This window comes from Leptodactylus fuscus, chromosome 2 (genome assembly GCF_031893055.1).
Source record: "Leptodactylus fuscus isolate aLepFus1 chromosome 2, aLepFus1.hap2, whole genome shotgun sequence".
Classification (NCBI taxonomy): Eukaryota; Metazoa; Chordata; class Amphibia; order Anura; family Leptodactylidae; genus Leptodactylus; species Leptodactylus fuscus.
Window position 1 is genome coordinate 136,558,727 of NC_134266.1, and position 63,300 is coordinate 136,622,026.

The following is a 63,300-nucleotide window of genomic DNA, read 5'->3' on the forward strand; positions in this document are numbered from 1 at the left end:
TTTCTTTCTTTTGTATTTTAGGTGACCGCGTGGTTCCAGTCGTTTTGGTCGGGCATTCTTACATTTATTGGGCGCGGCGTCGTGCGGCTGTGCGCCCTGGTGGTCTTTCTTTGGGGTTGTCCGGTGTTGATGTTTTGTGGTCAGGTACGAGGGGTTTGAGGTGGTTGGACGTGCTTCCCAAGGTGTCTTCGATTAGTGGGGCTATTACAGGTGAGGCCATTTTGCTCGTACACGCTGGGGGTAATGACTTAGGAAAGGTCAAGTTGGGGGATTTGATCGCGGTGATTAAGCAGGATTTTTTGCGTTTCTCACAATTTTTTGCAAAGGTTGTTTTGATCTGGTCCGAGGTGGTGCCTCGCCGTTATTGGAGGGGTGCTCGGGACATGGCGGCGCTGGAGAGAGCGCGTAGATTGTTGAATTTGAGGGTTTCTAGGCATGTTAGGTCCCTGGGCGGGGTGGCAGTGCGCCATACAGAACTGGAGGGCGACAATAGCCGTCTGCTCCTCGAGGACGGTGTTCATCTGAATTCTATAGGCCTTGATATTTTCTTGACTGGATTGCAGGAGGGTGTGGAGAAGGCTCTTGTTTTGTTGGGTGGGATTGGTCCCAGGCAAGTGTAGGCTTACATTGCCTGCTCCTGTGGCGGAAGGTCCATGCCCCGCGGCGGGGCGGAGTTTGCCCACACTGTCGCTGTCCAACAGTGGGCAACCTCTGGGAGAGTCGTAATTGAAGAAGGCGGGGCATGAAAGGGGTTTTTTGTTTGTGTATTTTAAGTTTAAATTGTTAAATTATAAATAAATCGCTGTGGCCAATCCCAGCCTTAACCACACATTTGTCTAATTGTCGTTAGTTTATGTGGTGTCTGAGGAGATGTGCTTAAACAACCGGTTAACAATTCCCAATAGTCTGGCAGCCCTTGAAGGGCCTAGCGAAAAGGGCAGAGACTATGGGGTTTTTGGTTCTGCCCTAGAAAGGGTTAAATCAGACACCGCCATTTGTTATGGTTTATCACCTCACCTTTCCTTCACCCCGATGCCTTCCGGCCTTTTTCGCGCCTTGGACGGAGGGGGAGAGTAGGCGGAGTTAGGGCGTTACTGGGGGCGGTGCCTTGAGTTTAAATAATGGGTACGTGGGCGTGGCCTGTACCTTCAGCCCGTGCATCGGCGAGAGAAACTCCCTCCCACCCTACCCATGCGGTTTTTTGGTTTTTATGTGTTGTTATGTTTGTTTTCTTCTGGTTTTTTCTCTCTTTTAGTTGTCACAGCGTGGCGGAAGGTCCATGCCCCGCGGCGGGGCGGAGTTTGCCCACACTGTCGCTGTCCAACAGTGGGCAACCTCTGGGAGAGTCGTAATTGAAGAAGGCGGGGCATGAAAGGGGTTTTTTGTTTGTGTATTTTACGTTTAAATTGTTAAATTATAAATAAATCGCTGTGGCCAATCCCAGCCTTAACCACACATTTGTCTAATTGTCGTTAGTTTATGTGGTGTCTGAGGAGATGTGCTTAAACAACCGGTTAACAATTCCCAATAGTCTGATAAACCCCTACCCACCTCCATAGTGTGCCTCCCACACCTTGGGAAGGTAGCAGGGGTGGAAATAATAAAGAAGTAGCAGTCCTAAGCTCACCTGACTGCCTGGGTGCTATGATCCAAAGGACCGCCGGAGTTCAGCAGTGGCTGTACCTGGCTCGCTACTATCCCCTCATGCTTAATACTGGGCCCAGACTGCTTTACCCATCCACCTCTGACTGCCGGGAAAAGGTGCCAACTTTACCCTATATTTTCCCTTTGTTTTTCCCCAGGGAAACTGTGAAATCATCTCTACAAGGTATGTGATTAGTTTAATAACCAGTTTATGACTGTCAGCTTTTAAATAAAAGTGCAGTACATAAATAGTATATCGTATGGACATATACAGTCATAAGAAAAACAATGTTCTACCGTGTTTCCCCGAAAATAAGACAGTGTCTTATATTAAATTGTCACTCTAAATATAGGACCTGTCTTATTTTCGGGGGGTGCCTTATTACAACCGGCAGTCATGCCGGCACTTCCTTAGTGGAGCGTCAGCATGACTGCCGGTTGTAGGTAGTGTAGTGTAGTGTAGGGGAGAAGGTATCATACTTACCTTTCCCTTCTTCCTAGCAGCGCTGGTGCTGCTGTTCGTCCTGGAAGTGGTGAGCGGGGCTTAGCTAGGCTTCGGGGGGCGGGGCTTAGCGGAGCTTTGCAAGCTCCACTTCACTGACACAGCAGCCGTGCTCTGTGCTCCGTGTGCACAGGAAAGCCGGCTGTTGCCTCTTCTGTATGGCAGCTGCTGTCTCTGCCTCTGGGGTGAGCTGGGAGAGCTCATCCTACAACAGCAGAGGCAGCAGCTGGCTTTGCTGTGCACACGGAGCACAGAGCATGGCTGCTGTGTCAGTGAAGTGGAGCTCGCTAAGCCCCGCCCCCGAAACCTCCGCTAAGCCCCGCCCCCGAAACTTCCGCTAAGCCCCGCCCCCCGAAACCCCGCACACCACTGCCGGGCATGCCTTTTTTTCGGGAGATGCCTTATATTATACAATTCAACAGAAACTCATACTTTCGGGGAAACACGGTATGAGTTCTATGGGTTTATACATCATAACATAATTTAAATCTCTTCAGGCTGATCTTGCGTGTTGGGATACCAAGGGCTTTTCTTAGGTAGGTCATATTAACCTGCTGAAGATGAATATACTTCCCCGTATCCTTTATCTTTTCAAACCGTTCCTATAACTTTGCCTAAACACTTCTTTACTGCAGTCCAGAAAGCCATTACCAAGTTTATTTAAGCGTCAAAGTCCCGCAAATTGCTAAAAGTACCTTAGTTAAGCCTATACAGGGAAGTGGGTTGGCAGTCCCGGATTGTTCTGGATATATCTTGGCAGGGCCGCCGATAGGCCAGTACTACTGCTACTGGCATCAGGGGCCCAGCCAAATTTAAAAATTGGGGGGGCCCGGGCCCCCTGGCGCCGGCAGCAGTCATTGTATGTCCTGTTTGTTTCAACTCAGATCTGCGTCCAGATCCCCGCAGAGATGGAGGGGACATTAATCTGGGGGCAGAGATGGAGGGGACATGAATCTGGGGGCAGAGATGGGGGAACATGAATCTGGGGGCAGAGATGGAGGGGACATTAATCTGGGGGCAGAGATGGAGGGGACATTAATCTGGGGGCAGAGATGGGGCGACATGAATCTGGGGGCAGAGATGGAGGGACATGAATCTGGGGGCAGAGATGTGGGGACATGAATCTGGGGGCAGAGATGGGGAGACATGAATCTGGGGGCAGAGATGGAGGGGACATGAATCTGGGGGCAGATGAAGGGTGTATATGAAGCTGGGGGAGAGACGGAGGGTGGACATATAATTTACGGGTGACTGTAGGAGGATTATACAGTGTGCGGGCACATGAAAAATTAATGAGTGGGCGGAGTCAACATAACACATTTTGTCCCTCTTTTGGTTCTTCAAAAGTTGGGAGGTATGGGTACAGGGGGCAATGGAAAGATGTTAGAGGGTAGACGGGGGGGATTGTTGGGACATCGGGTGTGCGGCACTGCGGAGAGGGAACTGGGGCAATAATATATAATATATAAGTTTTTAGCTGGAGAATAATAATGATGTAGGCGGCTATGCTACTAGCATAGCAGCCTGTTTGGGGGTGGGACTTTCACTTTAAAGGAGTATTCACATTGCGTTTTTGGCCTCCCTTGCCGGGATACGTTGCCCTGAGGATTTATTAGGAGGGCTCTTATAAATGGTGTTGGCTCTCTATAGGCGCACGTAGCAGATTTTACCTGCAAATAGAATCTGATTAAGCCTTGTAATGCTGCTAAATAAAGGGAAATGTAATACAGAATTGGTATGACGCAAGATAAGGTAGTTTTAAAATGGCGTGGGGGGGGCAGACACTTAGGCTGTATGGGGCCCCAAAATTCCTGATGGCGGCCCTGTATCTTGGCTGCGGCCACAACTCGTATTCTTGACTGGCACCATTTTCTGTGATCCAAGCTCTGAGTTGCCCTGGAGGAGTCATTGAGCCCTCTTCCATGGCTACATAATCGACTATGATTAGACAGTTCATCTCATGTACTCCCCTTCGTCACGCGACAGAGTCTCAGGTCTTGTCGACTTTATGGCGCTGTGTGGAGACTCTTCCATAATGATGGCCCTATGACTGCAATCTCGGGCAACCTGGACTTCCCTGCCGCTCTCCGCTCCTCTTTCCTCTCCCATTCTGTGGATCAACCCACCCGCAGATTCTATTGGGTTCTTTCAAATTCCTCCCTCCTCCCATGCCCTGAGCTGCTCGCCCTGCTATCACACCCTGACTTCATTGCCTCTCATTGGCAATATAGTCAACTCTCCCATTTCTATTTTGCTCTTAAGACATCTCACAATCTTCACAGAATATTACTGCCTTTTGTCTAGAACTCCAACTCATACTGTCTCCCTCATTTATGGCATGCTCATGAAGGATCATGCCAATGATTTACCAGCATTCATGAGTAGTTGGGAAAGGGAATTGGGGGTTTTGTTTCCACCAGACGTGAGGTCTTCCGCTTTCCAGGTGTGCCACAAGTTCTCCATATCTTGCAAGGCCCAGGAGACGAACTACAAGATTCTCTCTAGATGGTACAGAGTTCTGTCTGTCCTTCACGAGATTTATCCCTCCTCTACAGACTGGTGCGGGTGATGTAATGTTAGCCAGGGCATAATGGTCCATGTTTGGTTGGGATGTACGCTCCTATGCCCCATTTGGTAGGGTTATAAAGAATGTCACTGGTATTGCCTTGAAAGATGACCCTGCTGCTCTGCTCCTCTCCATTTTCCCACATAAGTTCCAGAAGCATACCTGTAGGCTTTTGGGTTTTCAACTCATAGCGGCGAGAACCGTCATCCCTAGGCTATTGAAATCCACGACTTCCCCCTCTCTACTGTCCTTGCGGACAGTACGGAACTTGCGGACAGAAAAGTAGTTCACGATCTACTTTCCTACTTTCTACTCATCCGGAGACCATACGGAAAGCACGCGGACCCCATTATAGTTTATGGGGTCCGTGTGCTTTCATTGCACACCGCTTGACAACGTGTTTGGTAATCCGTTCAGGGATCCCTATGCTGACTCCCCCAAACAGATTACCAAACGCAGATGTGAACGAGGCCTAAGGGTGATTACCTGGAGCAGAGAACAAAGTCCTGGCAGCAGAGGACACACACCTAAAGACCTTTTCAGCTAATTTGCATAAGAATAAAATGCTGTTTTTGATGAAAATGGAACTGCAGCAGTGTAAAAACCACCCTACAAGATACTGTCAATAGTTTGATAATGATTTTTCTGCTGACAGACTTGCTTTAAGGGTTGGTTCACACTAGCGCTTGTATTCCATCCGCAAGGAGTCTGCATGGAGACCCCCCGGACGGAATACCAACGCTAATGCAAGTGCTGTGCAGTTAAGCACACGGAGCCCATAGACTATAATGGGCTCCGTGTACTTGCCGCGCACTGCCCGCACGAATGAATTGTGCGGGCAGTGCACCGCAAGCACACGGAGCCCATTATAGTCTATGGGCTCCGTGTGCTTAAGTGCACAGCTATTGCAATAGCGTTGGTATTCCGTCCGGAGGGTCTCCATGCGGACTCCTTGCGGATGGAATACAAGCGCTAGTGTGAACCAACCCTAAGTCATGCTGCCATGTTCTCTTTAGAAAGAAGAGGCTTTCTCCTGTCAATCCTTCCAAATAAGCCATAATTGTTCAGTCATTTTATAATTATACTGTCATCCACTTTAATACGCTAATTCAGTTTTAGAAATAACCATTGTTTTTTTTTTCTTTTTGCAACAGAAACACATCACGTTTTTTTCCACAACATTCTTTAATGCATTTTCGCAGAGTTTTCTCTTATGGACTGCCCCTATTATACTTATACATAAAACACCAGCAGCTCCGCAGGTTTAATTGACATGCTGCGATTTTCAAAAACACAAGTGTTTTTGAAAATGCAGCTTTTCCGTTGCAGGATTTTTTTCTGCATTGTGTGGATGGGATTAGCCAGAATCCCATCCATTTTGCAGGTACCGTACAATGCAGCGTTTATGCAATGTTGGGTTTCAGCTTTAATCTGTTTTGCTGTTTATTTACAGTAGATTCTTGTAAGGAACCTGTCCATTAAGAAAATCTACTTTGTTGGAGTATGATTGATGTCCAGTAGCATAGTATTTCAGCATATCTTCTGTGAGTATAATGTTTGTTGCACAGTGGTATGCTTTCTGTTAATTTTCCAATTGACATTATTCAATAAAACAATAAGAATAATAATGGGCATCATCAGATAATTAAAATTGTGTGATTTATTACTTTGGCATGTGTGCATGGTACATGAAACTTTTTTTTTATATCACCCTGGACTTTTAGTAAATCCTGCACGATAATCCTTTCCCATCACAGCCATTTTTCATTTTATGGTTTTAGTTTTTTATTCGCCACATTTCAAAAGCCATAACTTTTTTATTTTTCTGTTCACAAAGCCTAATGAGGGCTCATTTATTGCAGGACAGGACAGATTGTACTTCATATTAGTACCACTTAACATTCTGTACAATGTGCTGGGAAGCTGCAAAAATATTCATGCATTTCTGCCTTTTTTTATGTGTTTTGTTTTTATCGCATTCACTGTGCAGCCATAATGATGTTATCTATAGTTTGTGGGTCATTATGATATGGCGATACCAAATTTATATCGTTTTCAGAATGTTTTAACACCTTAACAAAAATCTAACTTCGTTTTCTTTGAGTCACCATATCCTGACACCCATAACTTTTTTGTGTTTTCATATACTAGCTCTTTACAGTTGTGGTGCCATATGTACTTTTTATTTAGATCATTTTAGGGAATGATTGATGTTTTGATTTTTTTTTTTTAGTTTAAATTTTCTTGGGAAGCAAAAGGCAAAAAAACGGAGGTTTGGAATCTGTACAAAACAACAGATCAAATGTTTGAAGAGACCATGGCGTTCATAGGAGTGCCATTACCACTGTTTACATCGCACGCTGTCTCATAGCAGTCATGCAGTGCATGAAATGAGAATGTAATTACATCAATCGACCAATATAATAAAGCTAGTGTCTGAGGTAAACCGTGAAGAAATCACAGCACTTGGCCCAGGAGTCAGTCCACTACTGACCTCTTATTGTTGAACTGTGTTAAGGATAGGTCATGAATAAAAAGGAGTTGGATGTTGCTTATGTACTGGTACCATACCCCTGCCCTGCTCCACTCCCTTAATCCTAGTATCCCTCCCCAATGTTGGTGTTGTCAAGTGGATGTGGGCACGCTTTGTCATGTTTTCTTGGACTGTCCTGATATTCATCCCTTTTGGCTGGAAACCCAAAAAAAGAACAACCACCTCTGAAAAAATTCTTTAAAAAGTATAAGAAATTTTATTTCACCTGTTAGAACAGGCTTCACGAAGCCTGATGAAACGTGCGTCGGGTGTGTGTGACACTCTCTCTCCCCCTTCTAAAGGTATGTTTTAATTATTGTAATATGTGATCTTGGATTGTTTGTAACAACACCGTTTGGTGTGCCTTGATGGTGCATGATTTTACTGGGGTTCTTTTTCTCCCCCTGAATATACTAAATTCTATTCATTTCTTGGCACACCTGTGAGCACAATCCGCTCTAAGTATCACTGTATTGAAGTCCAAATTGTTAAAGACATGTTAGCATATGCTAGGAATACACACAATACACTCTGCTGTGGTGTATATGGTTGTACTACTTTAATGATGACAATGAATCGGTAAATAACTAGGATAATTAGCATAACATAATTGGTGGAGAAGTTGTAACAATAGACCTGATGCATGTCTATTGGAAAAGAAACTGGAGAGAGGTCACACACCCCTGAGGGCTGAGTGGGGGTTGTGAGCTTCTCTAAACAAGATGGAGTCTACAGCACTTGGCCACATGGTCTAAAAAAAATGGAGGCTACACAAGCTGACATCCTCCACATTTCCCTCCTTTTGTAAATTATATAACCCATACTCAGGGTACATTAGGAGCTGCTAATCAGATCCTGAGGACTCTCATGGAGACTTCACCTCATTCCCCATAAATATGTTATACCATTTACATACAGAGGAATACCTTCACTGACATGTCTGTACAAGAGTACAAGTCCCCTCGCCCTCTGGGGGTAGCCACTTGTATGCCTGGTGACAGTGGCGTAACTAGGAATGGCGGGGCCCCGTGGCGAACTTTTAACATGCCCCCCCCCAAAAAAAACCGACGCCGAAGACCTCAACCGACCTCAGAACTCTATTATGTCCCTTAGTAAGCCCTGCACACAGTATTATGTCCATTAGTGTCCCCTGCACACAGTATTAACCCCAATAGTGTCCCCTGCACACAGTATTAACCCCAATAGTGTCCCCTGCACACATAGTATTAACCCCAATAGTGACCCCTGCACACAGTATTATGTCCCACTGTGGACATCCATAAACAATTATTATACTCTGGGGTCTTTTCAGACCCCAGAGTATAATAATCAGAGACCCGGGGGGAATAAAAACATTCTACCGGCTGCCGCTCTTCTCCTGCATTAATGACGTCGGACGTCACATGACCCGGGAAGCAGACCCGGGTCATGTGACGTCAGACACGAATGAGGGAGGCCGGAGGCAGGATCGTGGAGAGGTAAGTAACACTGTTTGTTATGTTCCTTACGTCTCCCGGTCCGCTGATCATTATACTCGGGGGTCTGCAAAGACCCCCCGAGTATAATGATAGTGTTTGTGGGGCCCGCGGTGTCACTTGCCGATCCCGGCCCAGCCAGGATCGGCAAGTGAATGGGGCCCGTAACGGACTATTTAAAAAAAACAAAAAAAAACCCGCAGCGGTAGCGGCTGTCACCGGGCCCCCTAATGGCCCGGGCCCTGTGGCAGCTGCTACTGCTGCTACCACGGTAGTTACGCCCCTGCCTGGTGACCACATACTAGATAAACATCAACTTTCCTTCTAATTTGACTGAAGTCGATGTTGTAAGAAGCACTTGGAAAGGACCATCAAACCGTGGATCAAAGCTCTCACGTATCTCTTTACCACCACCCAGTCTCCTGGCTTTAGGGAATGTGTTCCCAGTACTCGGTTTGGATCTAGAAGAAAATGTACAGTGAAGTGAGCTCTACTATCACTCTTGTTGCTTTTGCGGTGGCTTTCTGTACCATATATGACTCAGGCCAGCCTAAAAAAAAAAAAAAAAAAGATCACACACAAGCACGTACTCATACCTTCCCACCTTTGGTAACTGTGTTGTAAGGATTGGAGTCAGGGTCAGGCGGTGCGAGATGACACAGCTGGGATGCAAAGCTGTGCAACTAATGACAAAAGGGGTCGTAGGTCCTGTGGCTAGAACTATGCTGTTATATCTGAGGTGAGACAGACCGATGCACTCCCTAATTGAAGTGCGCCTGCCGTGACTCCTATGCTACTGTCCAGGCGGCTAGGGTGAAGGAAGAGGAAGCCTTGAAAGTGCTAGGGGCTGGAGTAACAAGGGTCACGCCTAAGCAGAAGTGTAAAATGCAATGCAAAATGAAAGACAAAATAGCATGGAACCAGGGAGGACAACAAGTCCCAGCGAGAACACAATAGAGAAGGCGAGGTCGGACAAGCAGATGGTTAAACCAGGATATCAGAATGAAGTGCCAAATCAGAAGACAAAGAATAGTCAAATACAAGCCGGGTACACTGCAACTAATACACAGACTGAAAGATACACAGACAGGATATCTGACAGAGCAGGAGACCAGGGAACACAAAGTGAATGGCTGGCAAGGATACAAGCCTGGGTGGGGTTTAAATAACAGCAGAGAAAAACACACCCAAAACCTATGATGGCTAATGGCATAGAGTACTGAGAGTAGGGAAAATTTAACCCTTAATCACCTAAGCACAACCAACAGAACTCTTAACACGTCTCCAGGGGAGGCGCCGCGCAGCAAGGAGACTGCAGCGACTCCGTGTCCTGACATGTATATAGTCAACCTGCAATCTCTGAAACGGGTACAAAGGCTTTGGGGTGTGTTCTTGAGGAACCTTACTTTTTGGCACATAATGTGCTTATCACATATAATGCAGACTTGCACGTATCTGGCTGCAGTCATTCTAAAACCTGGAGCTGTTCATCGTTTGTTCACTAGGTCACACATGGTTGTTTTTGAGTGGTGCACTTGAGAATGAGCTGCCTGCGCCATCATTGGGAACAATGCTCTCAGTAAACCTATTCTCTTACCACTAGCCATCAGGCCTTGTTCACCTTGCTGCTCCCAAGTCTTCTTTCCTTCTGGACCAGTTTGGTCTTGCAATGTTTTTACAACCTGAAAAGAGAGCTGAGAAACTTTCTCTGGTATGGTGATCACTAATGTTGAGGCATGTTCCCTAGACTTTTCTGTAGCTAGTTTGGCGGCAGCATCTTCCTTTGCATTACCTCTACTTTCTTTTGTATCAGCCTTAGTGTGTGCATTGACTTTATATCCACCTGTTCGGGTAGAAGTGAGGTCTCCATCCGTTCCTGAACAGCCTGGAAGTTCTTTATAGGCTTACCATTAAATGTAAGGAAAACTCTTGCTCTCCAGATCAGACCATAGTTGTATTCTATATCAAAGCCATAGCAGGCCTACCCTCAGCTGTTTTAAACCGTTTCAGTGAGGCCTGTGGGGGTAATAGTTCTGCTCGTTTTACCTTGTTTTCAGTGACCACAGCATATCTGGTGCTGGATCCACCATTTTTCCCAAATCCAAAACCATCTATAAAATAGTCTTAAAATCAAAATTAGCAATAGATTTATCAGTTAAATACAGTTCATCAGAAAATACATGTATCTACAGGTTGTTTTACTGCTGTCCTTTGTCCTTTTTCGCCCCTTAAATCTATTGCTAACAGGGTAGAGGGATGAAGTGTGTCATAAATACGGCACACTGTAGTCTGAGTCGTCTAGCCATTGAAATGTGCTTGGTCTGGACCTAGGACACTATATTCTATGTACATCCTGAAGATGTCAGCACTTTTCTCCAGGGACAGTTAGACCGCAGATACAGCCCTAACACAAGAAGATTCTCCTCTGGACACTGGGTCTAATCTAGAAGAATAGTAAGCTACTGGTCTTTGCTGGTGTCCATGGCTTTGAGTAAGCACTGCTGCTTCATATCCCAAAATCTCAAGTACAGTAAAGAGAAAAGATCTTGTCATGATTAGGAAGCCCTAAAACTTACGTAAATAAGATTGCCAACTTGAGGGAGTGGAAATTTTTCCTTATATCTTTAATTATGAAAGTAAGCTGGGGTCCTCAGATGGTGGGGCAAACAGAAAGAGACTCCTGAGGGCCCATGCCCTGAGGGCGCGGCGTTGATTCTGACACGTAAACTTGTGTTAGAATCAGTGCTTCAAAACAGAATCTCATTGACTTCAATGGGTTCTGTTTAACGCGTGTAACACATTGAAATCAATGGGTTAAAAAGCCTCCCATTGATTTCAATGTGTAGCGCACGTAAGACGAAACCCATTGAAGATTCTGTTTTGCAGCGCTTGATTCTGACACGAGTTTATGTGTCAGAATCAACGCCGCTTTTAAAAATACATTTATTCTCAGGAAGTACGACAACACTGCAGCTACTGGAAGGGTTATCAAAACCAGAGGTATTGTTGCTGTTGCTTTCCCCATCCTTATTGTTAGTAATAGCACTTCCAAAATTGTTTTCTCCTCCCCTCTCCTATTGCTTGTCCCCTGTCGTTTTTTCCAGTGATTTTACTGCAATGCTTAGTGATTTGGCAATAATTCAGACACTCATATTACATAACAAAAGGGTTTGTTTGTTTTTTTCAAATTAGTGCAGGCTAGACTATATATTGGGTGTCTCTGCCTTAGAAGCCTGGAAACTGGAGAGTTGTGAAGTACCTAGAATGGATATAGTTTTACCTGCTTCCGTAAGCATGTCTGTTTGGGTTTTAAGCCTCTAGATCAGGGGTCTTCAATGCGAGACATATTTTGGTGGCACAGCAACCCGAGTCCCTGAGGGTGCGGCACGTGTGGCACTCTTCAAACCCCAGAGTATAAAAAACAGAGGCCCAGGAGAGGTGAACATAAAAAATCCAATGTTACTCATCTCTCCTGTTCTCTTCAGCACTTCTATCTGACATCAGAGACTGCTGATAGGGCTACAGTTGTTATATCGGAGTCATGATGCATAATCACGCTGACTTGACCCCTGAAATCCAATCAGTGGTCATTGACATCAGGCAGAAGCACTGAAGAGAACAGGCAGTAGCGCTAAAGTCCAGCGAACGTGACTAAAATTGTTTTTTTTATGTTTAATCACTTCCTCTGGGCCTCAGCTTATTATACTCTGGTGTCTGAAGGGACCCCACTGTATGATATTCACTATTGAATGGCAAACTCCAAAAATTTCAGGTTTGGCTAACCCCAAAATTTTGGGAAAATTTGTTAGGATACTATATCATGTGGAGGGGCTAATATGGGACGTTATAATGTGTGGAGGAGCTATTATGGGACATTATACCATGTGGAGGGGCCACTATGGAACATTATAGCATATGGAGGAGCTAGTATGGATCATTATACTACGTGAAAATCCGCCAAAGGACATAATACTGTGTGGAGGGACCTCTATGGGACATTTTACCACATGGAGGAACCACTGTGGCACATTATACTGTGTGAAGGGTCCATTATGGATAATTATACTGTATAGTGGTGTGGTTTTGCATGAAAAACACAGTTTAAAAATAAAATGGAAAAAATTGTATGCTATAGTGGCATCCAAATACATAGTTTGTCACCACCTTAAGGGTGCTGTCAAGCGATGCTCCTGAACGCATACATTTATCACTAATCAGGGACTGCACATTTTACATTGCTTCTAGTGGAAAAGTACAAAAGCGTCTCGGGAAATAGCAGTAAATGTCTGTGTCCAGAAGCATAGCAACTTCTGTGCTATGATTTTTGCTATATGACTTTCCCCCTATGCCCAACCAGCAGCACAACTGAGGTATTTCTGCCGCTCTGAGCTGTTAGGACAGGTGGAACTTTTAATTAACAGCTTTAACCCCCTATAAGAGGCCAGGTGTGCGGACAGGACAGGTGGAGGGGGGGAGAGGTGTTGCAACCTCTTACAGAGGGCACCTCTCCCTCCAATCTTCAGCTTTTTTTTACCTCCTCTCCTTGTCTCCCTCCTGTCCGGGGTGTTCTCATCCTCCCCCTGTGCCGGCACACGTCTGCCGGCACTTCTGCGGGTCGGGAGGCGGGGAGGAACTTCTCTTCTCCGGCGGCGAAGGGGAACTATAGTGCGCGGCAGAGTTCCCGGGCGGTGGACTTCCGCTTCCGGGTTTGCCACGCATGTGCAGTTCTCTGGCCGTCAGTCACCGCAAAATGCGGTTTTACTGCTGTTTTCTCCCCCCTCCTCTTCTGGTGGTAGAGGGGGGAGTATTCAGGTCTCCTCCTGGCAGTGTCCAGTCCCCAAGGGGCCCCTATTAGACCTAGGTTTGGGTCTCTTCAGTGAGGGGCGGGGCCTCATCTAAACCCCGCCCCTCTTGTTTTGCCCGGCCTATTTAAACTCCCCCCTGTCATCACTTCCTTGCTTGCTCACTCTCTGGGTGCTCAAGCTGTCGGTTTGTCCCCTCAAGCATACTGTGGTGGTTAACCGTATTGTTTACAGGTTTGGCAGGGGGGGAGGGGCGTGGGCAAACCTGGTTACTTTATGGAGCCTGAATAACTTGTATTTGCTTTCTCCTTAGCATGTCTTCCTCTTCCTCCTCCGTGCTCCCTTTCCAGGGTAAGACGACTTCCAAGAGGAAGCATTTATCCTGCAGTAAATACAGGATTCCCTTACCCGACGGATATGAGTATAGATATTGCCATGGATGCAGAGGCCCCCCATCAGAGGATACCCCCCTGCGTGATGTGGTCGGCTGGGTAAAAGACTTCATTCATCAGTCTATGAGAGAAGTTAAAGATACCATTTCCCACATGGCAAAAAGACCCCGAGTGGAGTCCAGTGAGCTCTCTCTCCCCCCCTTTGGAGGATCTCCATATTGGGGAGGTGGATGATGAGGAGGAATCCAAGGAAGCGGAGAAATCCATATTTCCATTGGAGAAGATGCCAAGGCTGCTCAAGACCATCAGGTCACTGGACCGTGAGAGCGGTGAAGGATCTAGCAGAAGATCCAGGTCCTTCAGGGCAAATTTGGATTTAGTCTGAAAAATGGAAGCTGAATGGAGACGGCCGGAAAAAGCGTTCAACTCCACTAAACGCTTTAGATCCTTGTTCCCCGTTGCCGAATCCCAGCAGGGAACCTGGGGGTTCCCCCCAAAGGTGGATATGGCTGTGGCTAAACTATCCAGGTGCACGGTAGTGCCGACGGAAGACTGATCAAATTTGCAGGATCCTATGGACCGCCGTGTCGAGGGCTCGCTGAGGCGGATATATGCAGCCTCCTCCGCCCAGGCTTCGGTGGGCATCTCCACCAGCGAGGTGGTGTCGGGCCTTCGGGCTGAGTTGTCTTCCCTGGCTAGGGACATTGACACCAGAGTCCATCGAGATGACCTGCTATCAGCCATGTCAGATATTAATCTGATGGTAGACCACCTATCAGAGGCTACCTTTTACCAGACGAAGCTGGCTTCGAGGGCAATGGCGCTTTACACCGCAGCCAGACGCCCTTTATGGCTGAAGCCATGGAGAGCCGATAATGCCTCCAAATTTAGTCTGTGTGCCCTCCCCTTCGAGCCTGGGAGGCTATTCGGAAAGGAATTAGACCGAATCATGGAAGGTCACGCGGATTCCAAGGGGAAGAATCTTCCTCAACCCTCCAGCAACGGAAGACCTTCCTTTCGGGGGCCGCGGGTTTCCCAGAAGAGGTTCTCGAGGCCAGAGACGCCCTGGCCCCCAGGCCAGAGGGAGAGGTCGTGGTGCCTCCCGTAACCAGCAGAAGAGCTCATCCTTCTGACTATCCGACCTCTCTTCCCCACGCCCCCGCAGCTGTAGGCGGCCAGCTTTCCCATCATTCGGCTGCCTGGATTCTTCATATTCAGGAACCCTGGGTCGTGCAACTGATCCAGGAAGGATACAAAATAAACTTCGACAGAGGGAAGGACCAGCCTTGCGGAGGACAGGCGGGAAATCAGCGCTCACCAAATTCTTGATAAAATGGAAGTCAACTTTATTGAGCACCACGCGTTCCGGGCAAACAGCCCTTTTTCAAGTGCAATATTAATGTTTCAACGATGGTAGCAGATCTCCCCATGGGAGCTGTCCCACCCCATTAGGCTCAGGCATGATGCAGTGAGGTGTGCAGCACACGGTACATTGGGGAGAAGAGCATGCACTGCATTGCTCCCAAAATAAACTTCATCGCTCATCCTGCAGAGAAATTTATAACAACTCGCCCTTTTCAGGGCACCAAACAACTTCATCTAGAGAAGTCCGTTCAGGAGTACGTGGACAAAGCCGCTCTGGAACCGGTTCCTCTTACAGAACACGGCCAAGGCGTCTACTCTCTGGTCTTCTTAGTTCCCAAGTCATCAGGCGGATGGCGGATGATCATGGATCTCAGATACCTGAATCAATTCATCCACAAGGTACGGTTCCATATGGAAACCATCAGATTGGTGCTTCCCTTCTTGCAGCCCAGAGATCACTTCGTCACCTTGGACCTAAGGGACGCATACCTCCACGTACCTATCTTTACGGCCCACAGGAAATTTTTAGGAATTGCTGTGTACCTAAATGGAAAGTTGTCTCATTTCCAGTTTACGGCTCTCCCATTCGGCATATCCTCGGCCCCCCCCCCCACCTTCACAAAGGTAGTGGCTCCAGTTGCAGCCGCCCTGCGCCTCCAAGGGATCTTCATAGTCCCGTATCTAGACGACTGGCTCCTAAAAGCCCGGTCAAAGGAGGTCCTCGCCACACAACTAGAGACCATAGTGGCTTTACTAAACAAGCTGGGCTGGCTAGTAAAATGGCAAAAGTCAGTAGTGGTTCCATCAACCCGGATCCAGTTCCTGGGATTTATCTTGGACTCTCAGTATGACGATCTCCCTGCCCTCTCCTCGCAAGGAGAAGATTGGTCGAGCGGCTCATCACCTGTCCATTACCCGGAAGGACAGGACGGCCATGAAGGTCCTAGGTCTCATGTCCGCCACCATCGAGGCAGTCCCCTGGGCCCTGTGGCACATGCGCCCGTTACAAAGCAAGATCTTGAGAGTCTGGAACCACAGTCCTTCAGGACTTCAGAAGCCTATCCAGTTATCCATCAGTACCCGTCGATTACTGGCTTGGTGGTCTCATCTCCAAGACGGGAAGTCCACGGTCCAGACCTCCTGGATCCTGTTGACTACAGATGCCTCCCTCAGAGGATGGGGAGCGCATCTAGGGGAGACCCCAGTACAAGGTACATGGAATCGTCTGGAGAAAACGCGCTCGTCCAATTGGCGCGAGCTTACGGCAGTTCACCGTGCACTTCTGGCGTTTGCACCTCACCTGCAGGGACAAGCTGTGAAGATAAGGACGGACAACTTAACAGCAGTCCAATACATCAACAAGCAAGGGCGAACCAGATCCCCCTCTCTCCTGCAGGTGACCAACCTAATATTTGCCTGGGCAGAGAAGAATCTGTCCCAGTTGTCGGCAGTTCATATCTGAGGTCGCTTGAACATCCTTGCGGATCAGCTCAGCAGAGGCCTGGTGACGTCAGGCGAATGGTCCCTGGATCCGGAAATCTTTCACCATCTTACCGAGATGTGGGGTCTCCCCGAGGTGGATCTGATGGCCACCCAATAACGCCAAAGTAGAAAGGTTTTGCTCCCTGTACTGGGAAGACAACCCTTTGGTGGTGGATTCCAGTATGCCAGATGTCAGTACCTTGGAGGTTCAAACTGGCATACGTTTTTCCTCCCATTCCGATGATTCCGAAGGTATTGGCGAAACTCAGGCAGGACCAGACCTTGGCAGTAGTGATCATGCCGTTCTGGCCAAAAAGGGCATGGTTTACCCACCTCATTCTGATGAGTCGAGGGAACTACTGGAGGCTTCCATCAGTCCACAACCTGGTAACTCTAAACAGACAGCTCTGCCAGGACCTGGACAGGTTCAACCTCACTGCCTGGAGGTTAACTGCGCTGTATGTGGAGATAGAGGATTGTCCCAGGGAGCGCTAAGGACACTAGCCCATTCAAGAGCGGAGTCTACTAACCGGAGCTACCAGAGGATTGCCCGGATATTCCAAAACTGGTGTGCAGAGAACCAGCGCAACTCCGATAGAAATTCAATTGTGGAATTCCTACAAGACGGCCTGGAGAGGGGGCTATCACCAGCCACCCTGAAGGTTCAAGTTTCAGCTCTGTCCGCTCTTCTGGAGACTCGGCTATCACAAGATCCTCTAATCAAGCAATTCCTAAGAGGGGCCGCTAGGCTCCGCCCCCAGGTACAACCTCCAGTCCCCCGGTGGAACCTGGCTGCGGATCTACAGGGGCTCTATGTTCCCCCCTTTGAACCTTTATCTGAGATGGATTGGAAGTACCTATCATACAAGATTACCTTTCTGTTGGCAATAACCTCCGCCAAAAGGGTTGGAGAACTACAGGCCTTAGCGGCCTCAGAACCCTTTATAACCTTTTTCCCAGACAGGGTACAGCTGAGGTTTGTCCCAGGATTCTTGCCAAAGGTACCTACACTTCAGAATATCAACCAGGTAATTTCTTTACCGGCCTTCTTTCCCTCCCCCACTTCCGAGTGGGAAGAGAAGATGCACAAGCTGGACTTGGTCAGAGCACTGCGGATCTACCTGGACCGCACAGCCTCCTTCCGGAGATCAGAAAATCTGCTGATCAATGTGTTTGGCCACAACAGAGGTGTCAAAGCATCGAAAGTGACTCTGTCAAAATGGATCAAGGAGGCCATCACCTGCTCCCTGCGTGCTCAAGACCTTCCGGTACCTGAGTTTGTCCATGCCCACGCCACCAGAGCGGTGGCAACGTCCTGGGCAGAAAGGCGTTCCCTTTCTTTGGAACAGATATGTGCCGCTGCTTCCTGGAGTTCACAGCTGACCTTTGCCAGGCACTACAGGCTGGATTGGCGTGCGGCGGATTCCACAGCATTTGGACAGTCTGTCTTGGTATCAGCCTGCCAGGATCACCCACCCTAGGGTAATAGCGATACTTTCTAAATCCCCAGTTGTGCTGCTGGTTGAGCGTAGAGGGAATGGAAGATTATGAATGATAATCTGTTTTCCCTTAGCCCAAACAGCAGCACAAGGCTCCCTCCCAGATCCTTGTCATTGTATATCTTGTATTTTGTATACTTTGGTACTAACACAGGGGGGAGGAGGTCTTGCAGCCTCTTATAGGGGGTTAAAGCTGTTAGTTAATTAAAAGTTCCACCTGTCCTAACAGCTCACAGGGGCGGAAATACCCCAGTTGTGCTGCTGTTTGGGCTAAGGGAAAACATATTATCATTCATAATCTTCCATTAGTATAGGGATCATCAGCGTTACAATTATTGCCTGGCACTCTGAATACCTCATCTTTGTTTTTGTTTTTTTAATTTAAATCGGCACACCGAACAAAAAAAGTTGCCTGCTCTAGATACAGACAAGCAAAAATGCTCACATCTGCCTCAAGTTTCCGTTCTTCTGGGCTGTCAGAGAACCAGACGAATGGTGAAACGTACCACAAAAATAGCGTAGAAGAACGAAACCAGAGGGACACCATTGACTATAATGGGGTCCATTGGGTGTCCATGGGATGTCTGTTACTCTTAACTGAAATCATCAGATAAATCATCAGGACTTTTACATTGCGATTTATATGGATATAAGTGAAATTAAAAAAAAAATAAAAAAATATATATATATATATATATATATATATATATATATATATATATATACACACACACACACACACACACACACACACACACACACACACACACATTTCTACATGAAAAAGCCACAGTAATTTTCTTCTTTCAGGTGTTGTCTTGGCAATTATTTGGATATGAGTCACACCTTATTGATCCTGCCCTATCTTATGTTATTGTAGAAACTGAAAGCTATCTGACTCATAACAAATACATATTTTGCATGGGATTTGTAGAAAAAACAATATATGGATCACAAAAACAGCAAAGAGACATGTGGACTTGAATGCTGTGCTAAATAGAAATCTTTTGTTCCTTGTAATCCTGGCAATAGTTATTTTCTTTTTATTTATTTATGTTTCACAATTAATTCCCACACATTTCCTTTCTGTGTCTCACTGAATAGGCAGAAACAGGTTTTCCCAGGTTTCTAGGCGTCCTTAACTCCGGGCAAAGGTTCATTTTAGTGCCCTAAATCTATATCTAAACACTTAAAAGTCAGGGGCAGAGCTACGACATCCCTGCTCCTGTCCACTGCCACATCCGTTTAGGCCTCCAGAGGGTGCCACAGCTTACGTCCCAGGCGTCGCACCGTCTTCATCATCACAGCATGATATGAGGCGCTTCCTGTAGGTCTAAGCATAAGCAGCAGGTAATAGGAGCAGGGATAGGTAAAGGACAATCAGCCGCTACCTGATGGAGTAATCCAGTAGGTAGTGGTCTAAAGTACCTCTGTGAGGACCTGTATGAGGGCACTATAACATTGGAACTTACTGGATGGGGAACTGTAACATGGGCTCATACTGTATGGGGGCCTATATCGGGGATAGTATACAGTATGGGGGCCAGTAATGTGGACAGTATAATGCATGGACCTTGTTATGAAGTCAGAATACTGTACGGGGCCTATAATGGGGACAGTATATTGTATGGGAGTCTGTAATTGGGACAATATACTGTATAGGGTGCCTTAAAGTGGACAGTATACAATGTGGGGACATTAAAAAGACAAAACACCAAGTGAGAGATCAGTAAATTGAGCATTATAGCATGTGGGATCCAGTAAAGGGGAGGTAATACTATGTGGGGCTGGGCAGATTCCACTCAAAAGCTTGATATGGGGCTCTATCTTTCCCAGTTACGTCCCTCATAAAAGTGGTTTGTTGGCAGCCCCCTGCAGGGCCACACCTCTAATGAGGAGAGGTGAGGTGGCAGGCTCAGGCAGCACTCTGGAGGGGGAGGCACCGCGGCAATCAGATTTTTTTTATATTTTTCCTTTTTTTTGCTAAACTAGCATGACCATGCTAGACCAGACCATGACGGAGCCACCTCCTACCTGGACATGTCCCTGTTGGCATGCAGGATCCTTTGCTTCATGTGGCATACGCCACACTCTCACACGCCCATGGGCTCTGTACAACTGGAACTGCGATTCATCAGACCATGCCACATGCCACCACTGTTCCATGGTTCACTGACGATGGTCGCGGACCCATGCCAGTCTTCAAGCTCTGTGTTGCCGTGTCAGCAAAGGGACACAGGTCGGGCGTCGACTGTTGAAGCCTATGCAGTGCAGTTCTCAGTGTACAGTCCTGGTGGAAATGGGTCCTGACGCCCCACATTCAAATCGGCAGCGATTACACCCACAGTAGACAGTCGAGAGCCCTGTATGACTCTGTGGAGGTGACGTGACGACCATTCATTGAACACTCGTGGTCGACCGGTGCACCGATTTACGCGACTGCCAACGTTGTCTCTACGATATTGCAGGTCCACCCAAGACACTGTTGACCTCGGAAACACAAATTTCCGAGTAATCTCTAAATCTAATCTCTCTACACCTGTCTGCATCAGTCTGCTCAGATATCCTGGCGACATTAGTGCCATAAACTGCATCGCGTCATACTGTTTGAGCGTCATATCCGACACAACCAGCACTGGGACATGCCTTCCCGTGACTGAGTGTATAATAGTTATATATCCCACATAGTTATATAGCCCACATAACTGCATCACTATTCTGCTAACTTTCTCACTCATAAATGAACACTCTCCCGATATCTGCCATAATATTATGACAGATCGTGGGTCTTTAAATAAGGCTCAGAAGAACAATGACCACCATAACCACTGGATCTCTGCTTTTTTTTTTTTTTTATACATCAGAGATCCAGTGGTAATGCCTGCATTTAACCCCTTCTGCTGCCAGAGCTATCCCAACTCTGTGGCACCTGGGAACCCTGTGTAGCAAGCCCTATCAGATACATAGACATTTTGCCATAGACTATTTATAGTATCTCTTTTTAAAAAAAAAAAAAAAAAAAAAAAAAAAAAAAAGGGGATTTCCAACAATCTTCTGCAGCAAACCTTCTAAGGTAGAAAGGGCTAGTATTGGGCGAGATAGCTGAAGAGACAGGGAGGGGGTGTATGGGAGGGAGAGAGGAAGGGGGGTGTGAGGTGAGAGGGAGCCACTTTGGAAGTTATATAGCAGGAAGCTGAACCTTGTAAACAAATTCAGAAGATACCAGGAGCTCCCAAAGACCCCGGAAATCACTCAAAACACTGCTAAAGGTATATGGGTGCATTCATTAATCCATTAATAGCACTAACAGACTGTTAAAACATTTTTGCCCAGAAAACCCCTTTAACCTTCTAGAAGGTTAAAGGTTTGTTTCAGCTATCTCGCCCAAGGTTCATCAGATTTCAAGAACTGTTGAGTAGGACGAAGAGGTCTCACTCTAACTTTTGAAGGTCTGATCACCGTGGCTAAGCTTACCCACGGCTTGAAATGGAGACCTGTGCTAACTTTGGGATCTGCCACTGCTCCTCTTCTTAAGGATTATTTTTACCTTCATGCCTGCTCTCTCTTTTCACTTCCTCTTCTTTTTCTTTGCTTCTCCTTTTCCACACTCTGCCCCCCTTCATTCCTTGACTTATGGTTATGTGGTGACACTCTCTCATCTAGTCTTATGTTCTTTGTTGTTGTGTGTCACTCACCTCGTAGATATATGATACAACAAAAATATGGTATCAAAAGACGACATCAGGATAAAATCCTATATTGTCTCGAATTTTCATTATACCTGAGGCTCCATGACGTGCGTACCTCAATGGCCTAAACAATCAACAATTCACAAAAACACAGGAATGGAGTACTCATCATAACAAGGAATACTATAAAAGTACAAAATTAATTAGTAATACAATTACACATGAAGGGACATATACCAATAGACAATATTGGTCAGAGACAAAGATATGGATATAGAAGCATTAAATTGGGTATTGTGTACTACAATTAACATCAAAAATGTCAAATAAAACGGAGGCGCTATAAAGACACCAATGCAGGTTTTCCAAAGGATAAACAAAATAGTAATGGATAGTCAGAAATGTGATGTGATAAAGGAACTAAATGCATTTAATATATGTCCACAATAAAGTATACTATAAGTCCCACACAAACAGTCACCTCACATAAAAGGATAGCCTGCGGTATCAATAGCTGACATTCATAATGGGAGGTGATCTACACCTAGTAGGATAATTTGGTGCGATTACGTTACAAAATATGCAAATGTTCTAGAGTAGCACAACCTACCCATGAAGGAATGTAAAAGTCCACACCAGAGTCCACTGACCCTCCCTAATGCGCGTTTCGGCCGTTACGCATTATTCGGGGGTGGGCAAGTCAATTTTGTACCTTTATAGTATTCCTTGTTATGATGAGTACTCCTTTCCCGTGTTTTTGTGAATGCTTGTTGATATATGGCCCGTTGATTATCATCTGTCATCTTTTCAGACCCCCTGAATATAATGATCAAAGGCCCAGGGGAAGTAAGAAACATAAAACACAGTGTTAATTACCTCTCTGGGCTCCAGGCAGGCTTCAGGCCTACTTCAGTCATGTCCCTGAGGTCACATGGCCGGGGCCTGCGTCCTTATGTGTCGCGACGCAGGCCCTGGTCACGTGACGTCCCGTACGTCATTGAAAATCGTCAACATCAGCAGGGATCGCAGAGTCAGGGATAAGTAAGTGTTTTTTATGTTTGTATCTTCTACTGGGTCTCCAATTGTGATACTCTGGGGTCTCGACAGACCCCAGAGTATAATTATTGTACATGGGTGTCCACAATGGGGCATAATACTGTGTGTGCAGGGGCCACTATGGGGCGTAATAGTGCATGCAGGAATGCAGGGGGGGGGGAGGGGAAGTTGGTCAGGGTCTTCAGCCTCGGTCAGGGGGTGCCATGTCAAAAGTTTGCCCCACCATTCTTAGTTACGCCACTGGTTACGCCCCTGGTTTTATTTTATGTAGAACTTAGTGCTTTCCTTTTTCATATTTATATTTCTAAAGATGTATTTCTGGAAGTCGGCTCAGAATTCCAAAGCATCATCTGTGTTTAGGAGTCACACTTGAAGCAGGGCTCATCCCCTCATCTTACCAATAAACATTTTCCTGACATATATTTTTCACATGCAGCAAAGAAGAAAGCTGGTGTATTCATAGCAGTTAAAGGGATCCTATCATTCAGAAGTAATTGTTTGTCCCTGTAGATTTCTCTATTTGAGGAGCTCTCCTCCCCCTCACCTCTCCATAGACTTACAGTCCTATGAAAAAGTTTGGGCACCCCTATTAATCTTAATCATTTTTTGTTCTAAATATTTTGGTGTTTATAACAGCCATTTCAGTTTGATATATCTAATAACTGATGGACACAGTAATATTTCAGGATTGAAATGAGGTTTATTGTACTAACAGAAAATGCGCAATATGCATTAAACCAAAATTTGACCGGTGCAAAAGTATGGGCACCTCAACAGAAAAGTGACATTAATATTTAGTAGATCCTCCTTTTGCAAAGATAACAGCCTCTAGTCGCTTCCTGTAGCTTTTAATCAGTTCCTGGATCCTGGATAAAGGTATTTTGGACAAACAATTCAAGTTCAGTTAAGTTAGATGGTCGCCGAGCATGGACAGCCCCCTTCAAATCATCCCACAGATGTTCAATGATATTCAGGTCTGGGGACTGGGATGGCCATTCCAGAACATTGTAATTGTTCCTCTGCATGAATGCCTGAGGATTTGGAGCAGTGTTTTGGATCATTGTCTTGCTGAAATATCCATCCCCGGCGTAACTTCAACTTCGTCACTGATTCTTGAACATTATTCTCAAGAATCTGCTGATACTGAGTGGAATCCATGCGACTCTCAACTTTAACAAGATTCCCGGTGCCGGCATTGGCCACACAGCCCCAAAGCATGATGGAACCTCCACCAAATTTTACAGTGGGTAGCATGTGTTTTTCTTGGAATGCTGTTTCTTTTTGGACGCCATGCATAACGCCTTTTTTTTTTTATAACCAAACAACTCAATTTTTGTTTCCAAAATGAAGCTGCCTTGTCCAAATGTGCTTTTTCATACCTCAGGCAACTCTATTTGTGGCGTACGTGCAGAAACGGCTTCTTTCTCATCACTCTCCCATACAGCTTCTATTTGTGCAAAGTGCGCTGTATAGTTGACCGATGCACAGTGACACCATCTGCAGCAAGATGATGCTGCAGCTCTTTGGAGGTGGTCTGTGGATTGTCCTTGACTGTTCTCACCATTCTTCTTCTCTGCCTTTCTGATATTTTTCTTGGCCTGCCACTTCTGGGCTTAACAAGAACTGTCCCTGTGGTCTTCCATTTCCTTACTATGTTCCTCACAGTGGAAACTGACAGGTTAAATCTCTGAGACAACTTTTTGTATCCTTCCCCTGAACAACTATGTTGAACAATCTTTGTTTTCAGATCATTTGAGAGTTGTTTTGAGTAGCCCATGATGCCACTCTTCAGAGGAGATTCAAATAGGAGATCAACTTGCAATTGGCCACCTTAAATACCTTTTCTTATGATTGGATACATCTGGCTATGAAGTTCAAAGGTTACAAAACCAATTTTGTGCTTCAGTAAGTCAGTAAAAAGTAGTTAGGGGAATTCAAATCAATAAAATGATAAGGGTGCCCATACTTTTGCACCGGTCAAATTTTGGTTTAATGCATATTGCACATTTTCTGTTAGTACAATAAACCTCATTTCAATCCTGAAATATTACTGTGTCCATCAGTTATTAGATATATCAAACTGAAATGGCTGTTGCAAACACCAAAATATTTAGAACAAAAAATGATTAAGATTAATAGGGGTGCCCAAACTTTTTCATAGGACTGTATATTGTACATATTTAATCAATGGCAGAAGGAGGCAAATAACTGAAGAAACAGGAACTTTCATTAAAAGAATATTGCAAAGCTTGTCATTTTGCCCTGAACTATAGAATTATATTTAAAGAAAGAAAAAAAAAAGTTTAGTTAAGTTTATTAATCTCTATTAATGGAGTTGAAGAAAGAGAAATAAAAGACTGACAGATTGTTTAAAAGGGATCCTATCATTCAGAAGTAATTTTTTTGTCCCTAACACGTCAGAATAGCCTTAATCAAGGCTATCCTTCGCCTACCTTTAGATGTCTTCTCCGTGTCGCTGTTCCGTAGAAATACCAATTTTCGCCATGCAAATGAGTTCTCTCGCAGCACTGGGGGCGTCCCCAATGCTGCCAGAGAACTCTCTCCAGCGACGTCTCCATCTTCAGGAACGTCCTCTTCCTGTGTCTTCTTCCGGCGCAAGCTTTGAAAATTGTAGGCCTTGGGTAAGCCATCTTCCTTGTGGCCGCAGGCTTGCGCAGTAGGCTCTGCCCTAGGCTTACAAGTTTCAAAGCCTGCGCCGGAAGAAGACACGTTCCTGAAAAAGATGGAGGAGTCGCTGGAGAGTTCTCTCACAGCACTGAGGATGCCCCCAGTGCTGTTTGAGCGCTGGGGCCTGCCCCCAGTGCTGCGAGAGAACTCATTTGCATACCAGCAAAAAACGGTATTTCTACGGAACGGCGGCACGGAGAAGACATCTAAAGGTAGAAGATGAATAGCCTTTCTTAAGGCTATTCCAACATGTTAGGGACCAAAAATTACTTCTGAATGATAGGATCCCTTTCTCTTCTCATCTTCCACCCTTCTCTTTCCCTAGTGCCCAATGTAAACTGGGACAGATTGTATGCAGAGTACAGGACAGAATGACTCAATAACAAATAAAGACAGGAGAAACACCTTAAGACACAAGTAGGTTTCTTTAGTTGGTTTCTTTCATTTGCATTATTGATGCATTAAAAAAAACAAATGTTTATTTACCCTTTAAAGGACAGACTCAAGGGGAACTTATTGTCTGTGGTAACTTCAATATTGTAAATTAGGCATTTATGGACACAACTTCTAAAAGAATACAACCCCTATAACTCAATAACTGTCTCCCACAAGAAGATTTCTATGATGTATGGAGGTGCCACTATGACTCGGAAAGAGACTATACATTGTCCTCTTATAAACATGAAACATATTCCCGCATGGACAAGTTTCTCACAGAAAAATGGTCACTGAGGGACATCTAGTTGTGATATCAAGAACACATAAAATGGTCCAATCACACTCGTATCTTTCTAACTACATAAAATCTGTCTTTTCTTAATACTTATGGTATATTGGATTCAATAACACACATGGTATATATCTCACAAAAGATGCATAAAACTATTTCTAGATAATTTTTTTTTTTTTTTTTTAATTCTTCCACTATAACTTCCTGAGAACGCCTAACAAATTCCTCCTATGGATCTCCTACTAGGCATTTGCTCGAGGTCCATTGTTCCAAAATTTTTCTAGAATTAAATATTATTGACTCCTGAACAAAATCCTGCGGTGCTAGATCAGAGATATGTGACTTGCAGCTGTAGAAATGAGAGGTTTCAGAGTTTAGAGAAAATATAGTTGTCTAAATAAAACTTAAAAGGGTTTGTCCAAGATAAACTACAAATTAACCCTTCAATTACCCCGGCTAACTTATTATTATTATTATTATTATTATAATAAAAAAAGTATAATTCCCCATTTTCCTGGGGCGGTCACTAGTACTCTCCCCTCTCCCAACCCAATCAATACTTAGCTGTATTCCTGCACAGTCTCAAGGTGTCTGCAAGACATGCGCAGTGGAGGAGGCAATCTATCTGATACTATTTTCTGAATAAATTATATACCTACATTACATACAATATCATAGTTAACTCGTTCATTAAATATATACAATTATACAAAGAAACTGATATACATAGGATCGCTATAGATGCATTATTGAGTATATACAAGCATCTGTTATCCTTATATAAAGCATTGGTGGCCTTCCTAAACCTTGCCATCAACACGGACTACTATTGCTCCACCCACCTCTTCGGCTACACGATCCAGAGTCTGAGGAAGGTTACTGCATTGACCAAAACATCACCTGAATTCACTCTACATGTGTGATGAATAAAACTCATGATTATACAGTGGCTTGCAAAAATATTCATACCCCTTGAACTTTTTCACATTGTCACCTTAGAACCGCAAACTTAAATGTATTTTTTTGATATTTTAAGTGATAGACCAACACATAGTAGCAGATCATTGTAAAATAGAATGTAAATCATATATCTGAAAAGTGTGATGTGCAAAAGCATTCATCCCCCTGTACTGTGATACCCTAAATAAAATCCAATGCAATCAATTGCTTTCAGAGTGTATAAGTTAGTCTCAGTATAAATACACCTGCTCTGTGAAGGCCTCAGTTTGTTAGAGAACACTAGTGAACAAACAGCATCATGAAGATCAAGGAACTCACCAGAAAGGTCAGAGCTAGTGGTGTTGAATTTTAAAGTAGGACTAGCTTATAAAATAAAAAAAAATATCCTAAGCTTTCAGAATCCCAAGGAGCAATGTTTAATCTAACATACAAAAATGGATAAAGTATTCTACAAATCCAAACCTACCAAGACATGACAGACCCCCTAAACTGACAGATCGAGCAAAGAAAGCACTGATCAGAGAAGCAGACAAGAGGCCCATGGTCACCCTGGAGAAGCTGTATAAATCCACAGCTCAGGTGGGAGAATCTGTCCACAGGGCAACTATAAGTTGTGTACTCTACAAATCTGGCCTTTATGGAAGAGTGACAAAAAGAAAACCATTGTTACAAAAAAATTAAAAAATAAATACCATTTGCAGTTTGGCACAAGCCATCTAGGGGACACCGCAAACATGTGGAAGACAGTGCGCTCGTCAGATGAGACCAAAGTTGAACTTTTTGGCTTATATGAAAAAAGTTACACTGAAGGCGAAAAAGTAACACTACTCATTACCCTGAACACACCATCGCCACTGTGAAACATGGTGGTGACAGCATCATGCCATGGGGAGGCTTTTCTTCAGCAGGGACAGAGAAGCTGGTCAGAGTAGATGAGAAGATGGATGGAGCCTAATGCAGGGCAATCCTGGAAGAAAACCTGTTAGAGGCTACAAAAAACTTGAGACTGGGAAGGAGATTCACCTTCCAGCAAGACAATGACACTAAACATACAGCCAGAGCTATAATGGAATGGTTTAGCTCAAAGAATATTCATGTATTAGAAAGGTCCAGTCAAAGTCCAGACCTAAAAACCATTGAGCACCTGCAGCAAGACATGATGGTATATAAATAAATAACAGTAATAGTGCATGCCCAAACACAAGGGTTTCCCCAGAAATGTCTCTGCCAAATCTTCCTTACCTGCTCAGGTTCTAGATTTATGACCATGTACACTATGTATTCAGCGATGTTAATAAGCTGTCCCTGCCTTTTCTAGAGGAGCTCCGGCTGTAGTTACAGCTTTGTGTGTTTTGTGCAAGTGCTTGTTTTGTGCAAGGCATGTCCTTTCAGGGTTAAGGGTAGACCACTAGGACAAATGTTCTGGCAACATATTTCCTTTAAGGGTGCATTCACACGTAGGAAAATGGTGAGGAATTTGGTGTGCAATTTCAGCGCTGAAGAAAAAAAAAAAAAAAAAAAGCCTCCCATTGGCTTCAATGGGAGACTATTTTTTCAGCCCTGAAATTCCACACCAAATTCCTCACAGTTCCTCCGTGTGAATGGACCCTAAATGGTCATAGACCAGACAATGAACCTTTCAGACCAGTTAGTTTCATTTCACAGAGCATATGATTCTGGACCAAAAAATAATGCACTTTAACCCCTTGGGAATGCAGCACAAAAGTACCTTAAAGGGATTCTATCACTTAAAACTAAATAAATACATAGGAATAGCCTTAACCACTTCAGTACCAGGCCAATTTTTTTTATTTATTTATTTATTTATTTTGGGGGGGGATTTGTATGTGCGGTTTTGAGGGCTGTAACATTTTAATCATAGGTGTTATTCAACTAATTTCTGCGTCTTATCAGTGACACACAGGGCTTTATTTTTATGCTTTTATTTTTGCATTTTTTTTTTTTTTATCTGGGAAAATATAAACAAAATAGGAAGCAAATAGGGTCACTTTTTTTAAAATTTAAAAACAAAGTGCTACTAAAAAAACTTTTTCCTCTCCGTTACGGTAATTTTTATTTTACACAGTCGTCAGGGGTAGTGCTATAACCTTTAATAAGGGCGTTTTATTGGCGTATTTATTTAATTTATTTACATTGAAAAAAACCCCTCATTTCTATTGCAGGCTACATAGAGTAGCCTGCAATCGAAAGTATAGAATGACAGGCCAGTGAGGCTCCAGGAAGTCATAGGAATGGGACGCAGGCCCCGGAGCATCGACCACGGGCATTAGCAACGGTGTCTGCTGTTTGACACCCAGCAAGGGAAAAGGGTTAATCGTCCCTTAATTTACTTTGGATGTTAGAACGTTTACACGTGTAACAAGAAAATTCTCCCCGCATAAAAATTTATAGATTATATATATATATATATAGATATAGATATATAGATATATAGAGAGAGAGAGAGAGAGAGAGAGAGAGAGAGAGAGAGAGAGAGAGAGAGAGAGAGAGAGAGAGAGAGAGAGAGAGAGAGAGAGAGAGAGAGAGATACACACACATATATTTTTAGGGACCACTTAAGTTCTGAAGTCAATTATAAAGGCCTATATATTAGAAACCTCCATAAATTACCCCATTTTTAAAACTGCACCCCTGAAACAAGTCAAACAGCATTTGGGAGGTTGTTAACCCTTTTAGCATCTCATTGTAATTTACCGTAATACATTCAGAAGAGGTTTAAAAGGAGAAAAGTGCATTTCAAAGTTTGTTACACAATTTCTGCCAAGCACAGAAATACCCCACATGTGGATGCAAACTGATGTTTGGGCACACGAAAGAGAAGGAGCGACACTGGATGTTTGAAAAGCAGATTTTGCTGGAATAGTTTTCAAGTGTCAAGTCTCATTTGCAGAGCCACTACAGTACCAATACAACAGAAACCCCCAAAAAGTGACCCTATTTTGGAAACTACACCCCTGACATTATTTATCAAGGGATATAATGAGAATTTGGACCCCACCCCACATAGAGCATAAATAACAAGTTACCTTTATTCTGCGAGTTGGTACGATTACATTAATTCCCAATAAAATAAATTTATTTTTAGCTTTACTAATTTTGTTGAAAATACACCCATTCAACTATTTTTACATTAATATTCTCTGAGATACGTATCATTTTTATTTTTCGGTTGACAGAGTTGGTCGCCTTATTTTTTGTGGGACAACCTGTGCTTTTTATTGATACTGTTTTGGGGTACATATGACTTTTTGATCACTTTTTATGGGATTTTTTTTTTTTTTTTATCAGGCAAGATGGCAAAAGAAAAAATAATTTCCTTTTTTTGCGTCCGACATTTACCATGCAGGTTAAATAATGTTTCAGTTTAATTGTATTGGTTGTTACGGATGCAATAATTCCAAAATGTGTTTTGTTTTTAATACATTTTCAGGGTTTTTTGTTTTGCACTTATTTGATGTCCCATTAGGGAAACTAACCAAGCAATGGTCTATACAAGGCAATACACGTGTATTGCAGTGTATAAAGGAAGTCAGCAGACGCATAGGCTAACTTTTTCCCATCTCAGCAGAATCAACCAGGTATGGAGGCTCCTAGAAGCCCAGGTTCACTGGCCAGATCCTGGGCTGCAGAAAATAAATATCGCCACCCCACGATCCTGCCACAGGAGGGACATTTTATGTCTCTATACACATTTGTAATCTGTTTTGTCAAAAGGGCTGAAAATTCAGCAAATTTCACAGATTACAATGTAAAGAGAAAAAAAAAAAAAAAGTCTTCATGTGCTTTTATCCAATTCTGGCTGCATGTGTGGTTACAGGTAGGCTATTATTCCGACAGCAAACAGTTTACTGGTCATATTTCTTTTCCTATGTTTTACCTGCACATCTTTGCAATCCAGTGTTCTCCTATACTATGGTCACTTGGGCTTTTCTCAGCTGTTTTGTTTGCTATTGTAGTTACTCCTGGTGGTATGACAGAACAGTAATAGAGAGGGGAATGAGGCAAGCTACTCCTTATTGTACACTCCCTGCGCCTGAGAAAAATGCCTGAAGGCTTATACAGACTGCCCAGCGAGGTCCTGCACATATTTCAACTTTACACGAAAACTTAGGTACCCTTCAATATCTTTCCTTAGGATAGTTCATCAATGTCTAATAAGTAGAGGTCCAATACACAGGACCCCAACAGCTCAGCTGCTTTATACAATAGTGGTACCTGGGAGAATGCCACTTCTGTTTCACAGGCCAGTATCATGTTCATTCCTCACACATGCTCTAATGCAACTAAATCCCATTCAATTGAATAGAGCTGAACTACAATACCAAGCACAGCCCTTACGCAATGTATAGCGCTGTGCTTAGTATTCAGTGAAGAGTCTGCAGTTCTCACCCAAACACTGCTAATTTTCAACTAGCTGTTCTTGGGAGGTCTGGGCTGTTTGAGACCCATGATCTGATATTGAGGATCTATTCTAAGGATAAGCCATCCATGGTACATTACAATCTGAGAACTGTTCACAAGTCATTTAACACTAGAATGTGCAACTGTAGGGTGCGCATAAAAAGGAGACTAAAGCATAGAATGTGTAAAATATTTTATTTGACATATTTCATGAGATCAAGGAAATTTCTAGCACTTAATGATTTGCACTTCGATCACATCTGTCTCGGCACCTCTTTCAGCCACTATATCTTTGAAGCAGGAAACAGATTGTGGAAAGTTACATTTGATATACAATTGTTAATTGACCCCTGCATGACATATTGCCTCACAAGTGGGAATAGAGGGGAGGGTTTAGGCACAAATTTCCCACTGTCTGAAGTTCAATGGAGAATATAAATTATAATTTAGTTATTGTATAAAATATGCAGCCAGCTTAGGACTAGACCACATAAATTCTGGTGTGATATTATATAGGCATCACTACCTTGGAGGTTTTTGAGCAGCAATATTTTTTCTTTCAAGTCCATAAGGTTTTAAAATGGTGAATTCATAAACTGCAACATAAAAAAATCACGTATTTGCACATGATACAATCTTGTATTCGACATGGAACTGGGGTCAGGAGGCTGAGGCACACAAATTCTGCACTGTTACACATACGCTGCAGCCCTGTTAATACAGGCTGTGCAATAGGATTACATTCCTGATCAGGAATGTAATACAGCAGCTTTTTATTACTAACCAGAATGACCTGAATAAAGTGAATTATCTTGTGCAGTTTTACCTTCTCTGCAATCTGAATGTGACTTAACTAGAAATTATAATAAGGATCGCTGTTGCTGAAAACCAGACTGCACACTTTGCAAGGCAGGTTATACAGGATACTAACTTTAGATTACAGTGTAGGTTGCAAATCCAAGAAAAGAGAAAAAAGGAAATGCACAGGCCAGATAAACTATGCACATAAACTTGCTGGCCAAGTCTCAAGCAGCAGCTTAGATGGATACAGTGCAAAATATGGCTGCAGTTCTAAAAATCCCAAATGCATCCATGTTTTGGCATCAGCCTTTAATTAATGGCATTGACTGTGAAACTGTATTGTTGGAAGGGGCATCAGAAGACGTATTGAAGATGTTATTTGGACTATTAGCTGCCATAGAAAACCGACAGCAAAGGATTTGGCTTAAGGCAGTGTTCAAACAAAGCATCATTACAGCCATGGTGGCAGCAGAGAAATGTGAAGGGCCCTGAGCAGTACTGATGTTCTTCTACATCACCTGCATCTCATACTTTGGATCACTTTTGCCAAGAGAGCAGACAGACAGATCATGTTTCAAATTGGCTAAAAACAATGAACCACATATATAAGAATCCACCTATCTGCACCGGAGCTAAAGATCTTCAAAGAAACGAAAAAAGCCAGTGTCACATTCATTTGGTCCAGTCAACATCCCCAGTATTCTCCTAAATACAGGTGTTTTTGTATGTGCTCTATATTCACCCTCAGCACAAGTTGGTGCCCCTTTAATGGTTTTAATACTTGAGCCAAGATACACTGAGGCAAAACCTCAACTCTGCAATTCACCCCAGTTACATTGTGATATTAAAATGTTAATTGCACATGGACCTATATTTTTCCCCTGTCCATCTTCTAGATGAACTTGTGGAGAAATGTATAGAAACCTGCTTTGATTTTTTTATCTTTGCCTATTGTGGCACTTTATTGTAGTTTTGGATTTGACAGGACGGAAGTGAGACCAGTCTACTGATGTCGATCATTTTTTTCAACTTGATCTATTGCCCTGGGTCATAACAGTTTGGTCAACCTGGTTTTTTCCAATTTTATTGCATACAGCAGGGGCCATTGGCATCCTTGAATCGCAAGCGCATCTTGGGTCTGTACTTTTCCAGATAAAGCAGCTGTTTGGAGTTAAAGGCTCCTCTTCGTTTCCTAGAGGTAGAGAAAATTCCTGGTGTTAGCAAGTTTTGTTTTATAACTTATGAGCTAAAGTAATTTCTAATGCCAATTTGTTAAAGATTATTCTTCAAACCAAATGTATATCGAAACGAGGTAGTGTGCTTCCATCTTATTCAGAAAGACGACCACTCCCCTATTCAAGCAAGGCACGTCTTGATAAAACTGTTTAACAAGCAGCTTTTGCAGAGCCTTGTTTAACAGGAGCGGAGGTCTCAGGAGGTAAAGTCAGAAAGCCAGATGGGGAGGGAGAAAGAAGAGAGCGAGTCTGTTAATGAGCTCACTTACTGCCTGATAAACTGCACAGCATCCTCGTACTTCATCCCGCATTCAATCAGTGCTAGAGCAACCAGCACAGGGGCCCTGGAATGACATAGTGCAGAGATTAGTTATGTGTGCAATTCATAGTCTGGATCCTTAGGGCTCACCAGAGGTGCAGACACCAGAAATGCATGAATAATTGGATTAAAACCCACTGCTTCCTCACATCCCCCCCATCCATTGCCAGCTCTTACCCACAACACTGTGTAGTACCACTAATGGTATATGCGATCTCTTAAGCCTGACTGCCCTTTCAAAAATAGAAAAATAGGTCAAGTAACAATATAGTAAGAGTTCATTCACTAGTATAGTGAATATATATATTATATAGTTATATATTATATATAGTATATATAGAGTTACATTTCTTTGCATTCCTTACTCCAGAGTAGCTTATTTCTGCTAAAAGTCTGGCTCCACTGAAAAGGAGCATCAATATTATTGTAGCAGGCCTACGGATCATAACCTGCAGTTCTCGTCATTTATTCTGCCAGACACCATCATCTGCATCTTACCAAGCAGCCAGTCTGGGTCCTGAAACGTTCCCTTCTATAAACACTCAGAGCCCCCTGTGTCCACAGGCAGTGCACAACAGCTCTAGTATAAGAAGTGCTGTATGCTCATTAAACATGTCCGTAACACAGCAATTATCCATCACAAATGCACCAGATGCTGCCTTATTTATATTATCTTACTACCCGACCCATCCAAACAGTCCCACATGAAATTACGCAGAACTACAATACACTGCTGGAGGCTTTTTATTTAAAAAAAAAAAAAAAAAAACCACAACAAAAAAAAAAACCAAAGCACTTTTCACCTTACAAAAACAGACAATGAGAGGTTAATTAAAGGGGCATGAAGAAAATACAAGGGGTTATGAAGTGTCAAATGGTAGATTCACAACCAAATATCTTCTAGATATACACCACAGTGGAGATAAACCTCAAAATAACCAGATAATAAAGGCAGTGGCAATGTACCAACCTTCCCAAGCCTGCCACACAGTGCACTGCAATGCAGCAACCTGGTTCTTCACGAAATTTGGTTTTCAAGAGATTCAGCCAATCATCTACTATTTGTGTAGGAGGTGGTGCTCCATCATCAAATGGCCAATCCTAAAAATTGGAATAAAAGTCTTCAAATCAAAAGGCAGATGCATTCACAATGCAAAATAAGCTTCAACAGTACAGGAAAATCTAAAAACCACAACAAATACACCTCAAAGTACCATATTTAAAGTGTTATTGGCATCTTGTAAAGCGATATCAGTAATGAAATCCAGTCACTGAGACCCCCTACCTACCTACACAGTGAATTAGGGTGTTTCAGTATTGACTTAGCAATTCTTCCCCTTCTAAATGTTGGCTTCACACAGACCAATTTGGTCCAAGAGATAAAGATTGGATGTTTGTAGTATTTCCCAAATGGAACGCTGAGCCAGGACGACTACCAGAATCATAGTCATCTATGGTCCTAGAAGACCTTGCTATCCTGTGGCCCTACTTTTCTGTACTGAAAACACGATTATAGTATGGGACAGTAGAGCCACAGGAAAGCATGAACTCCTAGGGATCATAGATGACTAATGCTGGGAAATATTTACAACATCCAATGTATCAACCTGACCAAACTCATCCCTGTGAAGCTGCCCTAAGTTTCTGTGCACAGTCAAATGGTTTGGCTATGAATATACACTCACCGGCCACTTTATTAGGTACACCTGTCCAATTGCTCGTTAACACTTAATTTCTAATCAGCCAATCACATGGCGGCAACTCAGTGCATTTAGGCATGTAGACATGGTCAAGACAATCTCCTGCGTGGCATGGTTGTTGGTGCCAGAAGGGCTGGTCTGAGTATTTCAGAAACTGCTGATCTACTGGGATTTTCACGCACAACCATCTCTAGGGTTTACAGAGAATGGTCCGAAAAAGAAAAAACATCCAGTGAGCGGCAGTTCTGTGGGCGGAAATGCGTTGTTGATGCCAGAGGTCAGAGGAGAATGGCCAGACTGGTTTGAGCTGATAGAAAGGCAACAGTGACTCAAATAGCCACCCGTTACAACCAAGGTAGCCAGAAGAGCATCTCTGAACGCACAGTACGTCGAACTTTGAGGCAGATGGGCTACAGCAGCAGCAGACCACACCGGGTGCCACTCCTTTCAGCTAAGAACAGGAAACTGAGGCTACAATTTGCACAAGCTCATCGAAATTGGACAATTGAAGATTGGAAAAACGTTGCCTGGTCTGATGAGTCTCGATTGCTGCTGCGACATTCGGATGGTAGGGTCAGAATTTGGCGTCAACAACATGAAAGCATGGATCCATCCTGCCTTGTATCAACGGTTCAGGCTGGTGGTGGTGGTGTCATGGTGTGGGGAATATTTTCTTGGCACTCTTTGGGCCCCTTGGTACCAATTGAGCATCGTTGCAACGCCAAAGCCTACCTGAGTATTGTTGCTGACCATGTCCATCCCTTTATGACCACAATGTACCCAACATCTGATGGCTACTTTCAGCAGGATAATGCGCCATGTCATAAAGCTGGAATCATCTCAGACTGGTTTCTTGAACATGACAATGAGTTCACTGTACTCCAATGGCCTCCACAGTCACCAGATCTCAATCCAATAGAGCATCTTTGGGATGTGGTGGAACGGGAGATTCGCATCATGGATGTGCAGCCGACAAATCTGCGGCAACTGTGTGATGCCATCATGTCAATATGGACCAAAATCTCTGAGGAATGCTTCCAGCACCTTGTTGAATCTATGCCACGAAGAATTGAGGCAGTTCTGAAGGCAAAAGGGGGTCCAACCCGTTACTAGCATGGTGTACCTAATAAAGTGGCCGGTGAGTGTATGTGTATGCATACGTATATAACAGCAGATAGTCACTTAAATGGACTTTGCTGCCATTTTCTACACAACAACACTCAGACTGTGTGCTGTGCAATAAAAACACAGCACTAAACAAGACTGGATCACCACTGATCATAAACTGATGTCGTAACCTAGTGATCTGCAATCCCCTTATCAGATGGGAAAAATCCATAAAATGACAAAGGTTTTCCAAAAAGAAGCAAACATTTTTCTTATTTTATTAATTTAAACAGGGTATTTTGGAGCTCCATAAAAAGGTTTAAGATACACAGATTAACCAGTGCAGATTCTTCTGCATATGTGTAGAATTCACCTTTATAAGCAAGGGGTGGCGTTTACAGTGGTAACATTTTCCATTCTCACATAGGAAAAGAGAATTCACTATGCTCCCTACAACTCTGGCTGCACAATGTAAAATTCCACATCTACCCTTTAAAGATTTTTTGCATTTAGGTCTTCCAAAGTAGTGGTGAAATCTGCAGTGACTCAGCATGCAAAACATGCACATTTTAGCAACTTATATGTGAGAGAGAAACTGGTGTTAGTGTTCAAAACCTCTAACATACAGTTGCCGGCATAGACATCAAGGATTAAAGGGGCCGGGGGACTCTGCTGCATGCACGCAGTGAAGTCAAGAGCCGTACAACTCTTCACTATACGTGTGCCTGATGTGCAAAGCATGAGCAGTAAAGCAGGCCCCAGGCCTCTCCATACTTTGATTTCTACAGACGGGTGGAGGAATGTTAGAGGTTTGAAACCCTAAACCCCTGCTGCTTAGCAGCATGCTGGTGGTTTAGTGATCTCAAACCAGCTGACAGGTTTCCATTAGTGCAAAGTAATAACCAAATACAAGGAAGAAATACTCACTAGTACTTGTATCCCTTCCTTCTCTACCGGAGCCTTGTCATACGTGGCTTCACAAACTCTTACAAGCGTGGTGACTCCATATTTCTTCAGCTCCTAAATAAATTTAAAAAAAGAGAAAAAGAAAAATTTAAAGCAATCACTCACATCACAAGAGGTGTTCGGTAATTTATGAAAGGACTGAGTAACATTAGTCACGCTATACCACTGGAAGAAAATACCCCCGTTAATAAGCCCCTTTCAGTTATTTCCTACAGCAAAGGAAGAAGTTGTGTAGAATTATGAACTAAATCGTTGTCCAGTTCTGCAAAAGTTTTTATGATTGAAAATAATAGAAACCTTGAGAGAATTGACATGGAAGGTATCTAGGAAAATGATTTAGCATTGCTTGATGAGATTCACTGTTTACGTCTATGGTCATGACGGACAGCCCATGGTCATGTGACGACACCGCTATTTACATATATAATTGCTGAAATTGGGCAACCACTTTAAAGAGACCTTCTAGTTCATAATACACATTAAAGGGGCTCTATCAGCAAAATCAAGCTGCTAGAGCCCCACATATGCGTGCATAGCCTTTAAAAAGGCTATTCAGGCACCGTAAATGTTATATTAAACTACCCCCCCGCCCCCATTTTAAAATAATAACCTAAAAAAGAATGTTCTCTACTTACGGAACGTGCACCCTGGGCGGGCATTCAGGGTGTGTCTTCATCTTCTTCCCCGCCTCTTCTTCCTCCGATGTCTTCGGGTCCCGTCCTCCTCCGGCGCTTGCTCGCGGACACTGATAAAAAAAAAAAAAAAAAATAGATTGGGCGCATGAGCAGTAGCCGTAGTAGAAGCCGCGTGCTACTGCGCATGCGCCCAAGCTATTTTTTTTTTTTTTAATCAGTGTCCGCGAGCAAGCGCCGGAGGAGGACGGGACCCGAAGACATCGGAGGAAGAAGAGGCGGGGAAGAAGATGAAGACACACCCTGAATGCCCGCCCAGCGTGCACGATCCGTAAGTAGAGCACATTCTTTTTTAGGTTATTATTTTAAAATGGGGGGGGGGGGGGGAGTGTAATATAACATTTACGGTGCCTGAATAGCCTTTTTAAAGGCTATGCACGCATATGTGGGGCTCTAGCAGCATGATTTTGCTGATAGAGCCCCTTTAAGTAGCTACACTTAAAGGAACCATCCTTTTTACATTTTTTAGAAGTAGCGCCTTTGATTCCTAGTCATCTGTTCATTTCTGTAAGGTGGCCACTCGCTTCCCATAGTAGTCTATGCACAATGCGCTTTGGTAGTTAGAGACATTCCCCTCTGCTCGCAGAAAGTCCGGGGAGTGCACTAACAAGATTGCAAATAGGGCACTAGAAGTTTTAACATGCTGTACATTTATTAGGATTTTCTTTTTGTTATTGGGAATTGATACTGGGTCACTTACATGATAATTGCTCTACAACTATATAGATTTATATTCATATAGCAGCATGAAGAAAAAAAGAACGCTAAATAAAGCTTGGTAGAATAGAACAGGTGTCCACTGTTAAATGGGTTGTTCACTTTAACAGTATGACATAAGACTTAATCTGGAATTACATGTAGTTTCTCTATATACTGTGAAATGTTTGACGTTATGAGTAACAGTCTAGGCAGGGACAGTACTAAGAGACTACAGTGATCATGTTAAGGTCATGCTGTAAGCCAGATCATCCTGCATATTATGTCTTGTTCTGATCCTTCATATTACTACTTAGGCAGACACATGAACAAGACATCCGCTTGCCCTTGAATCCACATAGACCCCTAAGAGACTGACATTCGTGCAGACGCACATCATCCCATCTTTATCCATTATTTTCCCCACATACGACGCTTAAATCTTTACCAATTATATGATTGTACGGCTATTTCTCCCTTACATTAACTACATACTGTACTTTTATGATTTAAAAAAAAAAAAAAAGGATTTATAAAATGACAACCTCAGAAGTCGCCAAATAGGAAGGTATACAACATTTTATAAGTGGTTTTGTAAAATAACATGAAGTTTATACAGTGTCAAGGTCAATTTCGGTACAGTGACTGGTGTCAAGGAGACACTTCCAAAACTACTAATCACCATAGCAACCACTAAGAGGCTGAACCATCATGAAATTCCAGAAGATTTCAGTTCTGAAGCCTGCAAAAATGAGAATGAAGCTCTAATGAATGATCACTTCAAGAGGACCTTTTATGTCTTCATGCACATGCGGTTTTATATACCGCTAGAAAGCTGACAGTGCGCTGAATTCAGCTATTCGTTGTGGTGTCTGATATGCAGTCATTTAAGTCTCTGTCTGGTGGTCGTGTCAGCCTGTAGCAAGCAAGAAGTGAGTCTGAACTGTGACACAGCCCACCTGTGCTTAGAGCTTTGAATAACACCCCTGCCTGACAATACAGACCCTAAGTAGCACTAAAACCAACTGTGTTGGAATAAAAGGAGCAGCTAAGAAGAGATGCTAGGTAGTGCAGTTAGTGAAAAGTCCTCAGGCGAACAAGTAGCCAGTACTTCTAATATATTATATATAAATAATTTCTATCTTCTCTACAGTCTGTACTGAGGGAGCAGAGGGGTATTGGAGCAACAGTACAAAGTGATTATTGCTTCTGCAGCACGTCGCTATATGTGGTGTTAGCTTTAGGCTGATACCCTACACAGCGAGGCGTTGCAAAAAAAAAAAAAGATTGAAAAAAAAGCGTTGCAGAGTGTCACTGCATTCTTTTTTTTCTGCTGTGCTTTTACAGAAAGTCCCTACTATTCTCATATGAAAAACACCAGCCTTTCCATAGGTATAATTGATATGCTGCGATTTACAAAACTCCAATGTTTTTTGGAAAACACAGCATTATTGCTGCAAATATTTTGGATGTGTGGATGGGATTCGCCACTTTGCAGGTATTATAACAGGCAGCATTTCCACAATGTGGGACCCCAGGTTAAAGTGATAAATGACCCTTAAGAAAAACAAGCCTCCGGCATCTGTTATTCTATAACCTTCAATTATATAAAGAAATGTATTTGCCGAAGCTACATACCTCCGTGAACTTGTTGAGTGTGGCATTAGTTGGATTATGGGTGATTAGAAAACGCATACACTCATATGATATTTCCACTGGAGCTGGACGGTTCATTGTGATGTTTAAAAAAATAAGGTTCGTTTAAAAAAAATTCTGAAAAAATTCACAGCAAAATATTAAAAAAATTCTATTAAGAAAAAAAAAATATATATATATATATTTGCGGGTGGGAAAAAAAAAAGAAAAAAAAAAGAAAAAAAAAAAAAAGTATATTTATTGCAAAGTCCCAAATAAGAGATGTTTATTTCTTGCAGATAATCACTTCTGGGATGCAGAACAGCATCCAAAGGAAACCTCTCACATTACTTGAGTGAGGAGAAAAAAAAAAAAAAAAAAAAGGACTTTAAAATATATATGTAATTGAACCGAAAGGTCTCTACTACAGTGAGGCACTCATTAAAGGGGATTATTTCCTCTTTAAAATTCTTCCCTTCACAAAAGGAAAAATGAAGTAGTGAAAAATATTCGGCTTTGAGGTGGGATAATAAATAAAAACTCCCATATGCTTTTTTTGACGCTGTCAAGAGACCAGAAGGTTAGGCTTAGGATGTCAGAAGACTTTCAGCTCACTTGTCCGCACCAATGCTGTGCTGAGCCTGGCAGTATTCTGTTCTTACACGCCGAATCGCCATAAATGTTCGACATAAATTCCAAGAGTAACCCTGAAAAGAAGAAAAATAAAGAAACAAGACATTAAATATATGGAATATATATCCTACTAATATTATAAGTGTGAAAGTTTGTGTGAAACGCCTGGACGGATTTGCGTGCAATTTTCCACAAACATAGTTTTCCCTTAGGATTGAGTCACAGGCTACTTTTGGTGCCACTAAACAACATGCCTTCTAGCAGGAGACTCACAAAAGCAGGACTCCTAGCCCCAGCTATAGACTCACACACACTGCCTGGCATTTCCTGCCTCAACCTGCCTGCACACTCCTTACTGTCACCTCAGGAGTAGCTCTCACTCTACTCACTCACATAGTCTGTATCACTACATACACAACACATCACATTGTCTGTATCACTACATACACACTCACACACACTGCCTGGCATTTCCTGCCTCAACCTGCCTGCACACTCCTTACTGTCACCTCAGGAGTAGCCCTCACTCTACTCACTCACATTTACATATAGCTTTCCACTATATAACATACTACATACACAATATAACAGATCACATTGATTGTATTACTACATACACAATATAACTCATCACATGGTCTGTATCACTACATACACAATATAACACATCACATGGTCTGTATTACTACATACACAATATAACATCACATTGTCTGTATCACTACGTACACAATATAACACATCACATGGTCTGTATTACTACATACACAATATAACATCACATTGTCTGTATCACTACGTACACAATATAACACATCACATTGTCTGTATCACTACATACACAATATAACATCACACTTCCTATCCCACCAAACTTTTTAAAGCACTTTTACAGTTTCACACGTCTGTGTTCGCCCAATTCTCAAATCACCGCAAAGGAAGTCACGGGTAAAAGCTAGTGTGTGTATATAAGCATTAGCAGTTGCAGGTAACACTTAGGATTCACAGTTAATTGCTAGGCTGAACCTCGGCTTGCAAATTATAACAATGAAAAGCCCAAGTGCAGTCTGGCAATAACCGCTAAATGGTGACACATACTGGCATTAGTAGGGAACAGACTAAAGGGCACTGTCATGGGGAAGGAGTCACCTTTGTTACAAACAGTGGGTGAAGTTTATTATTATTACCGTAGTTCCCCCTTCCACTGAAAGGAAGAATCTAAGACCGACAGCAGCTCAGCCACAAAGTGGCAGATCCACAGAATCATCATCATCCTAATGGCTAAATCTAATGGTGACTTCTCTCTTCTTATTCTTCTGGACCTCTCTGCAGCTTTTGACACTGTTGACCATCAACTGCTTCTCACTATGCTCCGCTCAGTCGGCCTCATGGACACTGCGCTCTCCTGGTTCTCCTCTTATCTCTCAGACCTAACTTTCAGTGTATCATTTGCGATCTCTGTTTCTTCCCCTCTTTCCCTTGCTGTTGGGGTTCCTCAGGGCTCGGTCCTAGGCTCCCTGCTCTTCTCTCTCTACACAGCCCCCATTGGACAAACCATCACCAGATTTGGCTTCCGGTACCATCTTTATGCTGATGACACCCAATTATGCACAACTTCCCGTGACATCACCCCTGCACTAATAAAGAACACCAGTGACTGTCTTTCTGCTGTCTCTAATATTATGTCCTCGCTCTATCTGAAACTAAATCTCTCCAAGATTGAACTACTACTGTTTCCACCATCTATAACTCCTAGGCAGCATGACCGCTGCCTCGGGGTCATGTTTGATGCAGACCTTTCCTTCACCCCTCATATTGAATCACTCGCACGCTCATGTCACCTCTACCTCAAAAACATCTCCAGAATACGCCCTTTCCTTACTAGAGATACATTAAAGACACTTGTTGTCTCTGATTCAGTCTCGCCTTGACTACTGTAACTCCTTACTAATCGGTCTTCCCCTTACTAAACCCCCCCCTATATAATCTATTCTGAATGCAGCGGCCAGACTCATCTATCAGTCTAGACACTACAGCGATGCCTCCGGTCTGTGCCAGTCGCTACACTGGCTGCCCATTCAATATAGAATAAAATATAAAGTTATCACCCTCATCCACAAGGCTCTCCATAATGCTGCACCTCCCTACATTTCCTCCCTCATCTCTGCCTACCGCCCAACTCGTACTCTCCGTTCACTCAACGACCTAACACTTACATCCTCTATTATCAGAACCTCCCACGCTCGTATACAAGACTTCTCCAGAGTTGCACCACTTCTCTGGAATGCTCTACCCCGGACAATCAGATTAACTCCCAATTTCTACAGTTTCAAGCGCAAACTAAAGACACATCTTTTCAGACAAGCCTATCACAATTCCTAATGTAAACCCTTCCGTACAGTCATTATAATCCCCAAAATTTAACCCTCCTCTGTCCCCGCTCCCACATTACCCCACATGATATGCCGCCACTTCAGGCTAACTCTAATATGTGGATGGAGCTTGGACATATAAAGGACATATAAAGGCCCCTATTACAAAATTGTCTGACCTCTGTATAAGCAATGGCGCCCCTGCTACCTCTTGTGTCACCCCCTGTACCTCATAGATTGTAAGCTCTTGCGAGCAGGGCCCTCAGTCCCAGTGTGTGAAATGACTTTTCTTGTAATGTATCTTTCTGTCTCTATTTGAACCCTACTAATTGTACAGCGCTGCGGAATATGTTGTCGCTATATAAATAAAATTTATTATCCCTTTATAACAAAGTAAAAACCAAAGCATATGGCATGTAACAAATTGCTTAACAAGCCAATATTTTTTTTTTTCTTTTTATTTATTTTTTTTTAGCAGTCTTTAAAAACAGACCAGTGGGTTGGATTAAAAAAATAAATAAAATTGATATGTTTTGGTAAAAGGAGGCACAAGATGGATGACATGTGGCCTTCAAAAATGGACATGGAACAGATGCCCAGCATAAAGTTCCCTACAATATACTGTGGCTGGTCTACAAGTTTCCTGGTGATAAACCCCCTTGAAATTTCCTTGGCATGATAAATAGAATCTAGAAGAGACATCAGCACTACAAATGAGCGAGTACTATTTGAAACTCCAGTTTCGAATAACACGCACCCATAGGAATGAATGGACATAGCAGGGGGGTTAAGCGGCCGCCCAAGTCAGAGTGTTGGCCGCTTCCATTCATTCCTATGGGTGCGTGCTATTCAAAATGGCTGTTTCGAATAGTACTAGCTCATTTCTAATCAGCACTCTAATGTTAAAAACAAAGATGGCAGCACACTCATGTCTTGTTTGCCTTTATTTTATTTGTTTAATAGACGCTCAGTCTAAAGCTGCAAGGCATGCAGAACTAAATCTGCCATGTAAAATAACAAACAAGTTGTAGAAAGCTTCAGTCTTGTTTTTAACAAGAGTGAATGGTGATTTATGTAAAGTGAAGACGCTCTCTACATTCTCAGTCATTCTACTGGGATTTTCAGTCAGTTGTACTGATCCAATGACCGATCACAGCAATGAACTAAAAGAATGCAGTGCGAAAGGATCCTTACAACGAAACATGTGCTCGTGAAGACATTCTCAACACTTTAATGTAGAGTACATTAAAACATAGTAGTAACAGATTCAGAAAAACTTGTAAAGGGAACAGGAATTAGAAGCTACTGATGTCAAAGAGGTTCTGTTATCTGTCAACGGCCACAGGAGACGCGAGGCTCTGAATGAAACGCAACACTATCTACACAAGTCTCAAAATACCTAGAAAGATAAGAGTCACAAACAAGAATCTGCACAGTACAGATACAAAGAGTATCAGCAGTTCTCAGAAGCCCAAGCCCTGTGCAGCCATGCCATGACCTATAGTACGGAAGCACAAGTTACACCAGCTACCCTTAAACTGCAATAGGTCAATGGCAGACCAGGAAGCCAATGATTTATAGGACAGTAAGTAGGCAGCCTACAGCCAAGACAGCTAGGATGGTCAGGACATGATTCATTTAACACCCTGTCATTGCTCTCTTTGTCAATGAGCTGCTGAGATTAAATTATATGCATACAGGTGTATACTAAGTGTGAGCCCACAGACTGCTCGGGGTAGTATGGATATGCTGAAAGGAGGCTAGGAGGTTATATCCAGAAAGATAAATGGAAGGCTATTGAAAGGAATAATGCCTCTTTAGTCAGCCACAATTTACAAGGGTTAGATTGATTATTATTATTAATTTATTTATTAACAAAAACAATACGTAATTTTCAGCACAATGCCAAATCAGTTGTACAACTCATGCCAATTGTGGCCAGTGGACCCCCAATTACTTATAATGGGCTCAAGGGTTTCTCTGTGGTTTCAATCATTTAGGCAGCATGGATGGGGTTGATAGAAGCCAATTCTTGCAGTCAAATACAACCACATTACCAACAGAGGATTTGAACCTCTAAGCAAGCCTGAATATAGTCTTGAGAGGAGAGGGCTTTTCTTACAATATCACCGCACTGAGCTCTTGTAATAAGAATATTGATATTCTTGAAATATAACGGCATCAGATATTTTTGGCAGGGGTAAGAATTTGCTCAAATGGGAGCTAAAATGCAGACTCTGTTCCACAACTGCATAGAACAGAGTGGTCTGCTTCATACTTCATTCTGTTAGCTGCTGAGAACAGCTGGTCGGCAAGGTCCCCGGGTGTTGCATCCCCACCTATCTGATATTGATGACTTATCCTTAGGATCAAACATGTTTAGCCAGGAAAACCCTTTAACTCTATGGCTACATTTAGCCTTTTGGGTTCTCTACCATCCAACACTACTTGCCAATTTAAGACATCATAGAATAAAGAAAATCAAAATCTAGTTTCTAGTTATATATAATAAAGGGGTGACATGTAAAGATGGAAGTCCTAAAAACATCATTCATTAATCCTAATCAAGGTAAAATGTTTAATTAATCATGCTTTTTACTTGGGTCATAGTCACCCAGCCCAAGTCAGAGGATACAGAGATGGCGCTCTACAAAAGTCCAGCATATTAGGTGTAAATCGTTCTTATTCCATCCCCTGTACTATATAACTTACACTACACCTGCATTACCAATAAGTGGTTACAGACTGAAGCCATGGTAAAAATGCAAACAAATACTTAAGATGAATATTTCTGGAGTTTACACACATACAAATTCTTGTCTGTGAACACATCATATCCGGGAGGATTTCATCAACTCTTATATAGAGATTTGTTATGTTTGATGCCATCTTAAACAGATGCTTGATCCAATAAAGCAATCATTGAGCTATAAAACTGCACTTTAATGTCCAGTCATCTGAGAAAGTTAATTTTATAGAGATGGCCGTGCTGACTCAGGCCTCCTTGCTTTGGGTAATTCCTGGGATTCAACATTGTCAGCAGTTAATTGAATATTGTATAACCTAAATAATTTCCTACATCCGGCGATGGGATATAATAAATTAAAAACTTTTGCTTGTCCAGGACGCTACGGTATGCCTAGTCTCCATGTCAGCGACATAACCTAGAGCTGGAGACGCTGACGGTAACTAGGGCTTACATTTGGAGTAGGGCTTACATTTTAAGCCTGCTCCAAAAACCCTGTAAAGTCTATCTAGGGCTTATTTTTGGAGAAATAGGGTAGTTGATTCATTGCAGAAAACGCTTATTCCTTGATCATGAAGTATTGCTATATGAAGGGCATAGATTTACAGCTCTTGCTAGAAGAACTGCCAAAGTCATTTTGTTGCTTTACATAGCCGGACTGTACTTGAACAGTCAGGTTTCCTCATATTTAAAAGGATCAGTGACACGTGAATAAAGCAAAGCCACAAAGTCCATGTGAGGAAAGCAAGGAGAGAATTTAGGACTGAGACTCAAGCCCCCACCCTCGTAAGTATACACAGTACACACAAGTCCTACTTTACTACCTTTATGCTGGATGCCTCCCAACTGGACAGGAACCAGAGGCTGCACAGACTGGCTTGCCTTGTACAGACAGCAACAGCTGAGATTCTGAAAGGTGGATACTGAATCAGCGGGATCAAAACAGGAGTAGAGGACATGAACATATTGTCCATATCCATGAGACAATCACAAGGGTCCAAGAACCTGCCATAGGAAGAGCTCTACCCTTCACAGACCTAGCCTTGCACTAGCGAGCTGGTGATGCCCAAAAATGCCCTCATACCATGGCACGAGACAGCCACCCATGAAGGGGAATCTGAGGATGAAGATGGCCTCAATTCCTTTTCATTCTCTAAACTGAACAGGCCTCTGCACCAAGAATTTCCAACATGCTTTGTATCACATTTATCAAGTGTTTTAGACATCTGCAGCTTGTACTAAAAAAGGAAAGACTAGACAGTTAAATTGTACATCCTATCCTACTAATATTATCAATGTTAAAGTTTGGATGTTTGTTCCTCAATCACGCTAAAATGGCTGAACGGATTTGAATGAAATTTGGCACACAGATAGATTGTAACCTCGATTAAAATATAGGCTACTTTTTATCCCAGTAAATGACATGGCTTCACGACTTATGAATTTATGTTCACATACTATATTACACTGCTCTTATCTCAGCTTCTGAGAAAGCCAGGGCTGTTATCTCTCTTTGTAAACACCCGCTAACCCACAGTGTGTATATACATTTGCATATTCTCTGATCTGTTCCAGTGCAGACAAAGTGACATGGGCAATCACCTTTAATCCAAATTGGTAGTTTGCCAATTTTCAACATGCCTGGAAAAAGATAATCTAATTTGTTGCAAACAACAACTACGAAGGTAGCCAGAGTCAGAGTTCTCCTCAAGTGCAGGTGAGGAGGATCATCAACGCCAACACCACACATTATATGGCATCCCAGCGAGCTGCTGAGATGCCGGAACAATCATGGGCACAGGGCGAGGAACAAGTTCAACAGCAGGCCAGCGAGACAGCGGTCGAAACACTGCAGCAGGCGGATCATCAACACCAACAACATTCTCATTATATGGCGTCCCAGCCAGCTGCTGAGATGTCGGAACAATTACAGGCACAGAGTGAGGAACAAGGTCAGCAGCAGGACAGCTTGCGAACTGCCAAAATGCCGGACCAGGCAAACCATCAACGGCAGCAATTTGCTGAATATAGGCGGATCATCAATGCCAACAATCTACAGACGAAAGTTGCAGGCAGAAGCTAGTATAAATATAAATCTGGTGAAATTTAAAATGATCTCACTTAAAGGGGTATTCCCATGTACAGGATCATATCTATATTTGCAGATAATTAAAAGTTAAACATTTTTGCAAATATAAGTAATTAAAAATTCTGCAAAGTTTTAAAGATTTTCTCTAACTATCTTAGTGGTGACATCTGTTATCTTGATCGGTTGCCAATGGTTACAACCACAAATGCAGAAACTTTCTATGGTCTGGCACTTGTCAGGAACCCAGCCATGATTTTCTTATTGTAGCCGGGTTATCAGGCAGGGACACTACATGTATGAGAAGATATCCCGGCCACAATAAAGAAATCATGGCGGATTTTCTGACCTTAGAAAGGTCCTGCATTCATGGTCGAATCCACTGGCAACTGATCAAGACAACAGACTGTGACCACAAGATATTTAGAGAAAATCTTTAAAACTCTGCAAAATGTTTAATTACTTATATCTGCGAAAATGTTTAACTTTTAATTATCTACAAATTTAAAAATAATTATGTACATGGGAATACCCCTTTAAGTTTGATCTGGCGACATCTTAGACAATGGGGCAGATTTATTATGCCTTGTACAACAGGTTTTGCATAAAAAAAATTAAAAATAAACTAGACTTTAAATTTCTGTGTCACCTTTGCCAAAAAGAAGAATTCTGAGAGGATTCTAACATGTATTAATTAGTAAAACTGCCTAGTCCCCAGCAGAGTGAAAAAAATGCATGTGTTTTTCATGGCAGTGCAAGCATTCATATTAACCATATAACTAAGTTACAGCAATACACTTGAGACAGTTACCAGGACATAGCAATTTACAAGAAAAAAGGTAAAAGGCACCATGCTAAAAGTCAGCACACCATACTGTATCACTGTGCTGGTCATACTAGAAATAAAGACATCTCAGTCACTACATATAATAGATCATAAAATCAGTTACGTTGGTGAAAGGATCAACTAGGCTGAAACTCAATGCCACACCCATGCCCGGGTAAACGCAACATGTGACAATGTACTTCTATGAGCCGTCAGTTTGCAATATGAACAGTCATGTCGCTTACTGAAGTCTTCCTATCCAAGCCTTTTCATCCATCTATGGACTACAATATTGCAGGAAATATAGCCCTTTACAGAATTTTCTACCCCTTATTTCTGGGATTTTATTAATTATGCAATGTAATTAACATTACAAAACTCTACTACATGGAGTCCGTCAGCAGTAAATTGGATATACATCTAATCTTAGTAACTTGTAGTGGCGATCTTGCAGTTTCCAAATATACCTCTGTCATTCAGCTTTGGTGTTCCAGTGTCATGTAAATCATGAGCAGAGACCCAAGTCCAAACAAGATACAGAAGAGTCCTGGATCCCCCCCACCCACCCATTTGCATATAGATCAGCAGATCACATGACAACTGAGCTCCAAAACTATGCAGAGGTATATTTGGACACTGCACAATCACTTCTACATGGTACAGAGATTAGGATTATAACAAATTTACTGCTGACAGACTCCTTTTAAAAGACACCAGCAAGACTGTCGACTGCAAGCTATCAAAGTTCTGTTTAACCCATAACATACAGACCAAATAAAAAACCAAGCCTGTTTGTTTCTATTAGCATGTAATGTCATGTACCTGGAGCACACTGCATGGAATATGCAATGTGCTCCAGTTTCCCTCCATCAGTGGGTAGGGGATACTAAGGAACATACTGAGGAGGCAAAATAATGGAGTATTATACTGGATGGGAGCTCAAATGTTCCATTAGTGCCCCCCCCCCCACAGTATAATGCCACGTTAGTCACCCCCAGCCTAATCTTCATTTTTCTAGTTTACACCTGTGGTGCGTCAGTCAGACGTGTCTTTTTGTTCAAGAAAATATTGTAAATACTGGACGTGTTCAGCTTGGAGATTTACTTGATGGAAGATCGCGGTCAACAGACCTTAGCTAAAAGTAGTTGCGTACCCCTACTTTATTGGCCTTGGCAGCCCATCATGCCTCATGGCAAAAACTGATGACAATTTATGGTAATAGAAATTAGATAAGGAAAAAAAAAAACCTCATAACTGAAGTGTTTTAGCATCAGCTGTAATGACTAAGTGACAAAAAAAAACAAAAAAACTAATACTGATGCAACTGATACATGTGAACCTCAGCCAATATACTGAGTTATGTCCGCAAGTCACTGTGCACTTTGGAGCCACTTCTCATCACACAGGCATCGATTAAAAGATCCCAGAGCGACTCCCAGGAAGAAGGCAATCTGGCACTACTGATGTACAAGTCATATTACTGAAATCTAACTTAATATATCTGCAATATCTTGGCTAAGCAACCAGCTGGAACTGGACAGACGCATGAAGACACGTCACAGCACCCTCGCAGCAAACAACTGATAAGGAGTAGTGAGACCTTTACGTAATAGGAAACAGACTTATGAAAATTAAAGATTTTTAAAGGTCACGTATGCTGAGAAATAGTAGAAATCACTTAAGGATTTAAAATGGCTTAGAATGGCATAATACATAGAAGTCCTGTTTTAACAGTTCTGCAGAATCAATGTAAATAAAGCAGGTGACTTAAAGTTACAGCCTGCATCCATTCATACACGCATGTATACATTTACAGTGGGATGAGAGGTGATCACATTTTAGAGGCAAATGCAGGAACATTGTAGAAAGCCAAGATACAAGTTATACCGATCCCTACACCCAAAGCAAAAAAAATCCCCCAGAAATGGCATGAAACAATACAAGGGGCACAGTAAGAGCCCATACAGTCTGGCCATATGCACGAGCTCACGCATGATGGTATTCTAGACATTATCAAGAAGTCAAACAAGAAAAGAAATGTAGAAAAGGTATAATAAGAATATTTGCACCTCTCCTGAGTTTTGGGCTGACTCCTGGCTTCAGCTTATACTAGGTTCATACCTGTGCTCTGGTCTCTGTTCTTGGGGTCCGCTCAGGGACCCGAAAAACTAAAACCCAATTCACTTAAAAAGCTGTTACCCACAGACTAATAGGGTCCGCTGGGTCTATTACTGAAAAATGCGGAGAGAAGAGTTCTGCTTGCTAGGCACTGTAGCTTCACAACAGCTACAAAGTCACTATCAGAGGACCTCTGTCTTTTAGGCCCTTAGCAATATGGTAGAAACAGACAGTACAGGCACCAAAGAGAATCTTATTCAAATAAAACTATACTATATAGGGGGAAGTTGAAAGCAAGACACGAAGAAATTAAGTGACCAATGATAGCATGAGAATTGTACAGCCATCGACCACCATATGGGACAGTTTAGTGGCCATGTGGCACCATAAGGAGACAGATTCAGTACCAGTGACAAGAGGTTTATTGGTTTCAATACATCTCCACTTGAGCATTGGCGTATATCGCTGAAGTTAACATGCACAATAAATACAACACAAATCACTGATCACCACATTAATGCAGCAGCTGTCCCACCATAGACATCTATGACTCATTGCTAGTAATCCTCAAGATTATGATGGGGTGTTTGGTCCCATTTTTAGCAAAGAGCTGGCCATGTATTAGCTACCTTGCATCACATGCAGCCAATTTGTTGCAGAAGTCTGTTGTACTCATCTGAATTGCTTACCCCCAGACTAATTCAGATGACTGGTTCAGATTTTCACTTCTAATCTACCACATGTAAAATATATTCCATTCACTGCAAACAGAATATCTGCGTATGCACCTTTCTGGAAGGAACAAGGGGAAAGTCCTCCATTACCTTGACTGTGAGCATAGAAGCCTGGCTTCCTTTATGTCCCACACCTATAGTGGGAAATTGCCATCAAGCTTCAAAATGGCCGACTAATGAAATGCTCAACTACCTACCAGACGCCACGCCAAGAAGTCTACTAGACTGACTATAAGCTAGAAAGTCATTCCCTCTCCTAAAATATTAACACATAGGTGACAATCTGCTAGATATGCACATCCAGGAAAGACTGTCACAGATCCTTTTATATGCAGAGGAACATGTCTGGTGAAGGAGATCCAGAAACAATTCCAATAGGATTCTTACATATCCATGAGTCCCAAGAAATGGGTTATTCTGAGACTGGATGACATTAACATGAAAAGGTCTCTGCTAAACAAACAAGGACGTTCATCTGCTTCAAGAAGGGCAAGAGGAGAAGAGAGAGAAATACGAGAACTCTCTTAGCAAAGGAGTATGAAAAGCGAGAGCTAGCAGGGTTTGTGGTAGACATTTTTCACCTCATTGCTTCTTATGAGCCAAATGCTGCAAATTGTCCCCATGTGTAAACTGCGCTGTGACAACACACCCCCTCCCCAAATATCAGCTTTTTAAAAATAAATCAAAAACAAAACAAAATCCCATCTTGTAATCTCACTTGAGCTGGTTTGCAAGGCTAACCCATGTGCACCGCAGAGAAAATGGATTTGATGCAGACAAAGCTGGAAATAGATAATGTCTATAGCCCGCCTAGTGATCCTTCAGGGCATACATGGCAGAACATAGTAGCCAGCTCACACACTAGACTTTAGTACGGTATTCACAAACACAATATAAAGAGACTGGTGCACAGAACAGAAGACGGAGAAAATCCCATTTACTGGTTTACGCAGCAAGAGCTTCCAAACGCCAGGGTTTGTTCTGTGCGTGGAAATTCAATGAGCGTAAAGTGAATAAATTGTTTTTGCAGATAAAATGATCAGTCTCTAGGGAAGAAACAAAGCATTAACCAGAGTGTCCCAGAGGAGGCATCAGCGACAGGAAAGATAGGATAGAACCGGTACAGTACAGTGTAATTCTAGGGCTAATGTGCATCACTAAACATTGAGAACGTACCAAGAGCGCAAAGAACATCTGTCATCAATATGTTGTTTTATACCTTAGAAACACTCCGGAGTATGATATGGTAATATTGTGTGTTGTGTTCATGTTATTTTATTTTAACTCTTAACCCCTTAGGGCTCGTTCACACACGGTAAGAGTGGGCGGATTCTGGCGCGGAAACCAAGTCATAATCTGCCCCGCACGGAAAAAAGAAGCGAGCTGCCCTTTCTTCAGACAGATTATGCAGATGATTCAGCCCTGGCGTCCGCCTCGCAGCAGCACCCTCCGCACTAGACCCATTCATTTGGGTCTACTCCGGAGCTGGAAGCTGCAACTGTCGGAAGCCGCGACAGTCGTGGCAGGCGCATTTTGCTTCCCGTGTCAGAATTAGGACCAAAATACACCATACCGCGCCCTGTGTGAACGGGGTCTTAAGAACACAAGTGTGCCCATAAGGAGTCAATTTTTTTTTTTGGCTCTTGGGAATCAAATAGTCATTAATACCAGGTTCAGGTACGATTATAGGTGTACCCTTATATTTCATCCTTTTACTTAGGACCACCTTTAAAAACAACGAATTACTAGAACCCCATGCATACTGTGGAATCTGTGCCGAAAAAGTGTGGCCTGTACATCAGAAAAATTTCTCAGCCCAAATCCAGTCAGGAGACAGTACTTATTGATCATGATGCTAGAAGTCCCTGATTCCTCGTAGGCCTACTGTCCACACAATGAGAGAATCTGCAGGCAGGCAATACCAAAATCATAAAGCACCATCATACAAGAATCACTGATTCCTGACAAGGTTTCGGTTGGGAAATCCAGATGTACAGACTAGATTTCCCAGACGTATGCAGGGCCTGTCTAGAAACACATCCATGATTTAGGAAGCTATATTTGCTGCCTATTGCAACCAATCACAGTGAAGCTTTAATTCTGTATTCTGCTTTAGAATAATTAACCCCAAAGTACTATTACTGAAAATGTCAGGTCTTTAAACATTGTGGCCACTCAGCAGCTTAGCGGTGGCTAGGTCTCCACCATATTATACAGCAAAGACCCAGCAGCAAAGCCCACAGTTCATTCTGATCGCAGCTATGAACTCTTAAAATGGCTTGTCCAAGGTATTTTTCTCCTTTCGACTAATGACCGCTTCCATTTTTGTTGAGATTGGAGACCCTCAAGATAAGATGTGGGGACAACGATTAGTTTGCCATTCACAATCCTATTGAAACCTCCAAGGCCTGTCCTCAAAACAACTTACAGGCTACACTAGCCAGCCTGTAATAGAACTCCATGCTATGATGCCAGAATATGCTGACTATGGGTAAGGTGTTAAAACATAAAAAAATATACAGTGAAGGAAATAATTATTTTCCCCCTTGCTGTGCTCCAAAACATTAGGTTTTCACTTCCATGCTTGATAGTGGGGACGGCGTTCTTTGGGTCATAGGCAGCATTTATCTTCCTCCAAACACAACGAGTTGAGGAAATACCAAAGCTCAATTTATTGTCTCATCTGACCAATCTGGATGATTCCGAGAATGATGGGAGAAGGTGCTGTGGTCAGATGAGACAAAAAGATTTTGCCTGAGCTTTTTGGTATTAACGCAACTCGCCATATGGACAGACACAAAGTCCCGCATGTCCGACTTTGTGTCCGTCAAGATTGAGCAGCAAAACCAGCGTATGGTTCAATGAATAGGGGCCGTGGAAACATAGCCACAACACTGGACAGGAATAGGACCTGCCCTGAGTTTTGTAGCCCTGAGTGTCAGCCCACACACTCATCTGTGTAATACAGTCATGTGTACAGGCCCACAGAAATTTATGGGTCAGTGTGCCATCCGGAATAAACCTGGATATCACACTGACCAAACCCAGTGTCGTATGTGCAAGCCCAGTAGGTTCAGAAATATCTGGACAGTGACATCTTCACATTTTAGTTTCACAATGCAGATAAAATTGCAGCGTTTTACAGTAAGAATAAAGTGGATAGGATTCTAGTGAATCCCATGCCCACTTTGTGGTAAAAAGCACACTCTGGACACGCAGCGATTTCCAAAACCAGTGCGGTGTCCCTATAGGTATAACAAACAAAGTCCACAGAGGAAACCTCTGCAAACTTTCAGTCTAAAGTGCTGCGGGAAGAACCGCGATGCATTGCCGCTGCAGTTTTCCCTACAACGCTTAGTTTTAACTGCAAAAGAGAAAAACTCCATATTAATACCTATAGATCACCAAGGAGAAAAAATTAAAAAAAATAAAATAAATCAGGTTAAAAATGGAAGCGCTGCTTAAGTGGAAACAAGTGAGGGATTAGAAGCATCTGGAATGACCCAACGATTAATTCCATGTAACTAACCCTTCACTTGTTATAGAAGTATATTTTAATTTTTTAAAAATTGTGCATATACATTTTTAATGTTAATTACAGGCAGCATTTGCTTGGTATACCACTACTCAGGTAATGTCACTGTTTATTACACTAAGGAGACGCTCCATTTTTTTGTCCTTTGTTTACAGCGGACCTGAAAAACGAAAACCCAAATGCTAGTGTGAACCTAGCATAAGTTAGCATTTGCAAGACTTCGGCTCCAGAGCATTTGCTTAGAAAAAATAAACCCTTTACACGCTACTAAAACACAACTTCCACAAAACAAAGGGTAAAGCAGAAATGGCCTGCCTGAAAAGGAAGTAGCATTTCCCGAGATAAATTACAATAACATTAAATTTCACACTGATAAAGGAGGCAAAAAAAAAAAAAAAAAAAGTTTCCTTAGCATTGTGCTAATATCCATACGGCTCTGTATAATCTGTCCAGTCCCATGTGATACTGACTAAGGTTATGTAAGGCTGAGGACTGTTGAACAAAGTCCAACACAAAACACATGCATATCACTCGTGTTCCCCAAATCGATCTGTAAACTTTGTCCACTTGTAGAGGAAAACCAACACCCAATGTATTCCGTCTCATAGGGGTGTTCGTTCATTATTAGAGAGCTATCATGAAGAGGGGGGTTGGTAGTAATTTTCTTTTATCACCTGAACTACACTGACATCAGTGGGAAGAGAAGCGACATTATCTGCATGCAACTTTTTCTGCTCGTTGCAACCATTCAAAAGATAAAGTTCCATATTCCTACATGATCCACTCTGGCGTACATTTACAAACATCTTCCATTTCCAAAAAACAGCAGTATTTTCATACACTACAATCTAGAAAAAACCTAGGTGACAAATTTGGGACACATCTGCTACTTGGGTTTTCTGCAGACCCACATTTGCATGAAGACGTAGGCCTGGTTCACATCTGTGTTCGGTATTCTGTTCGGGAAGTCCGCTTGGGTCCCCAAGTGGACGCCCCGAACGGAATACCGAACGCAGATTTGAACCAGGCCTAACACTTCATAAAAAGCTGGACAATATAGTGAGGCGTGTTAGACTAGTCTGTCCAGTAACTATATACCTGACTGGTGCCATCTTAGTCAATGGGGTCCTCAAGTGCAATTGGTGTCCAACATGTGACAGATTTGGCGCTGTCATTTTTGTTTTTTATAAGTATAAATAGCAGAGATATGAATTCAGTAGTAGTAGGGGTTCACACTACTGTTATTCAATGTCCATTGAGTGTCCATCTGCACACACACCAATGTAATACATGATGGAAAACAGTGGCCACCATGTTGTTTACATTGGTCAGTGGGATTATATAGAGATGAGCTGGGAGTGGGGGTTCAATGTGCATCCATTACTCTGCTACCATTAATGCCCGATACAGGCAGTAATAACGGTAGTGTAAACATAGCCATATACATATGGGTACAGATAAATTCAGTATGGCCAGCAATATAGAAATATTTGCCATGTCACGAGTTTTCCCAAAAGAGGATTAACATGACTGGTTTGGCTATCATTGCTTTCAGTCAGCAGTGTCACATATTAGATAGAAGCCAATGGTTTAGCTTTAACATTTAACAGTCTTTAGATTCTTCATATAGGACATGACTTGTCTGAACACTACTTAGCTCCTGTCAGTTCCTATACACCATGAAAGGTGAACAACTCCAAGGAAAGTCATGGCAGGGACAGGACAGAGGGAAGAAGACAGTGATTGTGTCACAAGAAGGTCAGCATGTTCTCAGGTAAAGTAGGGCATAGCAAGCTTCCTGTGGGTGGCTGGGAGGGAGCAGCTGCACTTCAGGCTGGATGAGAGCGGTATTTGTTGATCAACCTGCCACAGTATAGAGAATCCTTGTCCAGCAGCCTAATAGTTACACTCATGTAAGCTTTCAACACACTAGATTCTTGAGAAGCCATGTGACAGACAGAGGTCACACTGCCAGCACACGTTGCCTCTATGGAACATAGTCTCTTGTCACAAACAGAGTTAATTAAGTGTGCTGCAAGACGATGACAGCGGCTTGTGGATTTCTACCTCAGGGGCCAACACTGACTCAAGAGCCCTATAGAGTACAAACAAAGCTCACATGACAACTCCATGCTACAACACAGCCTTCTGTGACGCTACACGGTACACCCCACATTCCCTCAGCTTTCTTTGTTGTGTTCTCAAGTACTAGACTAAGCATCAGAGGCCAATCCTTAGACAGGTGCAGACTAGGAAGAAACAACAGGGTGTTTTAAGCTTGAGCATGATCACTGAAACATGAAGTGCCGCAAAACAAATGAGACATTGGTAACATTTTGACCCTTGAGCCTAAGGTCCTATGTACCAAGTCACAGACAAAAAACGCTGCGGAAAAGACAGGGTGTTTTCCTCTGCAGACTTTCTGCCCCACTACACCTGTACAGAAATGCCAGCATTTCCAAAGGTACAATTGACACACTGCAATTTTCAATAACGCTCACTTTTCTGCAACGTGTGGGTGAGATTAGCCAGAATCCCATCCACTTTGCAGGTACTATAGAACAGTTTTCTTGTGGTGGCCAAAACACAGCGTTTTCGTCATGTGGGTCCTGGCCTTAGAAATGCTTTATACAGATCTGACCATGGTTTTCCTTGTCCAACAACTTGCAGCACACAATACAACCCCAAACTGAGAAATTAAGGTACCAGAGAGCATAGAGAAAACTGAAGACCCTATAGAGATATGGGGTCCAAGTATATGTTTTTCAAGTTTAGAAAATACTCTATGCTGGTTTTTATAAACAGACCCCTACACTTAGTATATTTCTTCAAGCTCTTCCATTCCACAGCCTCGACTTGCTACCAGGGAGCTCCAAACAATCTTCCTATCAGTGAAGCAGACTGCATAATACTGTCAACAGTGACAAAATATATTACATCAAATATTTGTAATGAAAATTTGCACAGCGGAGTGACCAAGTGACTGCTTCATAGTCACTAGAATGGTGGACAGCAGTTACTAATGAAATTCTATGACTGGCTTCAAGATGCAGGAATGAAGAAACCCCTAAATAAAATCCAAGATTATTAATGGCGGACATCTTTAGCTACAGATAGACTGTTTACTTCTACGTATGGTATTGGGACTAAAATCTGGCCAAATGTCCAGTTAGCATCCAGAAGATACAATGAAAATACGTTTTTAAAAAGTTGGAAAGAATCTCCAGTGGAAAGGGCAACAAGTCCGCCCATTAAAAGGGACATTTCACCACTTCCATCAATTCTTTGCATCCTTTCATAGACACTTCGCCACTAATTTTCCCTCTATCTCCCACCATTCCTGAGCAAACAGTGCTGTTATTTTCAGCGTACAATATGCTCTTTACTGTCAGGTGGGTGGTTCTAAGGTGGAACAGATAGTCTGAAACCGCAGCACTGACAGCAGAGAGGCTAATAAGCATATTGGGTGCTGAAATAACTACAATTATACAGAAGCAATAGGGGGCTAGATAAAATTCTACCTACACCAGAATCAGTGGAAAAGTACTAATTGAAGGATGCAGGAATTGAAGATCCTCTTTAGAATACAATGTAAGAAACATCATATTAATGGTGGAGGTGCATACCAATTGCAATCGTATCCTTTAAAATACTCAGATATCAAGAGCTCCAAACCCGTTTAAATATAGAAGCAAGCTCCCAATTTACAAGTTGAGATTCCTTGGCTTCACATAGGAAACATCTGTGGGTTTCCCAGACATGACAGTTTAATACCATGGAGAGAAGTGGTCAGCTTCTTGAAGATTACAACTAATGGACTGTGATCTCTACTGTGAAGGCTTTGCTGTCTGTGCCTGGAGGAACAATTATTAACTTCATCTACACCAGGAAGCTATATACTAGGCCTACAGCGCTCAAGATCACATCAGATGAGGGAATGTGCCCTTAAAGGAAAGATCAAGACGTGAAAGATTCCCTTAGTCCCTATGTAAGGATCATGTATATCCAGACACTCAGAACTAGAGCCCTGCATTGTGATGTATGAAGAAGAGGACTATTAGGACTAAAATAACTGGATGGTCAGATATGGCCTGCCAATGATGGATGACCTCCACACTGCAGCATGCTCCTACAGCTGACCACATGGTCACATGAAAGGACACACACCTGGGCTAGGAGGACACTCTGCAGCACATCACAGGCTCTAGGCCCATGAGGACACAAATAAAGGCCATACAGTGCTTAGTGAGCCAGTACAAGTCTCACAGAGGTGGATACCAGGGGCAGCGCCTACCAAGACGAGGCCTGTTCGCACAACTAAGCAGCACGTCTGTCTGAGCCTAGCACCGGGCGGGTCTCACACTGCCAAGCACGATGCCGGCTCCTACAGCCAGCTGCCACTGGACGTGACTGCTGAGAGCCACGCAGCGCTGGCCAGTGGCCATAGTGATACAATATGAAGTCATTCAGCACAGACCAGGCTCAGCTACTCACAGGCGAGCTGTTCATTGAAGTCCGGCGATCAGAGTCAGTCCGATGCAAGCGCCAATCTCGCACTCCTCTTCTGACTGTTCCGGCCTCTATGACACCTCTGACACAACGCAGGACAAGCTCTCCGCCCACAACCCAGGCTAAACCAACTGAAAGCCAGGAAGAGGGGGCGTTCCAGGAAGAGGGGGCGTCTGAGCTCTTCCCAATTGGCAGAGGTCTAAGGAGGCCAGACAGGATGCATCTCCTCCCCCTCCTTACAGCCAATGGAAAGCGCTTTAAGATCCATGTAGGCGATGGGCGAGATGAGTGGGCGACGTCTGTCAGAATAAGGAGAAGGTGTTCGCCGACCAATCAATAGCGGCCGAAACGACTCGCGAGTCAGGTGCCACAGCGTGAACGCAAAGCGCGAAGGTGGAAGACCAATTACAGACAAGAAAACCCGATGACGTACCCTTACTCACGTGACCCCGTTGCTGGTGATACTGCTTCACGGCAGTGACGTAATTTCCGATTCATTACTGAATGACTTTATTGTAAAAGTCTTTTTCCGTAATGACGTAACGGATACGGGAACATGTGACAAAATGGAACCTATGACGCGCATTAACCCCTCCACTGCGGGAGAGATAATGTAGCGAACCGCAAGAAACAAACATTTTCCTAAATGAAGGCCAGTCCGCCTGCCAATACATGAACTACGTGTTATAACCATTGACACGTATGAGCTGACATGTCTGCATCTGGGAACAGCACTCAGTGGAGTCTAAGCTCTGGTGGGCTAAAGGACCAGGTCCCTCTGTCTATTAGGATTTAGCCTGTTTATCCTAGTTAGCTAAAATAAATATAATGTGTGTATATATATATATATATATATATATATATATATATATATATATACATGAGTCCCCCTTTGACAACAATAACAAAGGATTAAGTCCCGCCCTTCCTATTTCCGGTCGAAGATCTCTTTCCGGTTTTGAGAGTTTGCCATGTCTAGCAGGGGTATAGGCATACTGTTTCGTGGTTACGACGAGCCTGCTGCAGAACCTCATTTGCTAAATGCTATACAGTATATATATTTATTTGCCGAATGCTATATATATGTATAGCATTCGGCAAATGAACACTGATTCTGCAGCAGGCACGTCCTTGCCACGGGCAGGCAAGAGTTTTTCTCATTGGAATGAATAGTCCGATGTTAGACTCCGCCTCCTCAGACGAGCCTCTGGCAGAACCAGCGTTGATTGGCCAAATCACTGGCAACTGGCCAATCAACGCTGGTCTATTCATTTCAATGAGAAAAAGTCAACTGGTAACAGCATACTTACCTGCTCGTAGCAAGGACGAGCCTGCTACACAATCAGCCTTCATTTGCCGAATGCTATACACTGTATAGCATTCAGTAAATGAGGTTCTGCAGCAGGCTCGTCGTAACCCGAGGACCATACCCTGAAGTACATACCCAGCCCTGGTTAATTCACTAAGGAACAGGAAGTCTTCTTGCCGCCCTTCCATTGCGCATGTGCCAACCGGAAGTTCGCAGGGGGACTCATGTATAGTATATACAAGTCTGATGGTGGGTTGTTGTTTTTTTAATAAAATTATTTTTATTTATATATTTCTTTTGTGAATAGCACCAATGTATTCTGCAGAGCTTTCCTTTGGATAGATCATCAATTTAAGATCCTTGGGGCTCTGATCAGCTCCAGTGGTGCTCACTGAGAACCGCTTCCATTCAACAGGCCTTATTACATAAGTCACATGACCTTATCACAGCTCAGTCCCAATCAAATAAATGGGCTGAGCTGTGAAATCAAGCACAGCTGCTGTAGAAATGTATGGCACTGTGCTAGCTAAATGCTGAAGAAAGCTGCAGCGCTCACGTCAGCGATACAGTCTCTTCAAGCAGCTGATCATCTGTGGACTCCTGGCAATCTTTAAAAGGGTTGGCCACTTTCAAACCAATATTGACAAACAAATGTACAATAAAAAAGATATAGAATTTCCCAATATACTTTCTGTATCAATTCCTCACGGTTTTCTAGATCTCTGCTTGCTGTCATTCATTCTGTTACTTCTAGTGGATAAAACTCTGACCATGGTCATGTGATTTACGGTCCATGGTCATGTGATGAGCACACAGGTGCCGCTCGTTATAGTCACAGCACAATAATCAGACATCTGCCTGGTAATCAGCTGTGCACCTGTGTGCTCATCACATGACCATGGAGTGTAAATCACATGACCATGGACTGTAAATCACATGACCATGGGTCAGGTTTTATCCTCTAGAAGTAACAGAATGAATGACAACAAGCAGAGATCTAGAAAACTGAGGAATTGATACAGAAAGTATATTGGAAAATTGTATATCTTTTTATTGTACATTTCTTTGTCAATATTGGTCTGAAAGTGGCCAACCCCTTTAAAGACGACCTTTCACATCCTCAGGCACATGCGGTGTAATACACCACTAGAAAGCCAGCAGTGTGCTGAATTCAGTTTCATAGCAGCTCAATATGTGGTGTTTCTTTGTCTTTATGTTTTTGTGTGCATTTTTTCTATGTGATTTTTGCATTCAGTAGATGTGTTTTTGATAATTGTGCTATGGAGCATTAAGTTAAGTTTTATATTTTTTGTTTGTTGTTTGTTTGTTTCTCTTGTGTTGCTGGAAAACTTTTTCAGTTTTTTCTAGTTTGTTTGCTTCTAGCCGAGTTTTTTTCCGTGCACGCATAGATTCCTATTCATAACCACTGTTTGAGCTATGAGGCATTTTTGCTTTTTTAGTTTCAGACACTTTTAG

General features: G+C 42.9%; 1 protein-coding gene across 1 annotated transcript; it reads right to left on the reverse strand.

The window, feature by feature from the left end:
* Positions 1 to 31,981: 31,981 nt before the first annotated feature.
* Positions 31,982 to 60,632, reverse strand: PTP4A2 (protein tyrosine phosphatase 4A2). The gene is made up of 6 exons (XM_075264721.1): positions 60,501 to 60,632; positions 40,960 to 41,663; positions 37,895 to 37,987; positions 35,131 to 35,261; positions 34,111 to 34,185; positions 31,982 to 33,798 (listed from the first exon to the last, which is right to left on the reverse strand). Exons 2-6 carry the CDS (start codon positions 41,053 to 41,055, stop codon positions 33,690 to 33,692), a joined length of 504 nt encoding a protein of 167 aa, XP_075120822.1. The 5' UTR covers positions 41,056 to 41,663; positions 60,501 to 60,632; the 3' UTR covers positions 31,982 to 33,689.
* Between the last annotated feature and the right edge of the window lie 2,668 nt (positions 60,633 to 63,300).

Bases quoted from the DNA above. Each gene is read 5' to 3' on its own strand.
- PTP4A2 (XM_075264721.1), bottom strand. From the start codon at position 41,055: ATGAACCGTCCAGCTCCAGTGGAAATATCATATGAGTGTATGCGTTTT. The intron at 37,988-40,959 runs GTATGTAGCTTC...AAATTTATTTAG, and splicing joins CACTCAACAAGTTCACGGAG to GAGCTGAAGAAATATGGAGT. The intron at 35,262-37,894 runs GTGAGTATTTCT...TCCAATTTTTAG, and splicing joins AGGAAGGGATACAAGTACTA to GATTGGCCATTTGATGATGG.